Genomic DNA, 72,089 nt, shown 5'->3' with positions numbered 1-72,089 from the left:
GGTGAGAGATAAGGAACTAAATAGAATAGATGGGGATGGGGAAATAGCAAGGGGTAATGGAGATACTGTATAATGGGGGCAGGTGCGAGTTTGGCAAGCAGCGAGGCACCCATATTAAATACAGATAATACTAGACAACTTCTAAAGACTAAACACAATTGGAGTAGAAAGGCAGGAGCAGATAAAATAATAGTACTGACTGGAAAAAACCTTAAATGCATGCTTGCCAATGCAAGAAGCCTGACCGATTAAAATGGGGGAGTTTGAATGAATAGCTGCAAGGGAGCAGTATGATATCATAGGCATTACTGAAACATGGTGGGATGAAACTCATGACTGGGCAATTAACTTAGAGGTTTATTCCCTTTTTCGGTAGGATCGAGCAAATAGAAGGGGAGGTGCAGTATGTTTAAATGTTAAACCGGATCTAAAACCTATTATAAGTGTCACGGGCCTAGCCTAATTCTGACAATCTCTTATATAACCATATACATTCCTATGTTCACCTGCAAGAAACATTTTTCATTCTTTTTGTTACCTGTATGAAATATATTATTGATATAATATTACCTATAAGAAGAAAGATTTGTAATATCTAATAATAAGAGGACTTTGCTGTCAGATATAACCGCAAATGGTGCTTAGAAAGTGAGTGTTCCCAGATGTTGTCTAGTATGAGGCAGTATGAAAACCACAAGAGGGAACTTACTATAGAAATGAAAAATGAGAAAAGCAATGCAAAGTCCTATTTTACAGGGAAAATGAGAAAATCGCAGGAAAGGTTTTTTGGTTTTATTAATCCCTGGATCAACATCCTTCACACGTTTACTTACTTGGTATAGCATTGTACACCTTTCATTTTCTATAAAGATGTCCAACCTTTTTTTGAACATATCTATTGTATCTGCCATCACAGTCTCCATGGGTAATGCATTCCACACTGTAACTGCCCTTACTGTAAAGAACCCTTTCCTGTGTTCCGGGTGAAATCTCCTTTAGGCTTCGTCCCCAGTGGCCACGGTGTGCGTGCCCCCGTCGGCGTGTGTGCGTGGGTGCGATGCGCTTTGGCTAAAAGACAAGATTTTTGTCTTTTGGCGCAGCAGCCGAGCGTTGGCCACGTCACGGCGGCGGTTCAGCCAAAGAGGGCGAACCAGCCGCGTGACGTCACGGCCGTGCCCTCACCGCGTTTCCCCATCGCATGCTCCCAGGAATCCACCAGGTCGTGCTGCTGCCGGGAACGAGAACCGCCAGGCACTCCGTTGTGCGCACACAACCTTTAGGGATGACCCCGTGTCCTTTGTACTGTCCTTCGGATGAATAGTTCTTTTGAAAGCTCCTTGTAGTGACCCTGAATATATTTGTATATATTTATCATATCCTCTCTTAGACGCCTCTTTTCTAATGTAAACACATTTAGCTTGGTTATATTTGTTCAAGGAAGACCATTACATTGTTAAGTTATTTTTTTTTTTTTTTAAGTTTCTATTTGCAAACCAATAGGGATTACACTTTTAAAACAAACAGCACTAAATGTAACATTTTAAGAGAAACGTGGTTCAGTAATCCCCCAATTAGGCACAGAGGAAAAGAAAATGATTCTTGTTTCCAAAGAAACCAAACAGGCAAACCTTTGCTTTAATCCTAAATACATTTGTATAACACGGACAATGACATTGTTATTTGTTTGCACTCTATCAGGGATTGCACCTTTTCTTGTTGTTCTGAACTCTCCCCGTGACCTTGAACCTTGTAGGTTATCACGGGCTGTACTGTGAAGAGGAATACAACGAGTGCGCCTCTACCCCATGTCAGAACGCAGCGTCCTGTCGAGACCTGGTCAACGGGTACGAGTGTGTTTGTGAGGGGGAGTATGAAGGTAACGTGATCGTTCAGCCCACACATGTTATGTGTTTAAATCTCCAGTCCCACTTATACGGCTCCAAAAAAAAAAGAGGACTTTTGTTTTGCTAAGAAACGATCTTTGTTTTCACTTTCCCATCCTTGATCCCACTGGTTACTTCAAAACCCCTAGCAGCGTTTCATTGGGATGTGTAGGGATTTACAGGGGTGCTCTTTAAATATGGCCGCCAGGTGAATTTTCTAACACATGTCTCATAACGCATGCCGGATAACGGCAACTTTGGGATCACTCATCATTCGGACCGCTTGTGTAAGTGTAACTGTTAACCCGCTCTGGGCTCAGTATAATCTTAATCAGAATATCAAGACTAAAGGTCCAGATGAAGACACCTCTTTACATTATTAGAGGGCAGTCTCGCTCCATGGAGGGTAATCGCGCTCCCTCAAGGGCAGTTTTGCTCACTCTAGAGCAGTCTCAATCACTACTCTGCAGTCTCAATCACTGCAAGGCAGTCTCAATCACTGCAGGGCAGTCTCTGTCTCAATCACTACTGGGCAGTCTCAATCACTGCAGGGCAGTCTCAATCACTACAGTTCAGTCCAGTGAGCGACACTATCATCTTATTAGTGATGCTGCCTTCCAATGTGAGGCGTGACGAGCAGTGAGATGAAGAACGTGGCTTCCTTTGAAGTGTCTGTTTGATCTTTATTTGTTGCTGTTCAGTTTGAGGATTATGCAGATTAATGCAAAGAGATAAAGACAATGAAACGCACAGGGCGCCAAGAGACGCAGTATATGAGCTGCTAAAAAAAGACATTATCATAAACAGGATGGAGGAGAAATCTGTTTCATGTTTGTGCTTCAGCAAACTCAAATCAGTTTTACTATCTAAAGCTGTCTGTGCAAACTAATTCAATCTGGATCAAACTATGTTAATTTTGTGCATCTAGCACAGCTGTATATAACGAACTCCTCCTGTAATTCCATATAACCTCTCCATATAAACTACTTCTATTGCTCCATATAATCTCTTTAAATTACTTCTATTTCTCCATATAACCTCTCCTTATATCTCCTCCTATTCCTGCATATAACTGCTCCATATAACGCCTCCCATTGCTGCATATAACTGCCTTCTATAACTCCTCTTATTGGTCCATATAACCGCCCCCTATAACTACTCCTATTGCTCCATATAACCGCCCCTATAACTCCTCCTGTTGCTCCATATAACCTCCTCCTATTACTCCATATAACTGCCCCCTATAAATCTTCCTACTACTTCATATAATCCATCACTATAATCCCTCCTATTGCTTCATATAATCCCTCCCAATTCATGGTTTAGTTGCAATCCTCACAGAAAATATTATCACCTTAATATTTCTCCTCTTAGATCTCACATTAAAGGTAAAAATTAGTGTGAAAGGGGGAAGTCAACGCTATTTACACGAGTAATTCCAATAACTCGCTCACTTTTTTCACCTTTTTACTTTTAAGCTCCTTGAAAGAAGCTGCTATACTGTGAGTACAGATGTACAAACAAGTCCTGATTTGCTTTGCAAACATTCATGCAACTGTATTAATTGAAAATGATTAGAATTTCACACGGTGCATATCTTCTTTCGCTCTGAATTTTTATCTATTAGGTATTGGGGCAGGGACACAGAAAGCAAAAGAAATGGGGAGAGTACATAAAAAGGGCAATCATGCAGGTCACCCAAGAAGATGAACTAATATGCTTACATGTTGGTTTATGCACCAGTGTACAGTATATTATGACAAAGACAAAAAGCTTTAAAGTAGAAGTATATCCCTACTAAAATTAGAGCCCATCTCATTACATAGCCAAGTGTCTCCAGAAGGCAGGGGTGGCCCACTCCAGTCCTCGTGAGCAACCAACAGGTCAGGTTTTCAGGATATCCCTGCTTCAGCACAGGTCATTATGACTGAGCCACTGATTGAGCCACCTGTGCTGAAGCAGGGATATCCTGAAAACCTGACCTGTTGGTGGCCCTTGAGGACTGGAGCTGGCCACCCCTGCCTTCGGGCAAGCAATTTTTTTAATATTATAATTCGGGAAGGATAATATAGTACTGTATTTGCCATATCTTATTCTCAACAGTATTTAAAAAATAGGGACAGGTTGCCTCCATTTGTGCATATTTGTAAGGAGTAAGCAAAGTGGTGAGAGCTTCCTAACGTTCTCCGTAACATTGTGAAACCGTCAGGCTTTGCTAATCTCACTGCGGGGTCCTGGTTATAATTAGGATTCTTAATTAGAAAGGAGCGTAGTGGGGATTTGTTTTCTTCTTCATTGTCAGTTTTGACATTTCCGTGACAGTGAATGTTTTGGACACCTTGCCGGGGGCCTGAATTAAAATTCCTTCCGTTTCCCAGGACGTCACTGTGAGTTGTACAAAGACCCGTGCGTGAACATCAGCTGCCAGAACGGGGGCACGTGTGACAACGAGGGACTTAATGCCACGTGCGTCTGCGCTCCTGGGTTCATAGGTAAGTCAGAATGGAAACATATACGGGACTTAACCGCACAAAGGAAGACACGTCTACTGATGTTTCATTTGTTCATAATGTTTTACTTTTGATGTCATTTGAAAATGCTTTCTATTCAATATATTGACTGATTTGGCAGGAAAGGCACAATTATTATAGCAGTGTGTCAGAGGGCGGCAATTATTTGCACCATGACAATACTTATTTTGTTTCCCACAAACCGAAAAACCTATGGAGATACTCGGCATTATTATACATTTGCATATTCATTTTCAGGACGCAATTTATAAATTGCGAGGAGACAAGGGTGGATATGAAATGTTCTTTATTATTATTTTACAGCACAGTAAGTGACTACAGGCAGTACTCGGTTATCCGACACAATGCGTTACTCAAAATGGCGTTGGATAGCGAAATGTTGTAAAGCGAAACACGTTTTCCCATAGGAACACTGTTTAAATGAAAGGTTCCGTTCCTGAAGGCATTTTTAATGCTAAAATACACAAAATATTTTACGCAGACAATAAGATATGCAGCACACACATAAATTATATAGTGCATATACTGTATTATATATATAATATAACATAATATATAATATTTTATATAGTATAATATATATATATTATATACACATAAACAACTTTGCAAAGCGTTGTAAGAGCGTTGGATAAGCCATTTTGGCGTTGTAAAAATGAACATAGGTATACATTGCATAGCGTTGGATAAGCCATTCGTTGTAAAACGAGGACTGTCTGTACTGTGTACCAAGAAATAACAAAATGGTGTTTTGCAGTGTAAATTGAGTATTTTCAACGTGCCTTTATGTACAATACCAGTCTGGTATGTACTGTATGTATTTGTCTATCTTACTTGATATTCACTGTAGCAGCCAATCAATGAGCGGAAGGCAACGCGTCTTAGCGACACTCGTGTAAGACACAATCGTTTAGTTGCTAGCACAGAGCTAGTTTTCCAAAGGGTCCGTAAGAGAAAACAATGATAGGTGGAGTTTTGCCATGTAATTCTGTGTAGATGTGTGTGTGTGTGTGTGTGTGTGTGTATATATATATATATATATATATATATATATATATATATATATATATATAAACACTATACTTCAATTTTAAAATAACAGTGTAAATGTACTACAATACTTTATAACATTTGCATTACATAAATATATTTTTATTATTATCAGAGCTGAAAAGTAAGTTTGTGTGAAAAAAATTAACTTAGGTCCTTAAACAAGAGGGACCCCATGATCAATTAAATAAAAAATGATATATAGATAAATATATGTGTGTGTTCTAGCTGTGGTTTTGCCCAGCCTTTGTATGTTTTTAGTCTGGAGCTCGGCCTTCTGTGTCCATCACTGATCGGTATCCATTTTTACCCTGATACATCGTGATGTCTTCCCACAGTCGGAAATAACACTGCATCTTTTCGTAAATAACACAGTGCGTTTTATTGATACAAGAAAGGTTGGGACCGTGTGTGACTCAGGAGTTTCTCTCTCTGTGCAGGTGAGGAGTGTGACATTGATGTGAATGAATGTGACAGCAGCCCGTGTCACCATGCAGGGACCTGCGTAGATCAAGCCAACGGTTACACGTGTAACTGTCCTCACGGATGGGTGGGAGCAAACTGCGAGATCCGTAAGTGCCCAAAAAATCCTCCTTAGCATCTCCCCAGTGCTAAGGAGGGAACATTGTGACTTCAAATATAATGAATTAAGGTTCTGTGGATAGAACAGACACAAATACAGCTGAAGGGTTAATAAACTTGATTTAGGAACATTTAGGGCCAAATTCACTAACGCTAAAATCAACACCATATTCAATAAAGCGAGTAACTGGACTGTAATCCAATCTAACTCCTGTTCAAAATTGGATCTTTTTTTTACTGTGATTAATTATTAATGAGATGCAAATGAGCTCATTAGGGTTGAAATGAAACTTTTTTTTTAAATCTAAGCAGTGATTTGGCTAACGTTGGGATGTAAGTAATACTTAAGTTTGGCATTGATCATTTAGGCTGTAGCTGGCACTGTAGCTTAGGTACTTTCCCATGTAGGACACTGTGAGTAGTCATTTGTCTGCTTGTCAGCACAAATGTCACAATAAATGTGTTAAAAATCAGAGCGGAGTCTGGGAGACCATCTTTTGAAAGTTCGGGTAGCTCAAGCTCTTTGTCAATTTCTGAGCAGTGAAATTAGTGTGATTTTGGGGGCATATGAAAAAAAAATAGCATTTTTTTAAAATCCCTTGCCGAAATTAGAAAAGCGCTGGTAATTATGAGTGTGACGCCACTGAAGTTGACTGCACCCTCTCACCGTCTCTGCAGATCTGCAGTGGAAAGCCGGGCACACAGCGGAGAGTCTGACCAACATGCCCCGCCATTCGCTGTACATCATCATCGGAGCCCTGTGCGTGGCGTTCCTGCTCATGCTGATTATCCTTATTGTGGGGATCTGCAGGATAAGCCGCATCGAGTACCAGGGTTCATCCCGCCCGGCCTACGAGGAATTCTACAACTGCAGGAGCATCGACAGCGAATTCAGCAGCGCCATCGCATCAATTCGGCACGCGAGGTCAGTAGCAGAAACATGAGTCATAGAGAGCGGTTATATGGGGCAATAAGGGGAGTTATAGGGAGCGATAGGAGGATTTATAGGGAGAGGTTATATAGGGTAATATGATGAGTTATAGGGAGAAATAGGAGATGTTATAGAGAGCAGTTATATGGTACAATAGGAGTTATAGGATGTATCTATATGGAGCAATAGGAGGAGTTAAAGGGAGGGGTTATATGGTGCAATATGAGGTGTTATCTACTCTTCTCCCTTTGTCCCCTAGGTTTGGGAAGAAGTCCCGGCCTGCTATGTACGACGCAACTCCTGTATCCTTCGAAGATTACAGCCCTGATGACAAGCCTCTCGTTACGCTGATAAAGACGAAGGATTTGTAATCTGACCCCCTCACCCTTGTTTTTATTTTTTAAAGGGAGGGGGGGTCATTTTTCAAAAGGATGAGTTACTAAACTGACTAATTATTTTTAAGAAAAAGAAAAGTGTAACAAATCTGAAATGTGTTTCTCTGCTGTGGGATTTCTCCCCTCCCAACTACCTTTCAGACGCAGTTGAATGCAGCTGTTAAAAAAAACCCAACAGATTTCTCAGCAAAATCAACCTGTCTTAGCAACATCACAGTCTGAACTGCCGGCTTTATCCATAGACTTAGGAGACGTATCTAATGCATAACTTATCCGTTAATAAAATATAAAGAGCCTACAATGTTTGTGTCGTGAAGAAATAAAAATGCCGTGGTAAAAATATTTCTAATCGGAATTGAGTAGCTTTTTTTAGCCTTATTCTGTGCATGGTTTGCTAACGATAATCCTGCATCGTTTTACAGAAACCGCTCTCAAATTGATGTTTCCGTCCAATCTTCTGTTGTGTTAGTAAAACCAGGTTGCCGTGTACAAATGATAGAAGTAAACTGCCCACAGCGGCAGGTTAGAACTATGCTGAGCCTTATTTCCCCTTGAAAACATCAAGTTTGTTTATATCGTGAGTAAGCAAGGCTTCTTGCTTTAGATTCCACTGTTTGCTTTGCAGACGTATCGGCCTGTGCATTTCCTTGTAATGCATGCTATTTATATGCTGTAGTTTTGTTTTTCTCTGACAGCTTTCTTCTTCTTGGAATCTCCAAATATTCTGAATAAATGTTATCAAATCACCTTTGCAGTTGCCGTTGTTGAATCTTTTACGTGTTAACTCTGGCTGCATCAGTGCAAACGTTTACAGAGATGTAAAATAAAGTTGATTACCCGTCATATTTTTCCAAATAGGGCTAGTCATTTTTAAATGTGCCTGTCTCCGGACTTTGAGAGCTGGACAGCGAAGGTGAACAAGGTTAAATCTGCATTTCCACAAACATAAATTAACCATGACACTTATCCGGGAACGTATTAAAATGCACAACATATTAAGACAATCCTGTACTGTAAAATAGATCAAGGGTTGTAAATACAGCACAAGTGCATGTGTGCCCTGGTACAAATATATGAACTATTATTTATCGATTTATTTATAAAAGGTTTAACAGGAAATAATACATTGAGTTACCTTTCTTTTTCAAGTATGTCCTGGGCACAAACGTATGACAATACATTGTTACACATTATATTTATGGACAGTTAGGGACAATATATGTTATTGGTGTATTTAACAGTTAATGACAAGATTAAAATGTGAGACAGCTGAAGTCTTAAAAGAACTTAAACTGGAGGCGGCTTTGAGAGTCTCTGGTAGGTTGTTCCAGACATGAGCGCACGATAAGAGGAGGAGCAGCGTCCGGATTCTTTGTTGAGCCTTGGGACCATGAACAGTCTTTTGGAATCAGATCTCAGATAAGTGCAGCGTGTGGTAGGGGTGAGGAGCTTGTTCAGATACACGGGTAGCTTGCCCAGAAAGTATGTGAAGGCAAGACAGAAAAAATTAACTTTGCGTCTGGATTGAATTGATTGCCAATCTAATTCTTGGAGCATTTTGCAGTCATGTGTGTTGTAATTATATTATAGGACAAAGCAGCATATTGAGCTGTAGAGGGTGTCTAGTTTGCCAAGGTGAGTTTTGGGTGCTGTGCCATATACTATGTCCCTGTAAGAGATGTGTGCAGAGGTATTTAATAGAAACCGATTAGAGTGAAATGAAATCCTTGCTTTATTGCGCCTGTTCCTTTAACAAGGCAAAACATATAAAAATAAACAAAATAAAAGCCAACTCCACTTTGGAGAATAACTAAACCTTTACTCCAGCCCTTTCTAACTGGGTGGGTAGCTAAGCTGGTTACCACCCTAAACATATATATTATATAAACACACATATATATATGAGCATACAGTTGTATTTACATTTATATATATATTTTTTTATATATATATATATATACATATATATACATACATACATACATACATATATATATACATATAAACACACACACACAACAGTCCAACAAGAAAGTCTCTTATCTGTTGCTGTAGCTGTAGGGGAAGGCCTCTCTGTTCTCCTGGGTCAGCATCCTTGTGTGCTATGGCACTCTGTGTGTCCAGGTACAGAGGTCTTGTCCCCTTGTCTTGCTGTCAGCATACAGCCCTTTTGTGTGCATCAAGATATATTTTCCTCAGGTCAGCCCGGTTGTGGGCTAAATAAATCTTTGCAGTCCTCTTTCTCCTTATGTCAGCCCAAATGTGAGCTAAGGAATCTCTCTCCTGTTTCTCACATCAGGCTTTTTTTTTTTTTAAAGAATCCTAACCAACCAGATGGAGTCTGGTTGATTGCCTGTGTGCAATTAAACAGCACACTACTGGATTTAGAGGCAGTATCTCTCAAACAGTGGTAAGTCCCTGTTACATACCTCCCCTGTTTGTGGGAAGCTCAGGCTTACCACGGCCGAAGCCCATCCTTCCACTCTCACTAGATATATCCCTGCGGCTCGAATGGAGAACGGGAACCCTTAGTCCCGCTGGGATTAGAGTCCTTTCTTCAGGTCAGTAATGTCTCCTCAAGAAGGTGCTTGAGCTCAGCACTCTTAAGTCGCTCGAGGAGGAATTTTTCCAAGTACAGTCTTTCTACTGACAGCATGGTCATGAGATTTCTCATGCGTCGGCGATCCTCTCTTTGTAGTCAGACTGTATGGCGACTGTCTCAAAGCGTTTACGCAAATAGCTTTCTCTCGCCATCTTTTCCACGAACTCCAATTTAGCACTAAATGTCCATTTCTTGTAACCCTTGCTCAGGTCTTGCAAAGCCTCTGCCAGCTTACTTTTTAATTCTGTCTGATGTTCGGAATCTATTTCTACTATTCTAGACTCGTGCCATTTCATGGTATCATTTAAAGAGCATTCAAGAATAGTTATTTGCTTTCATCTCCTGAAGCTGTCCTTCTGCACTTCTTTTTCCACTCAATGCAGTTTCCAGTTCAGCTTCTTTGGAATTTAATTGCGATTCCACATCTCCCAGTTGACTCAGAGCAAGGCTTAAATCTGTTTCCTTTTCTCTATTTCTGATCTGTAGCTGCCGGTGCTCCTACCGGACGTTGTCCAGCTGCAGCTGCAGCCGGGTCCTCTCATTGTCCAGCAATTTGCGGTCATCGGCCATCTTGGCCTCATAGCGCAGTGTCAGGCTGGCCACTTGACGAACAGACACCTCTTTACTCTCTTCCTTTTTGGCGAGCTGTATCTTAAGCTCAGCAATCTGTGTCTGCAGAGCTGTAAGTTTCTGGGATGTGTGTTTAGCTGCTAGCTTTAGCTCTTACACTTCTAGGCTTTGCTGCAAGTTCAACTCATCAGTGAGAGATCCCTGTTTCTTGAGTGCATCCCGCAATCTTCATGTCTTCACTGTGCTTTCTCTGTGCTTGCTTCCACATATCCTTCATATTTTGGAGCTCTGCAGATATCACCAGGGTCGTTGTTTGCGATTTCCACGCCTCTTTCTCCTGGGCGTACTGACTTTTGGGGATGGAGCAGCCGCTCTGCTTCTCCATCTCTTGCTCTAGTTTCTGGACCTTCTCATGCTCCCTCTCATACAGAGTAACCTGGCTTCTAAGCTTGGCCTCCAGCGATGCTCTGGTGATGTTCAGGGTAGCCTTCAGTTCCTCATGCTGTTCTGCAAGCATATACTTGTTTCTTAGACGTTCCTGCAGCACTTGTAGAATTCGCTGCTTCTCGGCATTCTGGAGGTGCGTACACAGACCTTGCAGTTGGTCTGCAGTAGGTGCTCTGCTTGTGTGTGTTGCTCCAATGCTTCAAACTTTTCATCTTTCAATAGTTTCTTTATTTTTTGTAGCTTGTGCAGCTTTTCCTTCTTTTCATTGATGTGGTCAATCAAATCAGAATTTTCTTCTTTCAGCCTTGTATTTTCTCTTTTTACAGTTTCTATAAATTTGAGGGCCTCTTCCACTTACGCACTTCTGAGTTGAGACTCCCGGTCTCTTGGCGCGAAACTTCTATCTCTAGTTTGAGGGTATGAAGCTCCTCCTGAGAGACATTAAGATCCATACTAAGACTGTAGACAGCTTTTTGAGAGTTGTCCAGCTCCTCAGCAAGACTGTGAAGTTCCTTTTTAGAGACTTCCAGTTCTGTATGGTGATTGCTGATCTCTTGGTGGGAGGCATCCAGCTCTATGCAGAGAGTATGAACCTCGTTCTGCGATATGTCCACCTCTGTCCAGATACTGTTGACCTCCTGGTGTGAGGCATTCAGTTCTATGCGGATAGTATGAACCTCTACCTGAGAGACTTTCAACTCTCTATGGCAATTGCGAACCTCTTGCTGAGAGACTAATCTCTTTCAGTGCTTCCTTATATTTCTGTTTCAAATGATCAATTATTTTGTCAGACTTGCTCTGCTTTTCATCCATGGCGGTAATAGTTGAATTCGCAGTATCTAGATCCGTCCTTAGATCTTCCAATTCGGTCTTGGCCGTCGAGTAAATTGCGAGCACAGTCGTCTGTAGCTCAGCATTATTTTCTCTCTCCATTTTCAATTCTTCACGGAGCAGATTACAGTTATGCCTGGCAGCTTGCAGTGCATCTTCAGGGCTGGTCAAGGGATCATCACTCACTGATTCTGGCTCCGCTTCCCTGGTATGGTTGGTTGAGGGTTCCTCACTGATTGCACCAGACAGATACTTTGGGTTACACGACTTCTACCTTGGGCCCTCTGGATATTCTGTCATTCGCGTGATGAATACTCCAATTTCTCTAGGCTGCAGGGCATCTCGGACCCCCTTTTTCTCCGCAAGATCTGCGGACGTGTCTGTTCCTTCCACGATAAGTGAAGAACCACTTTTCTTTTTCCGCCTTTTTGTTTTGGTGACTCCGTCCCATCAGGGATACTGGGGTCTCTGTCTTTATTTGAAACTTCAGCAGCTTCACTGTATCCACCAGACTTTTCTTGCAGTTGCTTTAGCTGGCAAGAATATTCAAGGTCATAGAGATCTGTTTGTTCGATGCGTACTGAATTTAGGCACCTCCACCATTCTTGGGGTGTTGTGTGGGTGTGACTCGGTTTGGGTTCCCCATAAGAGATATCTTCATCCTTATCCGTTGTCACGGTAACTTATGACAAGATATAATAAACACCAAATATCTGGGTTGAACTGAACGAGTCTTAGATATAATAAAATATATTTATTCCTTAGAAAGGTGAACACAGCAATATAGTACAATTAACAGGCAAGAAGGTAACACTTACTTAGTGTTGGGGAATGGAGAAGTATCAGCTAGCAATTCTCCAGCAATCCGGTGACATTCAAGATGAAATCAGAAGAGCACCAAAAACTGTAGGGTTGACACAGTTTATATACCTTTGTAACCCTATTCTTAATATTGAATACAGACTATTGGTGAACAATTATCTGTATCCAATCCCTAACTTGGGAACATAGTTTAACCCATGCCCCCAGCTAGTTAGCCCATGCGTACTGGGACTCTGAGGGTCTTATTTCTGTAGCCCCATAATTAAATCAGGGGCGACGACCAGTCTACCAGATGAAGTATCTGGCAGGATCTTCATTGTTTGTAGGTGTAGATATAACACTTACAAACCACTCCAGTTTGATGCTTCTCCGCCCTCAGGTAAACAATTAGAGTGGCAGAGTCTTTTGATCAGTACTTGGTTCCTAGACTTTGGGTTGCCCCCCTGACCATTTGCATTCCTTTGTGTAAAGGAGACTGTGCGGGTTTTTATCCCCGCCTTGAAATACAATATTAAAGTTACAACACAGACATATTAAAATATCCGGTTCCGTTACGTCCAGCGGGTCCAAACTTTCCAGATCTTAATGCCGGAACTGGGACATCATATGATCCAAGTTTCAGCCTGCTGCGACCTTCAGAACCGGAGATACACAAATACCACTTAAACCGTTTCATACTTTAACACAAAATTCTCCGGTGTGTGTGTGTGGTGCAGACACTGACATTATAATGAAACATGGGAACAGGGGAACATACATTTTCCTGACATGACAAGGTGTAAACCACATTCCTGGACCGCAGTCCAGTTAACCCCTTGCCTCCCAGGTGAGGTCAGGGGGTGGCCATATGGGGTGCAACCCCTTTAATACCGGGCCAACCCCCCTCTCCCTCTACATCCGTATCCTCATAGGACCGAAAGGGCAACTCTTCCGTGGGGTAGGGTTCATTACCGGAACGCCACATCTTGTCCTACATTTTGGGGCTATGAGGTGTATTTTTCTTCCTGACCTCGGGAGGTGCTATTGCAGCTGTTTTCACTGTATTCGCTAGGACCTCAGCTGGTAGTCCTACAGGAGGACAGACTTTGCTTGCAGAGTTTGTAGCTCTCACAGGCGTTCTCTGTGGGCGTTTTCCTTTTTAGTTTGGTAGGTTCTGAAACATAGCAGTACTGTGCACACATTCTTTCTCATCAGTGATACTGGATGTGCCTTTGAAAAGTAAAACTTCTGTATCTTCCTTGTGACCACAGCGAATTCCTCTGGCTGCAGCTCTTTTTCTGGGGTAGCCACATAGGGATCATCCTCACCATCCGAATAAGGCCTAAAAGGGACACTGCTCCATGTGGCTGGGCTCTTTACACCAGGAATACATTTTCTTCCCCATTCTTGCAGTCTGTATTTGACTTCAGCTGGGCGGCCATTTTAAAATCCCATGTGTTTTTTTTCTTTTCTTTCACAAGTGGTGGGGTAGACTCTGGTCACAGCATCAGTCCCTTGTGTGGGTCACCGTCTGTCGCAGTCCTCCCAGTCAAACTGTGGCATTCTCCAGTGCAGTGTAGTCTTCCTGCCTGGATGTGTAGCCCTTTAATGCTGGTCACTTCTGCACATGTTTTACTGCTCAGGCTGTTGCAGGACCATAATTATGCAGGCAAAAGCACAGTGCCCATGTGGCCTCCAATATGTGGGTAAGACCATCCAACCTTTAAAAACCTACATTTTTTAACACAAAGGGCCAAGTTTTCAATCATAATGTGTCCAAATATTTCTCCCTACACTATCAGGTGGACCCAAGAGGTTTGTTGTTTACTGGTATTGAATACATCTTTCCACATTGCGAGGGGAAGACAGGGATGCAGATCTAACAAAAAGAGAAACTTTCTGGTACCTAATGGTCTCAATGTAGACATCGAGTTGGGAGTATTTTTGCCTTAGACCTGCGCCCTTCTCAATCTGTGTATACACACTATATCTCTCTTTGTAAGCACTTTCTCCACCACTTTTGTTTTTAATCTCATTTTCCATAGATGTTTTTCCACCATATCACCAGATGATATCTCCTTGTGGTGATTTAAGAGATATACATATACTAGTATTTTTCAATCATTGTTGGGATACCATGGATATGTTTTGATATCTATTAAATTCCCATTTCCACTCTTTAACGAAAATTTGAACAACCAATGATTAACAATAGCAAATTATGGTCTAGATTTGAAGAGCTATCAGGCGAATGGATTGTTATTTCGTATTTACATAATCTCTATATATATATTGTGACATAGTCCAAAGATGTTAGGCAGCTTTCTGCCCCGTTTTAGGTCAGAAAGTGCAGCAATGGTGCAAAATGATCCATTCCACAGCTTCACATTTAGTCAGGCTGGTGGATGGAAAGTCCAGACCACAGATTACAATGTGTCTAGTTCTCCCTCGCCTGCTTTCCTAATCACCAGCACAGGTATTTAGAGCAGAGAGGGTTGCATTTCAGTCTCTCTTCTTAGAGCCTGGAGTCTGGGGGTATTGCTGCTCCCCTGCATCCAGTTTGGGGAGGATGCCCCCTTCAAGTATCGCAGTACCCGAATATTTGCATGGACACTTGGGACCGAGTTCCCACCACGAACAGATAAGACAAACAAATGTTTATTACTGTGTCTAAAGACTGAATGCTGTATCTAGTGACCCTAAATGAGAGGGCATTGTTTTAAGCTGGGGAACCAGGTTAGTTGGCCCAGCAGAAGTTAGAGAGGCTGATTCTGCTGTGTAGTTAGATCCCTGAATGGGATAGGATTTTGTTTATATGATTTATTTCTGTTTCTTAAAGTAACAGTGTGTGAAATATTATAACACTGATATGAGTAAACCGCTGAAGGTTAATAGCTGAGTGCCTCCTGCCTACACATGTTAAAGCTGCAGTCCCTTACTGGGATGAAAATAAAGCAGGCAGAAGCCTGAGTTAAGCAACGTTAAACTTTGTATATCCTGTTATTTGTATAATTAACCCTAGAAGACTGTGTCGGGAAGATCCCAGACAGACGTCAGCGCTACAAAAGAGGGGCGTTTGTCACAATATATATAGATATCTAATAAATATCTTTGTATTTTCCTTCCCCAATTTTTTTAACCTTTCTGATTTTGAACATTCCATCAATACCTGATTACCTCCACTGTAAGAATAGATTGTTTAGTTTAACTACTAATATGTACTGTCCCTTATATAGTTACATAGTTACATAGTAGATGAGGTTGAAAAAAGACATAGGTCCATCAACTTATATAGTTTGTAATTGTATTGCATATGTTTAATGACTGTGAAAATTAGTTCATATTGGATATTCATATAGGTCAGACAATTATGTTATTGTAACGATGTGCTCACCACAAACAAGGCGTGACCGCGAGGGCGAGGTGGGGATTTGATAAACACCAACCCACAGCCGCGTGGGCGCGTCTGGAGTGTAGATTGGTCGAGGTAGCCGGGTCGGGGTTGGAGAAGTCAGGATGGTCATTGATACTTGCCGAGGTCTGGATTGTAGAGATCAGGATCATCGTGGGTAAGCCGTGGTCAGCGGCAGGGAGGAACGAATCGTCGTTGGTAAGCCGGTCAGGAGTGGAGAAGTGTGGAATCCAAAAACAAGCAAGGTCTGGAACTCTGGACAAAACAGGCAAGACAGAGACAGCAGGCAGGACTGTAGTGAACACTGTAGAGGGAGAGGGGGGTTGGCCCGGTTGCACCCCATATGGGGTTGCACCCCATATGGCCACCCCCTGACCTCACCAGGGAGGCAAGGGGTTAACTGGACTGTGGTCCAGGAATGTGGTTTACACCTTGTCATGTCATGAAAAATGTATGTTCCCCTGTTCCCATGTTTCATTATAATCCTGTATTTTAATGTTTTAAAGTGCATTTCTGTATCTCCAGTTCTGGAGGTCGCAGAGAGTTGATATTTGGCCAATGTGTGGAGTCACTGTAGGCATTAAGAACTGGCAAATTTGACCCACTGAGCCCACCAGAATGGAACTTATTAATATGTGTAGATATTAAAGTATATATGTATGGTATTTTGGATCTGCTCTGAAAATGCAGACCATCTGCTATGCTAATAGGTCATGAAGGGCAACCGGCTGATTGAGCCTAAGCACTGTGATCAAAAGTTAACTGCCCGGATTGTTTACACTAAGTACTAATCAACAGACCAGTACTAATCAACAGACTCTGCCACTCTAATTGTTACCTGAGGGTGGAGAATCATCAAACTGGAGTGGTTTGTAAGTGTTATGTCTACACCTACAAACAATGCAGATACTTCATTTGGTAAACTGGTCGTCGCCCCTGATTTCATTATGGGGCTACCCATAGAGTCCCAGTACACATGGGCTAATTAGCTGGGGGGCATGGGTTAATCTGTGTCTCCTTGTTAGGGATTGGATACAGATAATTGTTCACCAATAGTCTGCATTCAATGTTAAGAATAGGGTTACACAGGTATATAAACTGTGTCCACCCTACAGTTTTTAGTTCTTCTTCTGATACCATCTTGAATGTCACCGGATTGCTGGAGAATTGCTAGCTGATACTTCTCCATCCCCCAACCCTAAGTAAGTGTTACCTTCTTGTCTGTTAATTGTACTATATTGCTGTGTTGACCTTTTTAAGGAATAAATTATATTTTATTATATCTAAGCCTCTTTCAGTTCAACCCAGATATTTGGTGTTCATTATATGTCATAAGCTACCGTGACACTCCTCTCACTCACACCACCACTATTAGTCTACTACTGCTCCCCATCCTCCTTCCTCACACGCCCCCTCCTCCTTCCTCGCCCCCCATCCCCTCCTTCACCCCCTCACCCCCCCTCCTTCCTCACCACCCCCACCTCCTGTCAAAATGTCATACCTGTGGAGGTCCTCCTGGCAGACAGTGGAACCGGAAGCTGTTACTGCAGTCACAGTTCACCCGTCACTGGTGCTGCCGGGGTGTGGGCTCTGACGTAGATGCCACCCTCCTCTGCTCTAACCTGCACTGCGACTGGCTGCGTCTCACTCTGCTGCTGGCCGCACGCCTCAGTCCGTTCCCGGACGCTCTCCACACTTGAATCTCACTTTGCTTCCGGACGCACAGCGCACTCGTGCTGCCGCCGCACGTTCAGAGGTAATTACCTCTCATTTTTTACCAGACGCAGTGGCAAAATACAGGTCAATACAGTTGAAACCCGGACACCTGGCAAACCTAATGGGCCATATGCCCACCTTAACCTACAATAATAATAATACCACCTTACCTTAATGTCCCCACATTATCCCCATTCCCTCAAGAATGTACGCTCTCACGAGCAGGGCCCTAATGACCTCTTTGTGCATGTTTGACCTCACCTTTATGTAACTGTTCATGTTTGTGTAATATACATAACTCTGTACCCCATGGTACCGCGCTGCAGAATATGTTGGCGCTACACAAATAATAAATGATAATAATAATAATTCACCAATTGTTTTACTAATTTTCACTCACACATTTCCACATGTAAGAGATACTTAACGTACGTGTGTGTGTGTGTGTAATGTCACCAGGCCCCGCAGGCAGCGAGGGATTTACAGCGTCTCCCTGGTAACGGGGGCTGGAATTTAGTGCGGAGGTGACAGAGCGCGGAGCACAGACAGCGCATGCGCCAACCGCAGACCGTTAAAGCTCTGCGCCCGAGCGCGCGCAGGAGGGGGCGTATCTAGCGCGCGTAGACCCCGCCCACCGTGTGTGGGGGACAGCAAGAGAGGAGGTGAGAAGCCGAGGGGGGGGGCAAAAAAAATAGCGTATTGGGGAACAAAGCGGGACTGAGGGAGGGAGACACGGGGCGGGACTGATAGAAATAGGCGGGGCGGTTGTGAGAGGGGCGGGGCTGATAGAAATAGGCGGGGCGGTTGTGAGAGGGGCGGGGCTGTGTGAGTGGCGTGGGTGTCAAAGAGGGGAGATGGGCAGTGGGATAGGTTAGGTGGGCGGGGCTGTGTGAGAGGGGCAGGGCTGTGTGAGTGGCGTGGAGGAGATGGGCAGAGGGGTAGGTTAGGTGGGCGGGGTTCTGTGAGAGGGGCGGGGCTCTGTGAGAGGGGAGATGGGCAGGTTAGGTGGGCGGGGCTGTGAGAGGGGCGGGGTTGTGGGAGGGGACATGGGGAGACGGGCAGGTTAGGTGGGCGGGGCTTGCAGAGAGGGACACTGTGGGTCTGGCCGCGGCTCTACACGGAGACCCCGCGGGGAGCAGAGCGGACATGTGGCAGCCGGCGACCGAGAGGCTGCAGGTAAGGAAACCCTCGGAGAGAGAGGACCTGGAGGGGTGTGACAGTGATGAGACAGAGTGTCACTAAATGATATACCCGGGGTGACACTCTGATGTGTGACACGGTGTCACTGAATGATATACCCGGGGTGACACTCTGATGTGTGACACTGTGTCACTGAATGACATACCCGGGGTGACACTGATGTGTGACACGGTGTCACTGAATGATATACCCGGGGTGACACTCTGATGTGTGACACGTTGTCACTGAATGATATACCCGGGGTGACACTGATATGTGACACGTTGTCACTGAATGATATACCCGGGGTGACACTGATGTGTGACAGGGGTGTCACTCGGTCGTATGACAGCGTCACTCGTTAGCAGGGGGGGTCTCACGCCTTGATATGACGGTGTCACTTCCTTGGGCAAATCCGTTTACATGCATCAGATCAGCCCTATGAAACCTAATTCCTCCACTACCTCTGAGGTTGGGTTACCTATGAGGTTGGGTTACCTATGAATTAGCGAGGGGTTCTCAGCCCCATGGGGTGTCTCTCCGCCCCCCTGTGACGAGCGGACACCAAACTTCTCAAACGAGCCAGTTATGGGGAATAAAAACAGAAAAATAACAAAAGATGCTAATTTGGGATCTTCCACTGTGACAAGATCAGGTAATTTTCACATACCCATAAAACAAATTGTGTGTGTGTGTGTGTGTGTGTGTGTGTGTGTGTGTAGCCGTGTATGCCAAGAGGTTTGTGGACTTGTCTGAGATGTGAATGTGCTCAAAACTGGTATTTTTTATTTGAAATAGCAAATAAAAATACCACAAACCTGCCTTTCACCATTATCTCTTGGCATACACTGCTTCCACTGCAGCCTAGGGATTCGTGGTAACGATTAATGATGATGATGGTGTGTGTGTATGTACCGTATGTAATATATATGTGTGTATGTATGTGTGTGTGTGTGTGTGTGTGTGTGTGTGTGTGTGTATATATATATATATATATATATATATATATATATATATATAGCTGTGTGGATGAATGTGCGCCTGTTCATATTAAAACGAGCAGTCTTTAACTGGTCAGTGCAGTACAGCCATCAACTTTGTACTTTTGACAAGGAGCACTCGTCTTCAATAACAAGCTGGCATGATATGACCTTCATAAGGCCAGATTTGCTAAACGTTGCTAAGCTTTAGTACGTCTTAACTTCCATTTAAATGAATAAGGTGTGATAAAGCTTAGCACTTTAGTTGATCTGGGTTGTAATGTTTGATTTCATGTCTCCAGCACTTCCACCTGGATAATTGTAGTCATCTTTACGAGCGTTATTGTTATGTATATTGTGGCTCAGTGTATACGTCTATAACCAATGCACACCTAGGGAATTTTATTATAACAAATTAAGTTAAAATGTGCATTTTATATCATGGGTTGTTATTGTGGCAGATGCCAAAGAGTCTGCAAGATGGATCAGGGGTACTTAGTTTAGGGTATTTGTATGAGCCTGTTACTTTTTATTTCAAACAATTAAATACGAAGTTTCTGGTCTACATTAGAAACCCTTGAAAGGTTGGATTTTCATGTATGGATTCACTGTTTGGACGTGAGGGGGAATGGGCGTTCTGCATGCTAAAATAACAAAAAGGAGGTTATTTGTAAGACTGCGACTGTTCAACTATCCCATCGAATCTCCCATTGAGTTCATTAAGCGTTTCTACCGCGGTTTAATAAATAACCGTAAATAATAGCAGAGAGCCTCCTGAGGATCATTATATAAATGTTTTTTTGGGCTGTGTGGGGCTGTACAGGTTACATTTAGGGAGTAATACTTCCTGACGAAGCGTGAAAAAACGCGAAACGCGTTTAAGGCTGTAATAAGGCGAAATAAGGCTGTGTCAGTGTCCAAGTGCAGGACGTGGTCGGGACACTGCGATTCTTCCCCTGTTCACAGTGAATCTGTGGAAGCGCTGCTCTGGCTAGGCAGCAGCTCTCGCAAGATTCACACAACCTGCGGTGCACACTGGGACTTGTAGTTCGGCTGCCTTTGGCAAGTTGACCGTTTGGTGCTCTAGTGAGAGCAGAGCACGGAGAACAGACCCAGGAAGGGACCCGGGGGTCCCGCATTTCCAACAAACTTGTGATTCGGGGGAGGGATGTCAGCGATGCCAGCAATATCATTTAATTATATGTAAGTTATTGATGTACTACATTGAATGTTATAAAGGAATTTTAATCCAACAGATTTTCTTCTCTGCGCTCCTCTTTGTATGTTTACATTTAGGGAGGGACACACTGCACCTGGTTGCATATTTGTCCTGGGAGAAGGAATGTCAAGGAGACGTACCAGCAACATTCCCATTATTACTGCGTCACAATTCTTGTACCAAGACCAAGCAAAAACAATCTGGCGAGAGATGTTTTGGCTTCAGTGGTTGCTCGGTCTTTTGGAGAGACCGATCAGATGTTGGCCAAATTGTCCTGTCATTTTGATCAATGTGTGCTGGATGAGGAGGAGAAAGTCTGGCCAGTATTTATATAAGGGGACCGCCAGTGCCAGCTTCTTGGTCAAGTTACTTAAACTGGTAGCGGACACTTGGTTTAAACTAATTCACTGGCACGACGAGGGTTAACTTTGTTATGAATGAACCCTCTGGGGTACTGTTATTTATCAATTTATTTGTAGAGGAGAATTTACTACAGGCTTGACTCTTCTGTCCTTCATCAGCTTTAGTAGTAATACTGTTTCTCTTGAGCATAGTACCCAACAACGTGTGTGCGCATACAGGAGCTTAACATGTGAATTCTTAAATGTTTCAACCAGGACTACTGAAATGGCCAACGATAGTCCAGATACACGTCCTATGTCCACCTCCTGAAACCAAAAAAGACTTTGAAATGTAGATTCCCCCTTTTCCCCCTTGCTGTATAAGGCAGAGATTATAGTGCTCGCGACGGCGAGAACAGGGCTCTACCTTATGAGGCTGCCCATAGTGCAAATTTTGTCTTTTTGCACGGTGGCCGCGTCACGTGAGCAGTTCAGCCAATGAGGGCGAACCAACCTAGTGAATCCTCCGCCACACCTCCCCAATCGCTGGATGCTCAGTTCACCCATCGCTTGGGCGAGAGGCGCGCGCGACGCCATGTGCTCTGTCGAGTGCGCAACTCCATCGCACGCCCACTATAATCTCAGCCTAATGCAGAGCTGGAAAGAGGAGGTCCAGGCGATGTGTGGCAGCCTACCCCCACCCCTTAGTACCAAAGGGGTTAATTAGCTTTCCCTCTCTCCCCACCCCCCTCTTTGATGTTCTCCTTCAGGCTCCACATCCATAAGGAATACATTAGTGCATTAGACTCGGGTGGCATGTTGTGCAATCTGGAAAGTTGGACAGAGTTTTCATTCTGCAGAAGTCTCCTGAGTGACACGTATTAAGGAGGTCTCAGGGGGACCCGGGGCTGCTTGTCCTGTTTATCTGGAGCCTCTGCCTCCTTCTTGCTTGCTCGAAAATGTTCTCCAGATGGCGAGCCGGACACGCTGCCAGATGAATTTACACAATCCCACAGACCCAAGTTTCTTGGCAAGTCCAGCGCAAGCTTTAAATCTCCCAGAAAACTGCGGAGAACTTGCTCGAGAGCTGAAATAAAACATCTTACATGGCAAAACAGAGCTAATGGAATGAGAGCTTTTTACAGCAACGCAGAGGCTTGCATTCTGCACAGTACGTGCTACTGTGCTGTTAAACATTCCATCTTTTTTTATTGCTCCAAAAAGTAATTTTGATTTACCTGGAAATCCATAAAAAAAAAAAAAAGAAATTCTTCTGTTTTTGATTTTTTTTTTTTTTGTTCTTTTAGAAATTGCCCTGTGGGTGGGTGTGCACTTGTAGAAAAAAGTAAATACGAATAACTTCTAAAAAAAGAAAAGGAGCCGTTCAGTCGCTGCCCGACATGTAATTCACTTGTAAGGAGAAAAGGCATTTATCCTGAATTATTGGGTTTTTAAAGGGTCCCGGTCACTTTATATCTTTCTCTGCTGAAATGGAATGCTGCTTAACATATATCTTGGTGTTCTGAAAGTTAGACGGAATGCTAGCACTGTAATGGAATGCCATGGTAACTTGCTAAGTGGCACTGGCAAATAATTAGTTGGGAGGGACTCCTTCAGCAGATGTGGCCAGCATGGGACCGGAACCATTGACACCTAACCCCTAGTTTTCCAGAGGGTGACGCATTGTGTTAAAAACATCCAAAATGTCAGCAGCTGTCTGAAGAATTAATCTGCAATGGAGGGGTTTTAAGTTGATTCCCATTCAGGGACCTGAAAATATCAAAGGTGTGTGTGTGTGTGTGTGTGGGTGTCCAAAGTAAATGATGGTTGAGGGTGGATGACCTCTGTTGCAAGCGCTGAAGCAACTAGTTTGCTTTGAGTTGTGCACTTTTCTTTTGAAGGGCAAAGTTCTCAAAATGCTGACCAGAGAATATCTGGCACATAAATGGGAAGTGAGAGATCTGCTGACGGGTGTAGGGGGACATGAATCATTCTGATGTCAGGGTTTATCTTATTACTCAATCTGGCAGAGCAGAACACCACACTCTATATGTCAAGGTCAGGCCCATATTGGATGAAATGGAATTAAGTATAGTGCCATGTTTAATAGGTTAAATGAAGCTGATTAAACATAAACAAAAAAGTTTCAACTTCACATTTCTGAAATAAAATCTAGTCTATGTACAGTTCAGCCAGCTATTCTACAGTACTGTTTATTTCAAGAGACCATATCTCCGGCATGAAGCCGTGATTATACCAGAAATCGCACGTGACTTTGCGCAGCTTCAAAACAATAAAATGCAATGAAGGCGCACATACCAATCGCGACGGTAGCGCTGTGACGTGCTGCAAAGCTTCTGTCTCATGAAGAGATTTGAGACTTTGTTTTTCAGAGGCGACGGCCGCATCACGTGATTTGCACGGCCAATCACAGTGCACCACATATATACACACACACGATCTGAAGTTTTACAGCACATAGGAAAATGGGCAGACACGGTATCTGGTGGTTCGTATCTGTTGTCAAAATTCTATGTGTTGATTCTCTCCCAGCATATTCGGAAATACATTACATGATCTTCAGAGCACATGATACCTGGCAGCTGGACAGCTGTGTTCTTTCTGCTCTGCCATACTGTATGAACCCCAGCGTCAAGAGCACAGACCATCCAACATCGGATAACCCCTGCACTATCCCACATCGCAGCATGTCCACCCTTAACCCAATATAAAAGAGAGAACTTCTCCATGCAGATGCCTCTGTAAGAAGTGAATTAATTGAATAACTCGGGGCTCATGAAATTCTGCCATTTCTATTTTTCTTCCTGTATAGCATTTTATTCTGACTTAAGTTGTATCTGAATGGTCAGCTCTCGCACCAAATAACTGCTTGGCATGTCAAGGGGTCCTGCAGTGACATGTCCATAGCTAGGCCCTTGGCTTAGAAGCAGTGGCCAAAGGAGGGGTCACCTCTGTTTACTCCATCCTGCTCCTAACGCGACCCCTTTAACAATGAAATACAGTGTTAAAGTAAAAAATCCTAATACATCTCATACGTAAAGATTCATGAAAACATTTTGTTTTATAATGTCAGACCAGCAACTCTGCATTTTCATACTTTTACTATGTTATTTGGGCCAAGTGAAAATGGTTCCTCTTTAGTCATTTTACGATAATGGACATTTTGCCGGATAACCAAGAAGTGCTGTCAGAAAATAATTTGAGTGGGTCTTGGTCTTCAAACAGATTAGGGTAAAAAAAACTTATTGAACCTTCTTCTTTTTTTTTTTTTTTTTTTTAATTTACATTTTTTGGGAGGTTTTTAAATGCTAGCAGACTTTACATTTCTATCTTCCAAGAGGGGTGTCTCTAACCTGCTTCTCTCTTACCCATGTGTTAACCACTTAATAAATACTTTTTAATTCAATTTTTGGTCGTGGCTCCCACTGCAATTTTTCACCAGGACCTGGCTGTGCACCGTGACTTCCAATTTGGATCCTTCTCTTTCTATCTTCCAATCCTCCCATTTACTGGCCAGTGCCTAACGATGGAAGAATGCACCGCGAGTTTGGTACTCGAGAAAGCCATGAACTATCCAGCACAAGTTGAGGTTAAAGACCAAATGAACAAACTATGAAATAAACACAAAGTGAAGAACTCATTTCTAGCACCTTACTTGTGTTTATTGAATGTTATAATTGCGTTACTCTACATACACAGCACAGTGTACTCTGGCTGCGAAGCTCAAAAATATATCCCACACCATCTATTACCTCAAATTACCAGCTTCATACGCATGTACTCTTGTATTTATTTAATATATATCTATCCCTCTCTATATCTTTAATGTATGTGAACCATTTCTGCACCAGAATGACCTGCAATGCACTGCAACATAAATGTTGGGTGTGATGTATCATGCTCTGATTCGACTCTGATACTCTTAAGTCATGGGTGCGCAATTTGTCCCTGCTGCGCCCCCCCCCCCCCTGCCTGCTTTCCTCCCTGCTCATGCCCCCCCCCCCCCCCTTACCTTCTCTTCGGCATCAAAAGACGCCGCAGGGTCACGAGACCCCGGGGCATCATTTGACACCACGTTGTCATGGCGACGTGTCGCCGAAGAGAAGGCAAGTGAAGTTGCAGAGTCCTCCTGCGATCCCCCAGCATTAATTTAAATGCCGTGGAGGAAGAGCACAGGGCCTCTGCAACCGCCGCGCCCCCCCTGAACAATTTTGCGTGCCCCCCCCCCGTTTGCGCACCGCTGCTCTAAGGTATTTTTGACTGGAAACGGCATTAAACAATCATTGTCATGTATAGAATAAGGCCTGAAGTCCATAACTTTTTTTATATTTTCTTCCATTCAAAATGGTGGAGTCTAATGTGAAAAATAATCAGAGTGTAATGTGTTATTTAAACATGTTACTTAAAGCAGCAGGACACCTTGCACCACATCATATTTTTTTCCCTAAGATTGAAACAGAGGGTCTCCGAAGATGTACCCCATTAATTTCAGCTCTGGGGACCCCCTGTTTCCAGAGATATTTGCCTTTGTTGGGGTGCTGGTATCTCAGCAGCCAGAGAACTTGTGTTCCTAACATAATGTGGCACAGGTCAATAGGAAGCTGTCGTCATCATCCCTTGTGGGTGCCTATTGGCTGCGTGACCTGGACATTTAAACCCCAGAGCTATTGGCCCCACTACGGAGGTAAGTATCTCGGGAAGCAGGAGGTCCCTCGCAGCTGAAATGAATAGGGTACATCTCCGGACACCATCTGCTTCAATCCTAGAACAAAACCAACAAGAAGGAGATGTGGCACCAGGTGTTTTGCTGCTTTTAGTAACTTGTTAGTTACATTAGATTCTGATTATTTTTCACAGGAGATTCCGCCATTTTGGATTGAAGAAAATATAAAAAGGATGGTGTATATGAGAGCCTTTTAAAAGAAAAGGGCAGACAGTGTGAAACCGCAAATGTATTTTGACATGTAGACGAATGCAATTGCACTTGCAAGATATCCAAGATAAACGAGCCTTGGGTGTTAACGGGACACTCGTGCCCTTCCGACAAGATTTTGGAAGCACCGCTCCACAGCGTTCATCTATCCCAGGCCTGCACGACTTATAAAGCGAGACGGGACAAACTGTGTGCACATGTGAAGAGTTTTTGGGAGGGTTTTTTTTCCAGCATATTAGGGGTGAGATAGGTGCTCCTGCACACTTTTTTACCCAGGAGTTGGCTACATGTTTTTGACAGTAGCATCGTGACACACTCGCGATCTGTATTTGGACTTCGTCCGTCCGTATTGACCCTTTCCCTTCCCATCCTTCTCACCCTTTCTCCCCCCCCCTCCCCTGACCCTTAACGACCATAAAGCTTTCTCTTGTGATACATTGGTGCTGATACTGGGCACTTTATCTTCAGATTTGTCCTGGCAGCACATGCATAGACACTCGGCTGCAAACATCCAGGACTAGAATATACTGTAGCATTTTCAATCATACTTCCTAATAGCTCACATGGACACGGTAACCATTCATCACTGCATATCATGTGTCCAAGAATTTTTTTTTTGTAAATATTTTTCCTTTATTGGTGTCATACATCGCAGGGGTACATAATACCGACACTGGCTCACAGGCCAACTTGTAAATACGGCGCAGTGCATGTACATGGCATAGAAGAGGTAAATGACACACAATAAACCCTTTTTCCTTCTTTCAATAGTGAAAAAGAGAGGGGGAGACGAAGGAAAGGTGGATAGTTGGGAACGACTTCGGGAAGAGAGGGGGGAGGGGGTTAGGGTTCGTCGGCCGTAGGGGGGGGGGGGGGAGGAGTAGCTGAGGGGTTTATGTGGGGGTTGATAGTCCTATCCAGGGTTCCCAGGTAGAGTAAAATTGTGGGGTTTTTTGCTTTAACATTGCCGTCAGTTTTTCCATGCTCATAATTCCGTCTATTCTTGTAATCACAGTTCTTCTGGAGGGGGCTTTAATTTTCTTCCATGCCGCCGCGACACAGCATCTCGCAGCTGTCAGTATTGCCGCCGCGAGTCTGGCCGCTGGGGCAGGGAGGTCGTCAATTGGTTTTCCCAGCACGTAGGTCAGCGGGTCATGGGGTATTTCTATATCCAGGGTCTCGTCAGGAGGCCCTGGATCCGGGACCAGAATCTTTGGATCTCCGGACATGTCCACCAGATATGGGGCATGTCCCCCCTTTGACCACAACCTCTCCAGCATTCGTCTGAAGTGCCTGGGTAGATTTGGCTCAGTCTACTCGGGGTCAGGTACCAGTGGAATAATATTTTATAGATGTTTTCTTTTGTGACGGAACAAATTGAGGTTTTGGTGGCTGCTTCCCAAATATCCTCCCAATCCTCAAGGTCCAAGTTGGTGTTTAGGTCTTCATTCCATTTCTGCATATATAGGTGGTTAGGGGGGGGCTGAGATGCTTCGAGCGTTTTATAAATCTCTGATATGAGGCCCTTTTGGTATTCGCCTTTGAGGCAGAGGGTCTCGAATCTAGAACGCGGCGGGAACTTGAGAGTAGGGGACTGGGTTCTTAGGAAATGTCGGATCTGGAGGTATTGGAAAATGGGCAAGTTGGGGGACGTGAATGTGGTTCTTAATTCCGGGAGGGACATGGCCTCGTCTTTTTCCAGCAAATCCGCAACCACTCTGATGTTTAAGCCTTGAAATTGGCTGAATTGGGATCGGGCGCATCCGGGTGGGAAGTCCGGGTTCCCGAATAAGGGGGTCAGTTGAGAGGGGGTTGAAGCTAGGCCATATTTCCCTTTGGTTTTTAACCATGTCGACCTCGTGCATCTCATTGCCCCGAGACCAAGTCTCAGCGATTTCCTGTTTTTGAGAGCTGGGGACCACAGTAGGGTCGGGAGGGGGTTCGGGAAAGCGTGGTGTGTCTCGATCTCCAGCCAGCAATTGGTGGCGGGGGAACTGTTCCATACTACTGCCTGCCTCAGTTGGGCCGAAAGGTAGTATCGGAGTATGTCCGGGGCCCCCAGGCCCCCTCTCGACCTCGAGGCTAATAGGACCGATCGTGGGACCCTGGCTCTACGTTGTTGCCATATAAATCTTAATATAAGGGCCTGAATATTCCTCAGTTCTGCTAGTGGGACAGGGACGGGGAGGGTCTGAAAGAAGTAGAGCAAGCGGGGTAGGATGTTCATTTTGGTGGATACTATCCTTCCGAACCAGGAGATCTGGTGGGATAGCCAGGTCTCAAGATCTTTTAAGATCTGGCGGAAGAGGGGGGGGGTAGTTAATTTGATACAGCGAGTTATATGAACTTGCTATTTTGATTCCGAGGTATTTGATGTGGGAGGTGTTCCATTTATATTTAAATTTCTGTTGTAGGGCTGACCATACGGGGTTCGGGAGGGAGATGCTAAGCGCCTCTGACTTGTCAGTATTGACTTTATAGTCTGATAGTTGGCCAAATTCGTCAAGGAGTTTTTCTAAGTTAGGGAGGGAGGTGAGGGGGTCTGACAGAGTGAGAATTATGTCATCGGCGAACAGGGATATTTTGTATTCCCTGTCTCCGATTGGGATACCTTTAATAGTGGGTTCAGTTTGAATTCGGGCGGCCAGGGGCTCTATGGATAGGGCGAAGAGTAAAGGGGAGAGGGGGCAGCCTTGTCTGGTGCCGTTTTGTATTTTTATTGGGTTGGAGCGGCCTCCTGGGAGTTTTAGTAGGGCTGTTGGATTAGTATAGAGGGCCCGGACGCCGGCAAGAAATGGTCCGGAGAAGCCGAATTGGCGCATCGTTTGGTCTAGATAGGACCATCTGATGCGGTCAAAGGCCTTCTCTGCGTCGAGACTTAGTATCAGGGCCTGGGATTGTTTGAGGTGCACGTGGTCTATAATATCAATAATTTTGCCGGTGTTGTCAGAGGCCTGTCTTCCGTCCAAGAATTTTTTAACCCCTTTCTCACTTGTTTTTATTATATGTGTTCCGAAATACATTTTCCGTGATATCTTGGTAAACCCGTGTGCTCCTCAGGGATTCTCTCTCTTTTTTTGTTTTTGTTTTACACATATAAAAAAAAAAACCCAATACATATTTTAAAAAATCCTGCCAAATGCATATAAAATCTGCTCTCATCCTCGCCTCCTTGCCACCTCTTCCCCTGCTAATGGTGTTAACCTACAGTATCTAATTTAATACTGACTAACGTTGAAACTCGCCTCACAAATCAGACATCCCAATAGCCTGCACTCATGGCTACTGTCCCACAGTCACTCCTACCAACCATTGTGGCCAAGCACTGCTATCTACTGCACTTATTCCTCACCTGCGGTCTCTGTAAATTTCCCATCTAACCACTTAGATTGTAAGCTCTTTGGGACAGGGATTTTCTTTCCTAATGTCTGATTTTGCTGAGTACACATTTGGCATAATATAAATAAAGACCTACATGCATGCATATAAAACCCACTCAAATACATATAGAAAACCCCAAATACATATCAAAAGCCCCCAAAACTTATATAAATAAACTAAATACCCATAAAAAACAAATAGCCTAAAATACATATAAAAAGCCCCAAATACATATAGAAAACTCCCAAATTCATAGTATAAAAATAAATACCTGTACCTACACTGAGCTTCCGCCACTCACCAGCATGGAGGCCCGGTGACGTGCTGACGTCAGAAGCATGGGTCAATCGGTGTGGAGGGAGGCCTGAATATTACTCCCCAAAGTAATGGGGGAGCGGGGCGCACAGTGAGTCCGGGCGGATTGTATGTTGTGCAGGCCAGATCTATCCCTACTTCTTTACGTTGTCTGAAGCTTCTGAATTATCTTCATATTTAGGGTCCAAGATTCAAATCCATACGTGCGAACAGGCCGAATACACTGATCGAAAACTTTCTTCTTGAAGCACAGTGGAAGGCCCCCTTGAAATATTATCTACCAAATGCGCTTTATCCCATCTTCATTCTCCTATTGACTTCATTCAAAAGGTTCCCATCCAGTGTTGTTTGCCGGCCAATGTGGACATCGTCTTCGACTTGTAGTTCTATTCCATTTATTTAAATCTTGGCAGACTTGACACATTTGTTGCACATCCCTTTGGTCTCATTGAGATTCATACGGAGTCCCACATTCTTCCTTGCCTTGGCGAGTTCTGCAATTCGTTGCTGGATGTCTTCTGGACTTGAGGCAAAAATGTAATTTGCAAATCGTAGGTGACTCAAACATTCACCGTGGCTTTTGATTCCTTTTTCTTCCCACTCTAAAGTCTTGAACAATTCAAGTGTTACAGTGAAAAGCTTTGGTTACATGGTGTCTCCCTGTCGCACTCCCTTGCTGATCCTTATCTTGCTCGTATCTTCATGTAATCTAATGGTTGATATGGCATTCTCGGAAATGTTCTTTATAATATGAATGTACGCGTCTTCAACATTTTGTCTACTTAGTGCATTTGGGACCGCTGTGGCGTAGACAGAATCAAATGCTTTTTTGTAATCTACAAATCCTAATCTGAGTGTCAGATCATAGTTGCATAGTAAATGAGGTTGAAAAAAGACATGCGTCCATCAAGTTCAACCTATGCTAAATTTAGACAACTGATACGTATCCTGTATTTGTATTTGCAGTATTTTGATACAAAGGAAGGCAGACAAAATCCCCAGTGAAACATTATCCAATGATGTCTCATAAGTGAAAATTCAATTCCTTCCTGACTCCAAATAATGATAGATTACTCCCTGGATCAACATCCTTCCCATGTTTACTTATTTGGTATATCCCTGTATACCTTTCCTTTCTAAAAAGATGTCCAATCGTTTTTTGAACAAATCTATTGTATCTGCCAACACGGTCTCAATGGTTAATGAATTCCACATTTTAACTGCCCTTTCCTTTTGTTGCGGTGTCGTTTTGTACTGTCCGTGGGATAATTGGTTCTTTTGAAAGCTCATTGTGTTGCCTACGAATATATTCGTATATACAATAGTTATCATATCCCCTCTTAGAAGCATCTTTTCTAATGTGAACACATAAATTAGGTAGCCTCTCCACAAAGTCAGATTTTCCATTTCTTTTATTTATTTTCTTCTTCTGCACTTTTTGGTTCCATAATGTCGTGTTTTTTTTGTTTTTGTTTTGTTTGTTTTTAAATATGGAGTGGCGCCCAAAACTGTACTCCATATCCAAGGTGTGGTCTTACTAATCCTTTTATAGAGGGGCATAATTATGCTTACTCCCCCACTTAAGGCTAAGGCCCCGCTCCCAGTGTCAGCGCACCCGCACTGCAGACAGGCGGTGCGCTGAGATACACAGACCGCGATATGCGGTCTGTAGGGAGCGGGAGCTGGAGCGGGAGGTGGGCGGGAGTGGGAGGTTTGACAGGGAGGGGGGGCGTGGCTTGAGCGGAGGGACCCGCTACTCTTTCCCCCCTCCCCTCCACGGGCTGCAGGAGGGACCCGCTACTCTCCCCCCCCCCCCCTCCCTCCACGGGCTGCAGGAGGGACCCGCTACTCTCCCCCCCCCTCCCTCCCTCCACGGACTCGGGCTGGAGCTGCTGAAGGTAAAGTTTAAACACACACACACGCAGGCACTCATACATACACACATACACACACACACGCAGGCAGGCACTCATACATACACACATACACACACACAGGCAGGCAGGCTCTCACGCACTCATGCACTCATACACACACACACAGACAGAGGCAGGCACTCGCACTCATACACACACACATACACACGCACTCAGACACACACACAGACAGGCACGCACCTGCTTTCACTCCACACTCCTCCCCGCTCCCCGAAGCCTCTCCTCCTCCCGAAGCCTCCCCTCCCCATTGGCTCACAGCCACACCACGTGACGCGTCAACGCTAGGAAACACCATTCTCTTGTGTCTCCTAGCGGCTGACGCGCCACAGCGTGTAGTCAGCTGTGCCGCCAGGGGGGACCGGGACCGGCTCGCGAGGATTCCCCTGCTGGTGGGGAACTCGCGACATAGCCGCCCGCGCCAACGAGCGCAGCGGGACCGAGGCCTAATGCAAGATAAGATCTTGTTTGCTTTTGCAGCTACTGCATGACATTGGGCACTTTTGCGAAGCCTGCTGTCTAAAAGCACTCCTAAATCCTTCTCTTCAAGGACTCTCCTAATTTATCCCCGTTTAATTTGTAAATTGACTGTTTTATTCCTGTTTCTCAAATGCATAACTTTACATGTATCTGTATTAAACCTTATCTGCCATTTACCTGCCCAAGTTTCCAAACTATCCAAGTCCTTCTAGAGAGAAATTACACCCTGCTCTGATTCTACTCTTACACAATTTAGTGTCAACAGCAAAGATGGAGACTTTGCTCTCTATGCCAACCTCAAGGCCATTAATAAACAAGTTTAAAAAGCAGGGGTCCCAGTACTCCACTCAACTTTAATCCAACCTTTAAATGTTCAATTTTCGACAACTCTCTGTTGTCTATCCTTCAAGCAGTTTTCAATCCAGGTGCAATTTCCACCTGGAAGTTCCACCACAGAGTTCAATTTCCTTTATTTTGTACACTAAACTCTTGTATGGCACCGTATCAAAAGCCTTTTCAAAATCTAAGTAAATCTCATCAATTTAATTACCCTGGTCTAAATTCCTACTTACCTCCTCAAACAAACTAAGGTTAGTTTGGCATGACCTATCCTTCATAAATCTATGCTGACTATTACTAATTTTGTTATCCATTATGTATTCCTGAATATTATCCTGTACTAAACCTTCAAGTCTCTTCCCCACTATTGATGTCAGGTTTACAAGTCTGTAATTCCCTGGTTGTGATCTAGCTCCCTTTTTTAAATATAGGCAAATTTTCTGCTTTACGCCAAACTTGTTGTACTGAGCCTGTGCAAATTGAATCCTTGAATATTAAATATAATGGTTTGGCCATTACTGAAGTTGGCTCCTTAAGAAAAATGTGGGTGCATGTCAACGGGGCCAGGTGCCTTATTTACTTTATTTTGATCAAGCCGCCTATGCACTTCAGTTAACCCATTGTTTGTTAATATAGAGGTTGTCACTTCCTCCTGCGGCACTATTTTTGCAATTGATTCTTCCCTGGTAAATACAGAGGCAAAGAATATTTTTTAAAACCTCCTGCTTTTTTCTGATCTACAATAATTTACCTGCCCATCTCTCACTGAAAGGGTTTCCTGCATTTGATTTTTTTAAATATTTTGTTATTACGGTACTTAATTGAACTTTTTAGGGTTGATCTTTCTGTTACAATTTTTTTTCCTTTAATTTTACATTTTTGCAACTTTTGTTGCATTCCTTATAATTCTGATACGATGCCTGCATCCCTTCTGACTTTCAGAATTGAAATGCCTGCCTCTTCTTTTCCATTTCCTCCCCTACCTGTTTATTTAGCCACATTGGTTTAGACTTGTTTCTTTTATATTTATTACCCAAGGGTATGTGTGCTTTTCTAACACTGTTTTAAAAACTGGCCATTTATCTTCAAAAAATTTCCCTGCAGAAACATAATCCCAATCCTTCTAGATTATTCATCAATTTATTAAAACCTGCCTTTCTAAAATGCAAAATCTTTGTTGAACCCATATATTATGTTGTTTTGATTTTATTTATTTAAAATGAGACAATGTTATCACTGTTTCCCAAATGTTTGCGACTTGATTATTTTATGTTAGTTCTACATTGTTTGTTTTGATTTTACCAAATCCAGTACTGCCCCTCTCCTGGTTGGTTCCTCAATAATTTGAGTCATGGAATTGTCTTTTAGCACCCCCAAAAACCTGTTTCCTTTTGCTGTAATGCTAATCTCATTGCCCCAGTCTGTCTGGATAATTAAAATCCCCCATTATGCAAACATGACCTAGTTTTGATGCCTTCTCCATTTGCAAAAGTATTTTGGCTTCCTCAATCTCACAGATATGTGGTGGTTTATAGCATATGCCTAGCATAGGTTTTAGAACCAATTAAACATATAAACTATAAGCATACTCCACCTCCTTCTATTTGCTCGACCCCTCTGAAAAAAGGAATATGCCTCTAAATTAATTGCCCAGTCATGAGTTTCATCCCACCATGTTTAAGTAATACCTATGATATCATACTGCTCCCTTGTGGCTATTAATTAAATCTCCCCCATTTTATCTGTCAGGCTCCTTGCATAAGCAAGCATGCATTTATGTTTTTTTCAGTCTGTGCTATTGTTATCTTACCTGCTCCTGCCTTTCTACTCCAGTTGGATTTAGTCTTTAGAAGTTTTCTAGTATCTGTATTTAATATGGGTGTCTCCCTGTTTGTCAAACTCCCTCTACCTCCATGACCCCTAGTTATTTCCCAATTCCTATCTATTCTATTTAGTTGGGATGTGCATTGATTCTTTATTTAGTTGAGCATAGCAACAGAGTCTCTGGCGGATCCTCTAACGCGTTTGTCTTTAACAAAGCCCTGCGGGGTGAAACGCGTTGGAGGATCTGCCAGAGACTCTGCTGCTATGCTCCACTAAATAAAGAATAAACGCACATCCCAGCTTCTGTACATTTTGTTCGGCGGTGCACCGTTTTTCCCTGTATGCGGATACAAGCTGTTCGTGACGTCATCGGGAGCACGCCGGGATGCTGAATTGGATAAAGCTACACCTCCATCGGCTACAGACCACCCATCGGGACCGGAGAGTCTTCCGTAGTGAGTGGAGGGTCGGCATGGACGGATGATTTTGTTTCAACAGGACGGCCACATTGACATCTAGAACTGTGAGTTTATTACAACAATATTAGAGCCCACCAGCGGGCCAGTTGTTTAGAGAGATCGGTTGCATACATCCACTCACATAGATGATCTGACTGCCTGTCCCTTTTCTTGCCCCTATATATGAGATATGGGTGGCACACAATAATATATAGCCTTTAATTCAGCAGTTTATATTCTTCTGAGCGCTGAAGCAGTAAACATACCATGTTTACTACACCACAATATTCTATTTAGTTCATTATCTGTTTCTTGTCTGTCTCCCTCCCCACCCCCCCTCCTTCCTCGTTTAAAATCTCCAACCTTTCTGACATCCTTCCCCTAGCATAGAAGATCCCTCTTCATTGATCGTTTTCATCACTTGTATGACTTTGATGTGGTCCATTGTGTTGTATCCACTGCAAAATCCTGTTCTCTAGGCTGGACAAGAGCCAACTATTGCATCCGATTTAGTGAGTATCTTCATAAAAATCTTGAAAGTGATATGAAGTAGACTAATTGGTCTACAGTTCTAAAGGTCTCATTTCTTGTCGATGAAGATAACTGGCATTACCCCATTGCTCTGCAAATTAAAATATCACTTGTGAGCACATTCACATGTCTCAGGCAGGTGATTTTCACCATTCTCTTAGCATACAGTGATCTGGAATTGACTTGTTCTTCAATCCGTATGTAAAGCGTTTTGCAAGAAATTTTTTTCTGCTACCCCAGTTTCTTTCAAGATTTCAGTTGTAATTCCATTTTCCCCGGGAGCCTGCCCATTCTTTATGGATCTTATTGCTTTTGCCATATCTGGAAGGACGCATGGTACATCATTGATGGTTTCTTCTCGCTTGTCCTATTTGGTTGTGCCCTGTATTACCTGTGTTCCCATATCATTTCATGTTGAAGTGTTCACTCTTTAAGTGCTCCGTCTTTTATTGTTGATCCATTGTCTTGTTTGAGTGGAATGATTTGTCTTTGTTTTTCCATACAGAAGTAATTGTTTTGTCTTTAAGCCTTTGTTATCTTCAATAGTCTTCCTCATCATATCCCGGTTCAATCTACTTACATTTTCAGTTACACGTTTGGGGATTGTCTTGCACAGCTCTACATTTTAAATTCTTATTTTTACTTCTTGGGATTGCTTGATTCCTTGTCGTTTCCTCATTAACTGTTTGGTCTCATCAGATATTTTCTCATCCTGTTTTTTGTTAGAGATTTCCTCTAGTTTTTTTTTCTGGGCTTTCAACTACAATCTTCAAAAGTTCTTCATAATCATTTGTTAAAGTGTCCCTACATATTTTGAGCAAGATGAAGGGATTTTTCTGTTCTAGTTGAAAGTCTCTGCTGTGCTTCGTGGGATTGATGCTGCTGGGTTAAAAAAAAAATGTATTTATTTATTATTATTTTTTTTTTTAAACGGTTCCTTTTGAACATTTTCATAAATTATAAAGATGAATGGCGAAACAAACAAACAGGGATGAGGGATTTTGTCTTCCTTTTTTTTAATCAGTTTTCTTCTTTCCAACTTCGCATTCAGATGTAATCTGCAGTGACCCAAATTGGCGATCACTCTTGTCAGAACGGTTAAGGACTATGCAGTCTTCGGTTACGTGTTTCTTGTTAGTTAGGATATCGCACCCTGATAAAGAGCCATGGCTCAAAACGCGTAGGTGCGTTTTTTTTGTTAATCCTTTGTACAAACTACTTAGGATATAGCCAATTTCATTCCTGACTCCATTGGGTCCCTTCCATATCCATTTGGTTTCTTCCTGAAGAATGAATTCATGTTTTCACACGCTGCAAATTCTACTAATCTGCCCCCACGTTCATTCCCGTTACTGTATCTATACTTACCAACTGATGGGCACCAATTTTTGCATTGAAATCACCCATAACGATCTTGAGGTGAAAATTTCCATTGTTAAGTTGGTTGACTTCGTGGTAGAAGTCTTCCACTTCATTTATTGTCTGCCTTCCCTTGGGGAAGTCGTTATCTCCCTGTGTCTCAGGCAATGACGTTTAGATGGTAATCTCTATTGGCAGATGTACAGTGCTGCGTTCATTTCCAGTGCTAAATTGTTTGTGTGTGTGTGTGTGTTTGCCTGCTCTATAATGTCTGTATTGGTTCTGGAGAGAATTAGATTTGTTGCAGTGTGTGCTACTTGAAAGGATAAAGTATTGCATTTGTGTGGGGAAATAGCTCCCATTCCTGGACCATGAGCCTCTTTTCTGATTCACTTGCTAACAGGACACAGCTGTCTGGCAATCCCTCCCATAGCATCTGTAACAGTCTGTCTTTCCTTGCTTGCGACCTTCCTGAAAACCGCACCATCCCCTCATACTCTCCTGCCAGTCTGTTCACCTAGGACGAGCCCATCCTTTATTCCGGCCAGTCCTCATCACTGTGGGAATGAATAAGGGCAAATCATTAACTTTTTTTGTCAGTCATTACCACTTCATTATGTTTGAATGTTAGACACACCAAGCTCATTAACTCCATAACAGCCAGCACCATATAGTCTGGGAGTGCACCGCTGGATTAAAAGTAGTTTTTCAACACACGTCATCTTCCCTCATCTGCTCATTTTATGTTGACCCATCCCAGTCTGTTAGTTATGTCACTAAGCCATGTAGGGACTACAGAGACGGTAGGGAGATTTGATGGTGACCCCTTCCACTGGTCACTACGTCTAAGCCAAGAGCATAGCCATAATTATGTAACCGCAGGGCCCCCTGTACCTGCCACTGTTAACTTCTGCAAATTCTCAATTGTTTTCAAATTCCTTGCACAGCTTGCTGACCAAGTCATCCCCACTTTCTCCAGATGTGACCCCCCCCCCCCCTCTGCTTCCCGTCTGCTCTTTTCTCTCGTGCTTTGCTAGCCAGTCTGTTATTGTATTGCATTATTTTTTTTTTTATTCTAAGTTTGGCAGATGTTTTAGTTTACTTAACTTGGACATTTTGAAAAGCTGAATGGAAAACAATCTTCCTTTTTTTAAAGATTGCGCAAAAGGGCGGGAGTCAGTTCTTGTTCTTGCTAAATCCCTGAAGCTGCAGTAGGATTTACCTTAGTCAGTGGATAAATACAAGTGTCGCTGCCTGGTTAAGGGTTAAAATGTTTGGGGTTTCCCTTGTGTTCTGGTTCTAAACATTTTTCTGGTGTTTTGAACATTTGGTTTTAGTTCTAAATACTTTTTTCTCTTTTTGATTCTGAACACTTTTCTGTTTTTCATTCCCGGTTTGTCAAAACTTGATATGTTTGCTTTTAAAAAAAACCTCAAAATAAGCGGCATAATGCTAAAATAGCATAAGAATGCATGAAAAGTGCTTAAAAGAAGTAGAAATAATATGCCTCAGATTAACCTGAAGAATCCTAGTGATGTTATCCTAGGCCTAGGGTGTTACGTTTTGGTAAAATATTTTGAATTGCATGAACCATAACAGAAAAATAGGAATTGCATTACAAACACTAACTGTACAATGTGCAGTGCAAAATCATCATGTGCTCTGCAGATTTTCCTGATTCTGACCCTCTTCGCTTTGAAACCCCTTTTCTTTTAAAAAATATTTCAAAATAGCGCGTGTAGAGCAAGGAATTCTGCAAGGGGGGGTTTGTCACGAAGCTTTGATGTGCTCACTTTGTAGATGCGATAACTTCAGGTCTGATGAGATGTCCGTGCCATTGCTACACTCACCTGCTGAAAAGTATTACCTCTATAATATACTCTCTCTGTATATCTTTTATATAGCACCCACAGTGCTTTGCGTTTTTACAAGAGAGACGACGCAATACTGGGAATTATAATACAATAAGTGCAACGAACACAATCGGACAATAGGAAAGGAAATCCCTGGCCCAATGAGCTTACACTTTAAGTTGCAGTGAACGTAAAAACTTTATTTTAGTTTTACTTATTGCTTTGGTGCCTCTGCGTGGGGGTGTTGAGTACTTCCTCCGCAATCTTCTCCCCACCCCCTCCCCACTGCCATTACTTGGTGCAGGCGCATGAAATCTGAGTATATTTGAAGGCATGCATCATTCTCTTACCCATCTATTTACAGCGGGATATAATTGTTATGTATTGTTATGTAACGAACGCACGCTATCCTCTGTTAATCCCACGAAGTCAATAAGTGGTGGAAATTCTTAAGAGATAAACCGGCACGTAGTCAGTGGTTCAAAGCCGCACGTTTCAGCATTCTTCCACCACCACCCCTTCCCCCCTCTAAATAAATACGCTGTATAGAGCAGGATATGATCCTGCATCCACTGTGTACAAATGTCTCACTTTAAGCTCTTGGCTGCCAGATTCATTTTTATGATGTCCATTGGCAGATGAGTTTGCATACAGGGTCTCAACTGACTACATTGGATTGCAGGACCATGTAGATATGTTTTTATAGCGCCAACCTGGTGTCAGCTCCTTGTTACCTTGGGCAATTCACTTTATCTCCCTGTGCCTCAGGCACCAAAAAAAATAGATTGTAAGCTCCACGGGGCAGGGACTGTGCCTGCAAAATGTCTCTGAAAAGCGCAATGTAAAACTAGCAGCGCTATACAGGAACATGCTAAAAAAAAAGGGGGCGGGGGGTGAATGTCGTGTTCAGGATTAATAGGTTGAGGGTGAGTGTGTTGTGTAAAAAGGGAGATAAATGTGGTGTGTTGAGTAAATGGGTGAATGTGGAGTGTGGTAATGAGGGGTGGTGAAAAGGATTGAGTGTAAGCAAGGGGGTGGGGGTGAGGGAGATCTGAAGAGCAGGGGAGAGCCCCGAGATTTAAAAAAAAAATCTTTTAGGGGTGCCTTTCTCTAAGGTTGAACGGCTGGCTTAGAATCTGTAGGAAAAGCATATTGTAGAGTATAGGGAGTACTGGTCATCCAGGGCTATTTAACCCACTTGTTCAACAAAGCGTTTAGAGAGGGAAGGTGTTTGGCGGAAATTGAGATTGACTTCTGGAGGTAGGGTGTAGAACCTCTTTCCATCTGAAAGTGGTGCTGACCCGCAGTTGTGTGGAACTCTTTCCCTGTGAGGTCTGTCTGGTTCCAGAAAGAGGTTATTATTTAAAAGGCTCATGGAGATCTCAAAGATCATTAGTATCTAATAGCGTTTTACAAGCAGCTTCCTCTTGGTACACATTTTACGTTTTCTAATGTGCCAGCACATCAGAGGTAGACATCTCTTGAACCAGTGACCACCTAGTAAAAAGTAATTGTAATGGGGGGGCTTGTTCTACTTTGAGGAATCCTTTCACTGTTCACAGAAAGACCTAAAGCCAACATTGTTCCTAGAGGCTAAAAGCACAAGCTGTAAATGAAGAAAGTGAAGCGTGTGCTGCCATAGTGCGATCATATATATATTTTTTTTTTAATCTCTCCGATTATAGTGCATCAAGAGCACTTGGAATAATAAAAAAATATATCAAAAAGTTAAAATAAATTACAAATCCAAATGTAATTTATATAGAGCTTCCCAAATCAAATGAAGAAGCCGCTCCACTTAATATAAGATTCCTCCGAGAGGTAATCCAGGTTTTCAACGAAATGTATTGGGACGGACTTTATGCAGTTGACTCTGACACCCCTGTGACATGAGAGGGGAAAGCGCCACTCCAGGATTACACCTGAGAAACAGCGGAGACACCGCTGGGGACCAGCATCAAGACACTGCTATTCTATGCTGTTGATCTAGCATCGTATAGTAAGGGCAAAACCTATTTACTTAAATCGTTGGATTTGTAACTTGATAGAATAAAAAAATATGCGTGCTGTTGATACGCTAGAAATCAATTCCAATAACATTTGATCGCACTTTGGGAGCATGTGCTTCTTTTCTTAGTTTCCAGATTTCTACCATGGATGGGGTACCATCCAACGGAGCAGCAGCTTACCCAGCGAACAAGTTTGGCGGTCCAGTTTCTCTATGGACATCTGATCCATCAGTACTCGTGTCACAAATCCATTACGTAGCTATGTTGCGTTTTTGATATTTTTTATTGAGAGAGACTTTATTTGGTGCAACTATACACTTATATACTTTTTTTTTTTTGTGTATGTTGAACCCGTGGAGTAATATTTTTGCAACATTAGGTCACTTATCATTGTCGCATTATGCTATTAATCTTTTATCTCTTGATTTTTGCTTTTCACTTACAAAATGTCATACAATAGGCTATATCGTCTAGTTACATAGGGAGCACGGATATTTCTTTCTTCTGCTGCTTGAAAGCACAAGTTCACTTGTTCACTTCTTATCTAAACAGATACCTGGCTACTGTCCCGGCATGAATAAGGTGTTTTTTTGTTGTCTTTCATATGTTTTTAAGCACAATTGGCTCTTCACGCCTCTCCCTCTTGTGTAATTGTTGACCGCCAGCGGGTGGGCTTGACAATAACTCTGATACATAATCTGTAGAAACAAACAGAAAAAACTGCTGTGAGAAGAGAAACTAATATACACCATTAAAGCCGCAATCCCTCCCACATTCTTTAGCGTGATGGGAACCGAAGGGCCCCTGGAGCTGAGCAGCACTATTATCAGATCAGGCGCCCATTTAAAATCCCTTTGATAACCAGGAAGTAATACTGGTAACTTCACCCCAGAGCTGAAAATAGTGTGTGTGTGTGTGTGTGTGTGTGTGTGTGTGTGTGTGTGTGTGCGTGTCCGGTCTCTTTTTCCTTCTGTCGCTCTCATTTGGGATTTCCGGCCGCTTTGGACAATGTAGAATAAGGCCCCAAGGGTGTATGCCGGCACTGAGCAAACCGCAAAATGATTGAATTTGGCCTGCCACAGCTAGGGCCCCCATCTCTCCCGCATTCAGTTCCTGGGGCATGTGGTAGAAAAGGGAGCCCACACAGGTGGTCGTAACACGAATGTTGGGTCCCATCCAAAGTCGGACCCAACTTCTGCCATCGCAGCCTTGATGGGGTGGGAGAGATGAGGGTAGTAAGAGTGAAAAGGGGAGGTGTGGGGACAAGCTGGTGAGGCCTTGGAAGTGTCCCGCCAGCCAAAATAATTGCCCACCCCTGATGCATGTTGTCTGCCTTTAAAGGTGAACGTGTATAAATTAAGACCAGCTCGCTTGCCACCCAATAATTAGGGTCTTGATAGTTACGAGTGTAAATATGTTTTTACTTGTGTACGTTCTGTAATTTCTTCCATTATGGGCTGCTTGTTTGGCATTAATCATTGAGGATCTCAGGCGTGTGGAATGCGAACAGATTCCTTGGAACACAAGTTATTTAGCTTCTCTTTTTTTTTTCAGTGTGCCTTTTATTCATTTATTGGGCTGACCTAAAAACTGTACATGATGAGTTTTCCATGCCTTAGAAAACATGTCAAATTGGAATCTTGTTTAATTAAAATGTACATAGGGTTATAATGTGAAAATTGCAATGGAAAGTCAGAGATATTGTTAAATTATACTCACCTATCATCTCCCTTCCCCCTCCCCCCATTTAAGTGTTGGGCAACGTGTTCCACCTCAAAGTGGGGTCTTTCGTCAGGACTAGGAGGGTTTGCAATTTAACTGTGTCATAGTGATAAATTACAGAATATTGTTAAATTACAGTATTTGTTTTTTTATAGCAGTCTCGCCAAGAAGCAAAATCAATCAGTACCAGTTACATGTTATAGGGTTAAAATTCCAGGGAATATTTTCACTCTTCAAATACTAAGACCACAAAAAAAAAGGAATGTCAAAGTTGTACTGTGCCCTCACTAGCACTTTGGATAAACTGCCCTGTAGATCCTGTCTAAAGCACTGCTTTGCAGCCAGTGTCAATAATTACTACAGTATTACTTTAATTATTATTCTCATTTATAAAGTGTCAGCCTATTCCGCAGCGCAGTGCAATAGGGTTGGATCACTAGAGCAACATTTCAAACCTTAACATACATTGGTACAGTAGGTAAGGAGGGCCCTGCCGCAAGGAACTTACACTCTACAATGAACTAGAATAACAAAGTCTAGAATGTTAGCATCGGCTTTGCTGGCTGGTACTGTAGTTTTCTCTTGCAACATGATTTCTCTTGACGTTTTGAGGCTTTTTTTTTTGGAGAACTGAGCGTCATAGTAAAGGATGTTCATAGTTTGGATAGCCTTATGGTGTGGATTTGTGTCAAGAATGTTAATGATTTGTTTAAGAATACTGTAGTATGTGCTTTAGTTATTTGCTGAATGGGCTTAGAAAGCAGGGAAACGTGTGGTTTTTATCTTTCTAGTCAAAAAATGTTTTAAATCAATAACATTTCACACATTCTCAAGACTGATGAATTTGTGCAGAGAACCCCACATAAACACAGATATTCGGGATTACACTTGGATATGAAAGTGTTTGCACTCTGCTCTTTATTGCTAGCAGCTGAATGAGTGCATTTTACAGACTCCCTGTATACATGCAATGAGTTAGAAAGTTTGTTTTGCTACAGGCCTCCTGTATTAATACACACGTCCCACTAAAGTTTCAGGAACTCGGGCTAAAAGGATCATCCCCCACTTTGTGAAACTTTGATGGGAAAAACATGTGCTTTAAGAAGTGGAAATGCACACACGTGTGGGGTCATTGAGAGATTGAACTCCCAAAGGCTGGGCAACTGAGCCCAACATGTGGCTGGCTTTATGTAGCTGCCATGTTCTTTTAAAGAGGCAATCCCTGTTGATTTGCAAAATAACATTTGTGAAACCAACTACAGGCATACCCCGCATTAATGTACGCAATGGGACCGGAGCATGTATGTAAAGCGAAAAATGTACTTAAAGTGAAGCACGACCTTTTTTGCACTTATTGATGCTTGTACTGTACTGCAATCGTCATATACGTGCATAACTGATGTAAATAACGCATGTGTAACAGGCTCTATAGTCTCCCTGCTTGCGCACAGCTTCGGTACAGGTAGGGAGCCGGTATTGCTGTTCAGGACGTGTTGACAGGCGTATGCGCGAGCTGCCGTTTGCCTATTGGACGATATGTCCTTAGTCGCGAGTGTACTTAAAGTGAGTGCCCTTAAACCGGGGTGTGCCTGTACATGTTATAACCCTCAAACAAATGTGGTCAGGCTTGTACAAAGTCTTCGCTGTTTTGGTTTCTTGCGGAATGAAGAATTTTCTTTTCATCAGGGTCTCCAAATTTGGGGTGCACTTCTCAATCAAGTGTTTCCTCAACCTCTAGCTCACCATGTTCCTCTTAAAGCCAATAAAGATTAGGAGGGAGGAGAGCGGGGGCTTTGCCTGCGCAAAACCAGAGTAAATGAAACCCGTCTCGTTTCCAAAGTAAAAATTATTCAAAAATACTTGTAGGTGTCTGAATTTTTGCAATCCCTTAGATTTCACTTCAGAGACCTTTCCCCCCAAAAAATTAGCCTACTTTTAACCCCTTTGCTGCCAGAGAGACCTGCAACACATTGTTCACAAAGCAGCGATTTGCAGGCCCTTCTGGCAGTGATGGGGTTTAAATAATCCCTGTTAAAAACTGAGTTCTTTTCAGCAAAGCACGGAGAAGAAAATAAATCTGTGCTTTTGGGAAGGCGTTCCAGGAAATAAAGCTTGCATTACCGGACATGTCATGTGTAATGTGGTCTCGCAGCCACCATCCCAAAGCAGAGCTTCGGGGCTAGCCCATGAACAAATGGTCAGAATATTATCTTGTGTTTTTGTTTTTTCTTTGTATTTTGTTGGCTTTTTGCATTTGATTTAGTTTGTGAATAATAAAAAGACCATAGAATGGGAGATGCATTATATACTTTTGTTGGGAGGATCAGGAGACTGACTTTCTGTCCTTGATCAGTTCTGTGTAATCGGTTAACTTTAATATCCTTTCTCTCACCGGTTTCTCAGCACTTCCAGACCATGCTAAAATCCAAGCTGAACGTCCTAACCCTCCGGAAAGAGCCTCTCCCAGCTGTGATCTACCACCAGCCAGACGACATCGAACTTTGCACCACGACTCCGCTCATGAAATCCCGGCCACACGCAGGATGCAAGGTACTAAACCTGTACATGCAGGGGGACCCCCTTTTATACAGCATCACCTAATCTGTAGAGAAGTCTGTTTAAGTTCATGGGATACTGCTTAGAAACGGCAGTAAAATGCTTAATAACTACAATACTTTTCCTAAATTGTACATTACACTGCATGTCTGTCGTTATTTATATCGTTTATGAACAAAATAGAGGATCCAGGGCACTACGGGTTTGTAGAAAATAAATTTATTCTAGGCACACACCACGTTTCGAGCTGTATAAAGCTCTTTCTCAAGTGACTGGAGATATTGAAAGAGGTTACACAAGGAGATCCACAGAAGTGCATGAAAAATAAAAGTAAATATTATGACCGATGGCCCGCTAGGATTCGAGGAGATTCACAGAGACCGTAGGAAGTACATGAGTGCTACTAGAATTATAGGGTACAGTTGAAAGATCATGTGCAGTATGTTGGTGCCATGTTCAACTGAAAAACTGTCTGTTTATGCAATGTATTTGGTTAGGGGTTCAAGGTAAAATACATTCCGGTGCAGATCTAGCAAATAAGGAAGGGAAAAAATATATATATATATAAAAAATTTTTTTTTTTTTTCACATAGACTTCAAAAATAGAAACATTCACTTTTACAGCGGAAGCAAATTAATAATGGTTGTACTTGTAAGTGATTAAATCTAAGTGGCAATTATATTAATAATGCTAAAAATCCTATATTTACAAATAATTTGCAGAAAATACAGTTCCAGTGGCAGGTATAATAACTATGTGGAATCTGTACTAGTTCTTGGGTAATGTGGAAAAAGTGCACAGAGTGCGTCAGAAATAAAAACCCTGCAGTGGTTAATAGGAACAGATCTGTTGATCACGTACGTAAATTCCCAGCGGATTCCGGCTGTGATTGATTCCATTTGGATATTTGAACAATAACATCCTGAAAAGACTGCTTTTGTTAAACATATTTAAGCCACCACAAACCACGTGATTACAAGTATTTTCTTGCATCACCCCTCGGCCCCTCTCGTGCCGTTTGGGTTCAGAAGGGATGTCGTGATAATTTCTTTAGAAATTCACAATGTTAATCACCTTGAAAAATACGTTTTATACATTTAATGGTGACTTCCATCGTGTAATCCTTTATTGGAGCAGTGTGGCCATAACTGTGCTCTTGGGAGATTTGTTCTCTGTCTGGCTTCACATTATCTGATGGATTAGATTTGGTATTGGTGTTACATGTTAATTTTCATAGCTAGTCCATTTCCCCCTCCACCCCCATCCACCTGAAAACTATTGTTATTAACACTATTGGCAGTAAGGGTTAAATAATGCAGTAAAAATCCTTCTGCTCCCCCTTCAGCAGCCCGGTCGGTGAACCTGGATACTTGGTTGGAGCCGCAGGGAAGCGGATATGAAGATGTGTGAGGATAGATGAGACCGTCCATAGAGACAGCTCCCATTTGTTATCCGAGCAGTGTGCCAGATTTTTACCGAAATTTGAGTGTGGGCCAAACTCTGTTCCAGCTTGGTGTATGTTTGTATGTAGCGCACAGCCCAGTGTTAATCTAAACAAGCAGTGCTGATGTATAGTCACCAACCAACTTTTGTAGAGGAAAAGCTGGGCTCCGTCGTAGTTTCCACAAGTCCTGTGTAACCAATCACCAGGGATCTGGATAGCCCACAGCAAATGGAACAAGCAGTCGTTGAACAGGTTAACCCAGCACACGGGGTGCTTTATATTGAGCTCCCACCAAACAGCTGTGAATAAGGAATCCTCTTTGCTTCACCAACTGGGCCGAGTTTCCCGCGCAACATAATGGTGTCAGTGACGCAACCCAATGTGTTTCATCACCGACACGTGACTTCAGCAGGGTTTAGCCTTCAGTGCTCTCCAGGCACCTTAAATAGTCTCTGGGTGCTTGGCATTCGCTGTGGGAGCTACCAAAATCACCCATAATTCCTTGTTAAGATGCTGTTTGGGGCCTTACTAAGTGCGCAGTCCCGACACCTGTTTGGTCTGAGGAAGGGACTTCTGTCCTGAAACGTTACTACATAACGCTCTGATGCATTAATACATTTGGTAATCTTTTGATACCACCATATTTTGTGTGCTCCTTCTTTTTTCTCCTACCTTGCCATTGATACGTCTAGGGCAGTGTTTCTCAACCTTGTTTTCTGCAGGGCACTCTATTGGGATCATTCCATCATTTTATCAATTGTCACATTTAAGTTCAAATAAAGCTGGGTAGAAACGGAAAATAAGTAGTTCATGGCAATTTTACGTTTACAGCTAAACTTGGTGTTCTCATAATCGCTGTAAATGTAATTATACATTTATAAATATCCTTGTCAAATTCAGGTTTTCTACTAGTTTAAGTGAAATTCATTGTTTTCGGCAATAAATTCCCTCGCCAGCGTGGCAACCTTGGCGAGAAACACTGGTTTAGGGGATACTATGGATGGCTGATAGGGGACAAAAATGTAGTGTGTGTGTGTGTGTGTGTGTGTGTGTGTGTGTGTGTGTGTGTGTGTGTGTGTGTGTGTGTGTGTGTGTGTGTGTGTGTGTGTGTGTGTGTGTGTGTGTGTGTACACCCAGTTTAGAGATGTACCGGCAGAACTTTTAAATGTATGGTCCGTTTTAGCACCAGTGTTAACTTTGCATGCTTCAAGCCTCCTCAGTTCTCTAAAATATCCCTGTTTACATTTCAGAGTGTCAGTCATTTATAGAGTGGAACAGACCTGGGGGACCTTAGTGAGACCCATTTATCCGCTCTTGAGCGGGTTTGATTATGTATATCTTTCTTTGTATAGCACCATCCACGTACATAGCGCTTCACAGCAGTAATACACGTGACATAGGAATAGGAGACATCATTGGAATAAGCACTTCAGGCATATAAGTAACATTAGGAAAGCCTTCCCTGCCCTGGAGAGCATACAGTCTAAGTGGTAAGTAGGGTGAGCTTAGAGACCGCACCAGTTTATGAAACTGCAGGGTAATTGTAAAATAGGACTTTCCTGGTCAGATTGAGGTGTGATGTGCTGAGAACAAGGCATTTATTCAACCTGCTCTGAAGCAGCATCCCCTGTACTAGAGTAGAGTTTAGCCCCCTTTATGTGAATAAAGTGGAGTATGTAGGTATTTTATTTATATAGCGCCAACCTTGTATGCAGCGCTTTACAACATTATAATGCAAGCAAAGTAAATTGCAGACAATGGGGAGAAGTGCAACAGGTAAATGACAACATAAGGAAAGGGAGACCCTGCCCCGAAGAGCTTATAGTCAAATTGTACAGGGTTTACAGAAATCCAAATAATTCTGTATTGCTTTTCATGGCAGACATACAGAATACATGTGCTCGTTCTGTCCTCTCCCCTACAGGGAGCACTAGTGACAATATGGAATCTATCAGTTACTCGTTGGATCCCTCTCCTCGCCTGTGGTTCTGTAAGGAATTTTGTCCTCAAGGAACCTCTTGGGTGTGTGAGAATTTACAGGAATTGTGTACCATAGAGCGAGTATTTAAACATCTGGGCCAGAACGTACTTTCTGGAGCTTTATTTAAAGCAGCCGTTTTCCCCCCTACCTTCCTCCCACATTGAGTAATAACATAACCCAATAGACATGGCTGAGTTGCTCTATTTCTAATTGAAAGATGTTGAAAAAAAAATATTTTTGCTGCGATTTTACCAGTTTGTTACCCTGTCAGCTGCTACAATGGCAACCTACGTCTTAATGAGTGTGTACGGCAGTGGCCATTGTAACCACCCAGGGAGGTTACATTATTACCAACTGATAACATTTAAATAGGTAGGGGTGGCTAAATACAACTGCAGAAGGACTTTGCAATGGTAAAAAGAAAGGAGACCTTTATTTTTCATGGTAAGTAGAACAAATTCTTACTGTAAAGCGGCAATCCCCCAACCGTAACCACCCAGAAGCTTGTATGAGTTTATGTATGAGTTATGATGCGCTGGCCTTTCTGTTTTTGCTTGTATTAGTTTAGCTCTATAACGTTGGTATCTTTCCCCTGACCATGCTAAATATCATGGTTGTCTTCATCTCTAGTGTCTGAGGGTTACCATGCTGACATTTAGACTGCGCTGAGCTCCATTTTACCCTCCCGGACAAGTAATATTTCAATTGCTTATTGACTGCTGCTTTCTGTATCAGGACTTGGTCAATATGCTGGGTTCCTCGTCTCCTTATCAGCCCTGTTCAGATGAACAGAACTAAAAGCTTCTCTGACTAAGAGCAGGTAACTTCACAGCATATGAAACCAGGGCACTAAGATTGACATCATTAGAAAAACCTTGGCTGACGCCGTTCCAGCTTGGTCGGATTCTTGCCCAGCACCGCCATTTTCATTGCCCATCTTTTTGCATATTCATCAACGCAGTCTTCTGTTAATGAATTTGTCTGTATGTATTTCAGGTAACTATCACCCTGACTCCTCTGGTCACCTGAGCTCTTTAAATATATACACAGTGACGGAGCGATTAACACTGATTCCTTTTTAAGAGGCACTTGCGTTGCAGACCCCTCTTGCAGGAAAAGGATTAGTTGCGACAGGTTCAATGCCAGGACCATCCTTCCTCTAATTATAGAGGTAAATAAGGATTTTAATCAGGTAGTGTTAGGACCTGCGATATTATGGTCATGCCTTGAAAGTGGCTCGCAGGCTTATACGCTTTGGCCAAAAGGTTAACTAAATGACCCTTTTCGAAGCGATATATAGGTATTTCACTGTGTATTATTGTCACATTGGATGTTGCTCTGGACTTCTTTGTTTCTTGTTTTATACAATTAGCCACACCCAGTAGCACTCCTTTTGACACACACATATATATATATATATATATATATATATATATATATATTAGTGGTAATTTTGGGGGGGTTCTGAGAGCTTGTTGGGTATCTGTGTGTAGGAAAAATATTAGTCTCTGCCTTGTTATTGCAAGCTGGGCGTTTTAAATACCAGGTCGCATCGCTAAGGCAGTAAAACAGATGATTTTGATTTCACAATAGGCTGTGAAATGTGTTCACCTTGTAAGGATCAGATGTTACTTTCCAGGAGAGACCATCATTTCCCATATTCCTTATTCAGAGGGAGCCGCTTCTACCAGATGGCAGTAAAAAATGAAATGATATAGATATCTATATCTCTCTCAAATGGAAATATTACTATGTGCTCATTTGCATGTCTTACACAGGTTTGCAACCCCGCCTTTCACCATTATCACCCAGCAATACAGTGCTTCCACAGCAGCAAGGGATTTTGGGAAATGACATGGATCCCTATAAGTTTATGCTTGCTGCATTGCTTTTCAGCACAGCCTGGGTTAAGATACATAGGCAGTAAACCTACACACAGACAGCCGTTTCGACCTTTTGGGTCTCATCAGTGTGAGGCTGGTTATACAGGCTTTGCAATTTGAAGCTTTGGACAGGTATCCGCCACACATTATTTAAGTTATGGTGGGTAAAAAAAAGTGACAAACCCTCCACCGTAAAGCATATAGCAAATGGAAATATAACTGTATGCTCATTTGCATGTCTTAGACAGGTCTGCAACCCTACTTTTCACCATTATCGCCCAGCACACAGTGCTTCCACTATATATATATATATATATATATATATATATTGCCTTGAGCTCTGATACAGTCCATATTGATAACGTTTATAAGATTAAATCTTTTCCTTGAAGACCAGATGTGCAGGATGACGCTGAAAAGTGCGTGACAGCCAGGCTTGTGATATCCAGGCAATGAATCCTGGATTATATATACATTTATCGTGGCAGTTTTTCATTGTGTGTTTCGTGCTCCATTTGCATTCTGGACCTGAAAGGAAAGCCAATTTTCCAGGGGTGGAGGGATTGCGGTGTAATGTATTTGGGGGGGGGGGAGGTGTAATCGGGGCTGGCGCTGCCAAGTATGGCGGTGCCAACTGCTGGTGTGATGGTGCTCCTCGGTTGGGGATGCCTTTTTAAACACTTTCGCTGCCAGTGTGTTGAACTGTTTATTGGATAGCTAAAAGTCGCATAAGTACCCTTGTGCTTATTTTATAGGGATGTTTTTTTCAGCCCCAGGAATTCCCACGTGCCCCTCTGGCAGTGAAAGAGTTACGAAGCAGATTCCATCATTCCTTCCTCGTCTGCAAACAGATACAGATTTAAAGGGTTGCAGCTAATTTGATCTGTGGCTGGGAGGAGATTAATTCCCCTTTGAGCACAGGCTATACGGAATGCTTGATAAATGGCTCCGACAGTAAATTCTGTGACTCAACCGCCAGGGTAATTACCCTTCAGTCTGACTGTCCGGAAACGTCTCCCACCAGTTGTAAGAGGAGGGATTGTATTACTATGTCGAAGTCCATAAGTGAAACCGCTGTCAGAATAAACTAGCCCCTTTTTATAGAGCGGATGCCAGGGCAACTAGCAATACATTACAAACTGCCATGACATGAACGGGGTTAGAGATTGTGGGCCATTTTTACTAAGCAGTGCTATATTATACGACGCCCCATATTTATTAAGCTGTGCTGGAAGGTGTCTTATGAAGATCTTATGTAGCAGCACCGCATGGTAAATATGGCCTAATATGTATTGCAGTCTAGTTACCCTAACTTGCTTTATTTTCTTTATTACACCTAGCTCGTTTCGAATGAGCCTTTCTGTAGCATAATAAAGTGCTACATGGCATGCTCCACTCTTTAGCGTCTGGTCACAAACTAACATTCTTTTTACCACCAGTCAGATAATTTGTTGATCTGGCATTATGAATTGTTCCAGACAGTGTGCCAAGTCCACAGCAAAGTGCAGAAGAGCCAGAGGTTACAAACCTATTCAGGTCTGAGTATAGATGCTGAAAAAACCTGATCAGATGGGTCATGTTCATGTACTAACCCCTGAACCACAGCTGATCTCGCTGGCAACGTTCTTTTGAAAGGAAAGTAGTATATTGTGTGCAGACATAGTGACTGGAGGCTGTTCTAACATTGGCACAATGTCACACCTGTCTTTATAACACCCGAGCAACATAATTTTACCGCTGCAAAGTAACATGTCAAACCTATAACCAGGCTCTTCCCACTAGTTCTCCAAAGGGGCCAAATCAGAAAATTTGGGGAAGTAGGCCACAAGCTTTTTGTAATACATTTAAGATGCTTTTAAAGACATTACAAATATTATATATTAAAAATGTATTTTGTGAGTATTTATAACATCTGCAGCAAATATATTTATATTACCCCAACTCGGGGTACGCGAACTCTTCCGTCTGCTCTCATCCCCTGCTCGTGCGCGCCACACCCCGCTCGGCTCCGGCGGTCATGTGCCATCACATTGCCATGACAACGCGTCGCTGGAAGCCAAGGTAAGCGAGTTACAGAGGCCTGGCGCGGTCCCCCGGCATTTAATTTAAACGCCTTGGTGTAGAGCGCGGGACCTCTGTAACTGCCGCACGCCTCCCAGTTTGCGTACCCCTGCCCTAAATTACAAGTGAGTTTCGGTGTGAAAAACTGCACTTGGGTGCTTAAGCAACTAATATGAAATTAGCAGCAAGGACCACATCAAGGCCCCTCGCAGTCACCAGTTGAAGATCCCTGAGCTACGATGTATATTTCTGAGCAAGCTGTCTTGTGATTGACTAACCTGTCTCTTAATAACCCTGTAATAGTCCACATTAAGTTGTTTGAGAATGCCACGCAGAGGATCTGCTAAACTCTCTATATTCATAACCGTTAAACGGGGTTGCGACAAAGGACATTTTTCTTTTCTTCTAGTAGCAACCATGGTTTCATCAAGTTTCTCATTTTAAAATATCCTACTTCTGTATACACATAATGTGTATTTCGGTTATCTCCAAGCTTGGTAATTGATAATAATGAACTATCTGGCACTGGCTGCATTCAGCAGTGCTCGAATGACGGATTAACTCAATTTTCTCCTCCAACTGTGTGAAACGTGCAGCGATATTCACATTTCAACATACACAATATTTGTCAAGAATCCCTAGCAAAGATGATTTGCACCTAATGTTCTTGGTTCCATTGCCGATGGAGGCACTTTTCATTTTGATGATTGGCCTTATTCCCCCTCCTCTTGTATCACCAAGACGAGGAGGAAAGTGAGGCTTTTACAATGGGAAATGAATTGCTTCCTCAGCAGATATGTAAGCCTGATAATTTGCTGTACTTGGGGAAAGTAACGGGTGCCAATCCTAGGCAGAAAATTACTCATTCTACGGGGGAACACTGTAAACTGCTGTGAGCAACATAAAGGGAATTCACAAGCAATATTTAATGTATGGCTTCCGGCTTCCGACTTCCTGCAGGGTATTGGAAGCCTTTTTATATATATATATATAATGCCAATTATAAGGCATTTCTACATTCAAAGCCGCTTCTTATGCCATAGTGTATAATATAGCTGCGCCTCAACTATGTTAACGATGAGTGTTTATCTTGGCTCAATGAGGGCAAAGTACCATATGGTCTCACAGGCCCACTCTCCTGCAGATTGTCCAAGTAATGTAGAAAATCTCATTGTTTTCCTTTGCGCATATTGTCGTTTTGTAAGTCAAGGACACAATGTGGATTTGTACGTAGTACTCATTAAGAATCTTCCGATTTAGCGTCTAACAAATGTGTTTGTTATGACTTTGACAATTGCTGGTTGTTTCGTTCTCTCTCCCCCTTCATGTAACCGCTACACTGCTAAGAGAAACTGCAGCACATTGCTTTACAATGCATTGGAGGCGACACAGATGGGTTGGAGATCTGCACAAGACTGTTCAGAATTGGGTCCTTGAAAATGCTGTTTCCCCTCTAAATAGGAGACCCATATATGGGTTGGAATATTAAGAATTGAACAATGTGTGGTATAGGATTTAGAAGAAAGTGTGTGTGTGTGTGTGTGCGTGCGTGCCTTATAATTAATTTTTTTGGGGGGTGTCTGAGGCACAAGGAGATAAAATGACTTGCCCAAGTTCACAAAGGAGCCGACGCTGAGATTTGAACCAGCCTCCTGCTTCACTTTGTCATTTTTTTCAGAGTCTATGCCTTTACTCACTGTGTGTGTGTGTGTGTGTGTGTTTGCCAGCATGCTGAGCCCGACATGCATAGTAAGGCCTCACACCCCCCCGCCCCCCTACATGCACCAAAAAGCAATGGCCCTCATACTTTGGGAAGTCCCTGGACTTGACTGTATTCAGGATGCAGGCAGAAGGTGTTATATCTCTGGAGGTTAAACTAAAGCTGTCATTTAAACCTAAACCTGGCTACCTACATCCGCCAGATTCTCTCTAGTGAAGCAGCACTGGAAGACTAACTTGAAAAGATCAAATGGGGTATTGTTGGCCTTAGTGAAGTTAGAAGAAAAGATGAAGGCCTCATTGAGCTCAAAAGCAGACACCTATTCTATTACAGAGGTGCAGATAATGGAAGAATCAGTGAAGTAGGCTTCATCATTAACAAGAGATGGAGAAACAACCTGATGAAGTATGAAAGCTAATGGGAAAGAGCCGCCAGAATCATCATTCAGTTGACAAAAAAGATTCAGGTGTCATAATCCAAATGTATGCCCCAATATCAACTCACAGACATGAAGTGGAAGCCTTCCACCATGAAATCAAGATTAAGCATAAGTTGGTAAGTATTGATACAGTAACAGTAATGAATATGAGGACTGACCGGGAGAATTTGTAGACTGTGAAATCTTCTGCATCATAAATTCATTCTGCAAGAAGAATCCAAATAGAAAATGAATATGGAATGGACCGAATGGAATCAAGAATGAAATTGACTAGATCCCAAATAACAAACACGTGATTTGAAGACGGCAAAGTCATAAACCGTTTTGACATACAGTAAAGCTGCGGCCACGCTGCCGCTGAGCTCGCTCATGCGTGAGAGCGGTGACGTCACCAGCTCTCCAAGCATGAGCGATCGGCTGTCCTGCAATAATTTTAGAGCGGGGGTGTGGCTATTAAGGGAGGGGGCGTGTCATTGGCTGGATCGGGGCTGTGTGTGTGTCCCTCCATTTTCTCTCTCCTCTCTCTCCTTCCACCTCTCTCCGCTGAGCCCACACTGCCTCTCTTCCCATTGGTCAGAGCGGACCCTGCTCTGCGCTCGAAAGACTCTTTCCCTTGTCGCACCAAGCTTGGGAGAGCGTACATGGGCGCACCGCTTGGACGGAAGGATGAAGATTCAAAGAGGTAACCGCGCCAAATGCGGTCAGCGCCAGCGGGGACTCCGCCTAAGGCGTGACAACTGATACTTTAGTAACCTTATAACATATTTTCACTTCTTGTAGGAATGTTGTATTGTCACATTGTCTACTTCTCATCTTGTATACATTCAACAACCATTCTAGAGTCTGCCTGTTTATCTTTCCCTGTGGCACACTGTAACACCCAAACACTTTGCTAAATGTAGAAGTACAAGCTTCGTGTGTGTGTGTGTGGTGTGTGTGTGTGTGTGTGTGTGTATATATAACAAAAAACAGAAGCGCACGCACTCCATAGATTAAGAAGTTTACAAAATGTAATCTGGTAGAAGGACAAGAAATAATCTCGCAATTGGAGATTATAAAATAGCATGTAGAGATGCCGGCCACCTTCCCGCACGTCTCAGCCATCGGCAGTCCTTTCTGCACAGTCCAAATAATTCCAGACTGGAACGGTGTCTCGGCAGCAAAGGTCTTTTAGGCGTCCATACGCAGATTTGTCCAAACTACAGTATACAAGTCTGACCCTGGAGGGCCGGCTAAGGAAAGTTCTGTGTAATATAATGTTCAGAGTGTACAAAGCAGGAGCTCAATTGTATAAATATTCCACACTGAAGGTTGGTTATTATCCATGCAGTTGTGCTCCGCTCAAACTAGTCCCCCCAAATTTCGTCACCTAAATGAAGTCACCAAGGTCGACTTTTTCAAGGGATGTTGAGGATATGGCTAACGACGGCTCCCCCTGCCCGCCCCTAACAACACGGGCACCTAAAAATTCTGTCGGGTTCCTAAGTATTTTATGGTGTGTGTGTGTCTCTATTTATATGGTGTGTGTGTGTCTATATAATCACACCCATACAATGTCAAATCCTTACCAATCTTAATGCTTTCACTGCCAGGGGCCGGTGTGACGGACTGACTGCTGCAGAGGTCCCTGCCCTTACTCGCTCACATGTTAAGCAAGTGAGCAACGTTCCTTATAGTGTACACGTTTGACCAAACCATTCAAGCAGCTTGGGGATGTTCCCCAGATTAATGAGAAACACATGAACTGTTGTGCAAACTGATCCTGCAGTTTCACAATCGCGCAGGCCATTTACTATATCCTTGTTTGACACGTCCAATTACAGAACCATTGCTGGCAGTTATAGTGCAACAGTGGAATGATACATGACTTGTCAGTCTGGACTCCTAGCTGTGCCGGAACGGTGAGGAGCACACTACAGGGGAAATCGGGCACAATTAAAGAACGATCTACCCTAACCTCCATTTTTTTTTTTTTACAGTCTTGGGGGATCCTCCAGAGATTGAACCGTGCTATTTTCAGCTCTGGGACGCCCTGGTTCCCGAGATACTTACTAGTCAAGTTACCGTTATTACTAATAGGTTTTTAAAGGGGCTTTAAATGGCTGTCCAATAGGAAGACACAACTGATGGTGTTGCAGCTTCCTATTGGCTTGAGATTTGGCAGCTATTTTGATCCCCTGACAGTGATTGAATCCCAGTAATTTCACGACTAAGTATCTCGCAAACCAAGTGGTCCACTGGACTGAAAATAGTGGCATTTGGCTTAAGGGGGCCCCACTGTTTCAATCCAGTGAAATAAAACAAGGAGTTAAAAAAAAAAAAAAGTAGGAAGAACGCCTTTAAATCAAACACATCTAATGCATCTGTTCACCTAATGATTACTTCCTATAATTACAATACAAACAAAAGACCGGGCCCATTTTTGGCACCTCCTCTGTTGAAGTTGAGCAATCTTGTCGGGGTGTTGCTGCGATTTTAGGTGAGGATTATGAAGCCCGGCAGAGTTATTAGCAGCTGTTTGTGCCAAATACTGTGCGTAGTTATTTATTGGAGAAGCAGAAGAGTCGGGGAACTGACCTAATGTCTGACTTTTGGATCTTGTGCTTCGTGAGCAGCTATGTTGCTGGGTTTTATTTCTCCTTACAGGTCAGCCGAGGACTGCTCGGTATAGAACGGATTTCGTAATAAATGGAGCTGAACGCTACTGCTTCAGTTGGAAATATTTGTTTAGTTGCCTTCGTTTAGGAAACAGATACCTTAATTTAACTTTTTGTTGCTCTGGGTGTTGGGTTAGGAGGGGCGGAGGGGGGAGGGTGTGAATAGTTTTATACAATGGAGTTGTAGTGTGACATTTCTCACACTTAACTGTCTTTTTTTGTGTTTTTTCTTCGGATAACTATGTGATACATACTGCATTCATTGACTATCATGGCAGAAAAAGGTTTAGCCGGCTCAAAGAAAATAAAATTAAATAAGTGGGGTTTTTTTTAGCCAAAGTAAATAGTGGTTGAATGAGATCCCTTGTATTCAGTCTGTCAATGGAATGTTTGGGACATTCTTGATTTTGCGCTAAAGCCAACATTTCAGACACAGCATATATCTGCCACCAGCAAGCTGACGTGAACCTGGTACAGAGCCGTGGCTGCCACTCTGACTTTCCTGCACATTCTGCTCCTGCCAGCAAGCGTGTTTGTATACCAAAGACCTTTTTTTAAATTGTCTGCATCTTCCCTGCCAAATCTGACCGCAATGCAGTGGAGGGGTTAGTTTAGAACACATATGGAACTTTTTGCCACCCCTCAAACATATCTTCTCAGTCTTCCTGACCTGACTCCTCCCCCAGATCCCCTCCCCATTTTGCCATAAACCGGGACTTGGTAGGAGAGTCTGTAGCAGTTAGTAATTTGTATAATAAGATATCAAACTCTTGTGTTCTCCTTTTACTTAAGCATAGGTCCTCCAAAGTAGCAAACGTTGAACAGGGATCTCTTATTTAACAAATCCCCTTAATTGGAGGAATCTGATGAATTTAGTATGTGATGGCCCAACTATTTGATTTAAATTATTTTACGTCTTTATCTGACCATAAATGAAATATTCGAATTGCACCTCCTGAACTTCAGGCCCGGAAATTCATGGGAGACAAGCCTGGGACAAAGTCTGGGTTAGAGGTGCATTTAGGGAGTTTATGCTGGGCAGATTTTTATTTATTTTTTGTATTTTTTTTTTAATATTTATTATTTGGTTGAATCCCACATATTTTTAGAGGGGAATTTTCAGGTCTGATCTATGTATGCTAGTTGGCCATAATAGCATATCTAGATTAGGTGTTGTCCGTGCCAAGGATTCCATCTCCACCCATTTAAAAAAATATATTTTTTTTTTACATTATCCTTTAAGTACCAGTTAATTAATTGACTTAAGGTGGGCTGCTTTATATTAATAAGTAACTACGTGTGTGATGATGCCAAACCTGCACTCTGTGTGGGCTGGTGCAGTAAGGCAGCGGTGCACAAACTGGGGGGCGCGTGGTTTAGAGGCCCAGCGCGCTTCCCGAAGGCACTTAAATTAAGTGCCGGGGGAGCTGCAGGGCCTCTGTAAAACTTTACTTACCATGGTTCCACACGCATCACTATGGCAACGAGGCGAGGACGTGTGCCGTCTCGTTGCTATGGCAACGTGACGGAGCCAAGGTGAGGGAGGGCCGCGGGGGTGAGGTGACCGCCGGCAGGGGGGTGCAGGGAAAAAAGTTTGCGCCCCCCTGCAGTAAGGTACTTGTAACAGGGGACTTATCCCTGTTCAGAAATGTGCCTCTAATCCAGCAGTGTGGTGGTTAACGGCTGGTAGACAATTAACCAACACCACCTGGCTGATGACAGGTCTCAGAAAAGCCTGCCTCTGAGACAGGAAGAGAGACTCCTGAGCTCACACATGGGCTGAAACAGGAAGGGACAGAGAGATCTTGAGCAGCTGTATACTGACAGCCAGACAACAAGACAACAAGGGGGAGAAAACTTCTAAAACCTGAAAGCTGAATGTGCCTTAGGACAAAAAGGCTACACTAGGAGAGCAGAGAAGGATTCCCCCCTACAGCTATCAGATAAGACTTTACATTCTAAGGGCTGGGTCCCGCTGAGCCCGGCGGCGCGCCCGACCGCGTGAGCGCTACTCACCATTTCCTTGTAGCCTCACGATCCGGTCCCAGTCCCTCCTCGCTGCCCAACTGACTACGTGCTGTGACGCGTCAGCCAGCAGGGGATACACGAGGATTGTGTTCCCGTGCGGTGACGCGTAACATGGTGCGCGAGGGAGCCAATCACAGACTGGCTCCCATCAACCAATGGCAAGCCAGCTAGTGATAGCCAATGGGAGGACATCATTATAAAACCAGGAAGAGGGAAAATGTCAAACTTGCAAACAGCAGTTACACACACACACACACCACCCCCTACCCCCTTGGGCTGCTGCAGTGCTGTGAGCTCTATTGTTCTGCCCCCTTTCATGGCTGCGCCCCCCTCGCTCTCGCAAAAATGCTCCCTACGGACCGCAAATAACTTCAAGTGCCTCTCCACGCGCCGCCTGTCTGCAGTGTGGGCGCGTGATCTGAGACAGCGAGGCCTTGGCCTTAGACTGTTGTATATCAAAATATATGTTTGGGGCTGGGAAACATGCCCATAATCTAAAGGGAGTTGTGGACTGCATATGTTTAACTAGAAATACTCCCAAGTGGAACTGAAGCTATGTTTGACCCCTTATTTGCATACGTTGATGATATTCTTGTGTTAAAGAAGCAGGTGCAATAAAAGCCTTATTTAATTTCACCTTAAAGCCAGTCTCTATTGCGTACCTCTACGCACGTCTCTTACAGTACTACTAACTCTTGTTGTTTTTAGTTTTTATTTTATTCTAAATGAACCTTGAGATGTTTTGTTTACAAGTGATATTTTTAATGACAAAGCATGGTCATTTGAAATTAATTGGCACATGATTTGATGAGCAAATAGAACCATGTTATGCGTCTCCACTTTGAGTCATGGGAGCAGTTATGATTTAATGACTACAGGTGTCTCCTTCCAAGTGCCAGTATAAACCTTGACACAGAGTAAACTCCTTGATAGAGACCTTGCATATTGTATCATCCTCAATAGGGCTTAAATATTTGTATATGTTATATTTGTATACTTCACCTTCAGTGTTCTGCAGGAAATATTAAGCCTTTTAAATCCATGATAATATAATTACTTTCTAACTGGGATCATAAGCTTTGTTTTTACTTGGCATTCAATAAAGAAGGTTGGCTTCTAGTAATATGATTTCAGCTTTTGATGGAGTGATACAGGAGTTACTTCGGCTGTTGAAAGCGTTAAACTGATTTTAATTTTTTTGTTTTTCAGGTTACATATCTGGGCAACCTGTCCACCACAGGGGTGCAGTTTTTGTCCGGATGCACGGAGAGACCAGTGATTGAGTTGTGGAAGAAGCACACATTAGCCCGCGAGGACGTATTCCCCTCTAACGCCCTCCTTGAAATCCGCCCCTTCCAGGTCCGGCTTCACCATCAGGACCTCAAGGGCGAAGCAACCGTTCACATGGATACATTCCAAGTGGCGCGAATCGCCTACTGCACGGCCGATCACAACGTGAGCCCCAACATCTTCGCCTGGGTGTATAGGGAAATTAACGACGACTTGAGCTTCCAGATGGATTGTCACGCAGTCGAATGCGAGAGCAAAATAGAAGCCAAGAAGCTGGCACATGCCATGATGGAGGCCTTCAAGAAAACCTTCCACAGCATGAAGAGCGATGGCCGAATCCACAAGGACAGCTCCTCTGAAGAGGTGTCCCAGGGGTTCGAGTCCGATGAAGGTTGAGCGCACTCAGTCCATATTCCCGGGGAAGGCATCAACAACTTGGAGCAGCAGCAGGGGAATAACGGTCCATATTGGGAATGAGACCAGAAAATGTTTGCTGGCCAGCTTTCTAAATCCGAAGAGCAATGTAGTATCTAAGATGCATCCTTGAAGTGCCTGTTACAATGCTGCTTTCCCAAAAAATGTGACAACGCTTTCTCCCATTCCTTTTCTCCCCCGATCGGAGCCTAACGGTTTTAAAGATTCATTTAGTGTTGAGAACTTCAGTTGCCATGGAAATCAATTGATCCGTTGCTTTACTGCAATCTCTGGAGTGATCTTAGCAGAACCGAATCTGACCAACCTGTTTTTTTTGAGTGAAAAAAGGAAATAGTTCTTTAAACGTTTCAGAACCATATTTTTATTTACACAGTATATAAAGCCTATATTTTTTATTTTATCCATGTTACCAGTTTTTTATTTTTTTTATGTACATGCAACCACTTATCTACCTTTATTTAATCATGTTATCCTTGCTCGTGTTTTTTTTTTTTTAAATAAATAAATTCTGCAGGTAAGAGGGAAGTTAAATAGTTCTAGTTTTTATATGAAAACTCTGTATTTGAGAGACCCGGACTTTTCAAAGCACCGCCTTGCTTGCCTCTCCAGATCTGAAGGGGTTAGGAGGGAAAAAAAATCTTAATTCTGATACAACAGGGCCCCGCTTTTCGGCGATCCGCTGATACGGCGGCACCGAGAAGGGGGCCGCCATGTTGAATTTGAATTCGCGCATGCGCAGAATGGGCGGGTGCGCCCGGTGTGCATGCGCAGGTTGCACATGCACAGAACGGGCGGGTGCACCCGGCGTGCATGCGCAGGCCGCAGGTTGCACATGCGCAGAACGGCGAAAATGCAGGTTTGCACATGCGCAGCACTGAAAATCGCCGGATCCGCTTTCCGGCGATTTTCACTATACGGCGGGCCTCTGGAACGGAACCCGCCGTATACCCGGGGCCCAACTGTACTTGCATCCGATGCCAGCGAGAACTATCCCCGTAAATCACTAATCACACTTCTTCCATTTGACGCCAATCTCCTAAATTCAGACGTTGGTCACCTCCACCCTGGTGAATTTCTGCCTCGCAAAATTAAAGGCAAACTGTGGAAGTTGGAACACGTCCCATTAATTTATGGTCACTTCTAACTGCTCCTGTAGCAACTTTTCCAAATTTCTCAATTAAAACCGCAGCTCCTTCCACCGGGCCCCCCATTTTTACTTGGAAAGGAAGCAGATGACCCACATTAATTTCAGCTCTGTGGACCCCCTGGGTACATTCTGGGAATGCTACTGCCAGTACTTATTGGTTGTTTAACACCCCACTCCCCTCTCACGAGTCATGAGCCAAGAAGGAAGCTGCAACAAATGACAGTGTGGCTTCCTTTTGGACTGCATAATGCAGGAGATTTAAACCATCAATTTATCTACCCTGGAGGGGACATTCCGTTCCCAGGTACGTGTCCCGGGAAGTATGGGGTGCCTAGAGCTGAAATGTACCGCTGTTAAGCTCCAGAGACCCTCTGTTCCCACTGTAGCTTTTAATTGAGCTAACAAAGCACCATCGGATCTCACGCAGCCTTAAACTGAAATCAAAACAGCCACTTGCTCCTTATACATAGAAATTGAAGCAAAAGCGGTATATAGAATCTAGCATTTGATGGCAGATAAGGACCACTTGGCCCACCTAGTCTGCCCATTTTCATATATCCCCTGTAAAACCACTGACCCGATGTCTGTCCCAAGTATTTTTTAATTACATTACTGTATTAGCCCCTGCACCACCCTTTGTGTGAAGAAGCACTTCCTCACATTTCCCCTTATCCTGCCACCCTCCAGGGTCAGAGTATGTTCATCTCTCTCACCTCCCTGTCTCACCTCTCTCTCTCTTCATCCCTCTCTCTCTCTTTATCCCTCTCTCTCTTCATCCCTCTCTCTCTCTTCATCCCTCACTCTCTCTCTCTCTTCATTCCTCTCTCTCTCTTCATCCCTCTCTCTCTCTTCATCCCTCTCTCTCTCTCTTTATCCCTCTCTCTCTCTTCATCCCTCTCTCTCTCTCTTCATCCCTCTCTCTCTCTTCATCCCTCTCTCTCTTCATCCCTCTCTCTCTCTCTCTTCATCCCTCTCTCTCTCTCTCTCTCTCTCTTCATCCCTCTCTCTCTCTTCATCCCTCTCTCTCTCTCTCCATCCCTCTCTCTCACTCTCTTCATCCCCCTCTCTCTCTCTCTTCATCCCTCTCTCTCTCTCTTCATCCCTCTCTCTCTCCATCCCTCTCTCTCTCTCTTCATCCCCCTCTCTCTCTCTCTCTCTCTCTCTCTCTCTCTCTCCATCCCTCTCTCTCTCTCTCTTCATCCCTCTCTCTCTCTCTTCATCCCTCTCTCTCTCTTCATCCCTCTCTCTTCATCCCTCTCTCTCTCTCTTCATCCCTCTCTCTCTCTCTCTTCATCCCTCTCTCTCTCTCTCTTCATCCCTCTCTCTCTCTTCATCCCTCTCTCTTCATCCCCCTCTCTCTCTCTCTTCATCCCCCTCTCTCTCTCTCTTCATCCCTCTATCTCTCTCTCTTCATCCCTCTCTCTCTCTCTTCATCTCTCTCTCTCTCTCTCTCTCTCTCTCTCTCTCTCTCTCTCTCTTCATCCCTCTCTCTCTCTCTCTCTCTCTCTTCATCTCTCTCTCTCTCTTCATCCCTCTCTCTCTCTCTCTCTCTTCATCCCTCTCTCTCTCTTCATCCCTCTCTCTCTCTCTCTTCATCCCTCTCTCTCTCTTCATCCCTCTCTCTCTCTCTCTCTCTCTCCATCCCTCTCTCTCTCTCTTCATCCCTCTTCATCCCTCTCTCTCTCTCTCTTCATCCCTCTCTCTCTCTCTTCATCTCTCTCTCTCTCTTCATCCCTCTCTCTCTCTCTCCATCCCTCTCTCTCTCTCTCTTCATCCATCCATCTCTCTCTTCATCCATCCATCTCTCTCTCTCCATCCCTCTCTCTCTTCATCCCTCTCTCTTCATCCCTCTCTCTCTCTCTTCATCCCTCTCTCTTCATCCCTCTCTCTCTCTCTTCATCCCTCTCTCTTCATCCCTCTCTCTTTCTCTCTCTCCATCCCTCTCTCTCATCCCCCCTCTCTCTCTCATCCCCCTCTCTCTCTCTCTCTCATCCCCCTCTCTCTCATCCCACTCTCTCTCTCATCCCCCTCTCTCTCACTCTCTCATCCCCGTCTCTCTCTCTCTCTCTCATCCCCCTCTCTCTGCCCCCCCCCCTCTCTCTCTCATCCCTCTTGTATCTTGCTGAAACCCTTTATGTATTTGTTTCAATAAATAAAAACACCACTTGTGAGCACATTCACATGTCTCAGCACCCTGCTTTCACCATTATCTCTTTGCATACAGTGCTTTCACTGCAGCCATGGATTCTGGGAAATGACATGCAAATGAGCATGCAGTGACACCTTTTAGTTCATAAGCATATGCCTACAGTATCACACAGCTTCAAAGTTTTTTTTAAATAAAAAGGCATGCAAATAGTTTTTGTCCCAGAATTACACCACTTTTGCCTGGATACGAAGACCCAAATATCTAGTTGACCAGCTGATCTGTTGTGTTCTCCCCTTTGTAATGATTTGCAGTACAACAGTGCTCCGTGTGTAGGGAGATGTACATTTTTTTTTTTACCTTTTTATTTTCATCAAAATTCACCAGGTCCGAGGTGACTCTTCTGGCTCACCATTTGTTTCCAAGTAGGAAACGTGGTTTTTCTTGCAAACGCAAGACGGAGAAGAAGTAATATGTCCAAACAAACTTCTTTACGTTGCTGCATCACCCCTGTTATACAGTATGCCAGCTACATTAATAGGCCGATTCTATATCAATCGAAGTGCCAATCAGGTGGTTTTTGCCCCAAATGCCCCATTAAGTCAACTTCAACATGTTGGATTTAATAAGAAGTTTCAACAGTATTTTGTTTTTGTTTTCAAGACTCATACAAGAGTCTAATTAAATGTCTGAATCCACATCAGAATATGTAAGCTTATGTACATAGACATTTTATTAAAAAATTATAATACTTTAATATGGTGTATGTTAATGATATTAAGAAAGTTTTATGGGTCACTGTGAATATATGTCAAATCCTATTTGCTGGAACTTCCGATAAATTGTGTATGTGTTAACATAAAAAAAAAACATGTTTGGGTTAAAAAAAAAAAAAAAAAAGAACAAAAAAAACCCAGGCGTTTTTGTTTGTCAAGTGTCGCTTTTTCATATATGATATGCATTATTTACACAGATCAAATACAGCCATATTTACCAGTACTGTGTTGAGATGTCCTTTCTTTGGAGTAATCCATTTTGCCTTAATCTGGGAACTAAACAATTAACCCCTTCACTGCCAGGAACTTATTGCAAATGTAGGGTCTAAAGAAGGCCACTTCAACTATTGTAGTGTTCTAATAGGTCCAGATCAGAAAATATTTAGGAGTAGAAGGGGCACAAGCTTAATGTAATGTAATTTTAGATGCATTTAAAAACTTTTCAAACATGTTATATTCGTTTAAACGTTTAGGAAGCATTTATAACACGAGAGATACTGTAACTTACAAGAGCTTCAGTGCGAAAAGCTCTACTTGGGCTGCGTCACCGCGCGCGCTGACCGCGCACATGCTTGAGAGCGGCGACGTCACCAACTCTGTAACAATGAGCACAGGGTGCCCTGTGTATTTTGCGTGAGCGGGGACGTCTACATAACAAGTACAAGAAGTAAAAGCGCAGAGCGCTCAGCACCAGTGGGGACGCAGCTTTAGGTGGCAGCTAATAGCTCCATATATAACTAATATTACATTTAGCAGGAGCAGTCCTTTTAAGAGTCACAAAGTCCCTACTTGGTCTCCAGTTGAGGGGCCCTGGTCTAAAAGCAATGCAATGTTGGGGAGGGGAATTCTGATGACAATTCTGTATGCTATACATGCTATTTATTTCCTTTTGAACTTCTGGAGGACTGTGTAATGAAGTATAAGATTTCCAGAGTCAGACTGCTGATCGTGCTGAATGTTTTCCAAGTGGTCCTTATCTGCGCTCTGTTGCTGCTTCTAAATGACTTGGGCAAACAAACGGGCCAGCTCGCGAGGCTCGCTACACTGCCGCTCTTTGTGTCTGGGCAACAGCAGGGAGCCTGAATCCACTGAAGCGGGATGTTTATTTTTTCTGAAATCCCACAGCATGCCTACTTTTATACACTTGGACAGGAGTCCTTGGTCGGCTTGATTTGAACTTTTTTCCTGCCCGAGGTGTCTGCATCACATTGCAGACTCAATGACCGCGGCCTTCCTTTACCATAATTTTAAAGCGGCAATCCCCCCCCCCCCCCCCCCTGGAAGCTATGAGTCTAAGGCCCGGGCCATAGAGGGGTGAGGAGTTCCGAGCTGCGCTGACGCTGAGGCTCGCCTGCTGAAATCTGCGTGATTTCATGCCCATGCAGGCGAGCCAGCGGGCGCGATCGGAGGCGGGGGGAGACTGAGGGAGGCGGGGCAGTGACGTCGCTGGGCCAATCGCCCGCGACGCACTGACGTCACGGCGCCGTGACGTTGACGCAGCTCCGCGCTGATTGGATGTTTTCAGCCGACAGCGCGCTGAAAAACAGCTTGGCGCTCGGCTGAAAACTCCAGCGCCTCAGCACGCCTGCGGACGCTCGCGTGAGCCCCCTCTCAAGGCATCCTCATTGAGGATGCAGGGGCTCAGCGCGGAGCGTCCGCAAAGCCTGTCCTTCTACGGACTCGGCCTAAGGCTGCGTTCAGACAGGAAACTGCGCGTTCGCGCGTCCCCGCCTCTGTCTGCTGGGCGATGTGTGCTGATGTCCAGCAGACAGAATGAACTGATTTTGGAGGCGGGACTACTCAGGCATTTAATAAAAATTAAAAAAAAAAACAAAAGAAACTGTGTGTGTTTCTGATTGGCTGGCAAAGTGAACGTGACGCGGCTGCTGTTTGAAAAGACCACTTCAGCTGTCTTCAAGTGCAGCGGCGACAACACTGCACTTTGCCACCGGGGGTCGTTTTCAGTTCGAAAACTCACATAGAAAATAGCGAAAGTGACGAACGTGCGCGCTCCCGTCTCATCGCAGCCTTTCAGAGCGCAGCCTAATGTATATAATGTTAGTATCTTGTCCTGTTTCCCCCCGCCCCCCCCCCATATTGTGCTAGTGTTGCAAATAATGATTTTCTTCAGCACTGGTATGCTGGGGTTACCATGGTAATCTTCACACTGCACTGGGCTCTGAGGGAGAACGCCATTTTAACCTCCTGGACACTTAATATTCCAACCGCTTATCTCCTACACGGAGCATCAGATCTTATTAATAAAAACGTTTTGGAAAGGGCAAGAGATCTGTTAAAGTAACTATTTGTTTTTTTTATCTGCTTTGGCCCCTTCTGGCATCCAACTTCGTTGTTTGAAGGAAATATATGTATTTTTCTCGGTTTCCTTTGTCACCTTGGTCAAATGCAACGGTGAAATTGTACATTTTTCCATCTTTACTATATATTTCTGAAAGCGTCATATGTGTCCGTGTCTGTATGTGTCTCCCTGTGTCCCTCCCTGTGTCCCTAGCGGCAAGCCCATTGGACCTTGGGCCAGGCCAATGAGATTGCTCCCTTGGCCCGCCCACCCGCCCCCGCACACCTCTCATTGGCCTGAGGCGGAGTGACGGGCCAAAGGAGAGACGGAGAGACACACACACACACCCTCTGTCCCCCCCCCCCCCCGCCACCCCCCCCCCCCCCCATCACGTGCGCGCCCTGCACCGGCTCCCGGACAGAGGGGAAGCACGGCCCTCCTGCCCCTGCCGCCAACTTCAGGCTCCTCCCCCCTCGCTCTCAACCGGCTCCCGGAAAGACACCGCCGCTACCTCACCGCCGCACCCTTACCTCTCCGCAACATCCCCACCATGTGCGCCGCCACCCTGCACCGGCTCCCGGACGGAGGGTAAGTGCGGCCCTCCTACCCCAGTCCCACTCTCCACCACCTCTCACTCCCGGTGTGTGTGTGTGTGTGTGTGTATAGAGAGGGACATTTTACTCCTGCCAACAATTTGTGCCTCACTTTCACCCCTATCCCTGCCCTTCACCCCCCCTCTGCCCTTCACCCCCCCCCTACCCCTGCCCTTTACCCCTCCTACCCCTGCTCTTCACACCCCCCCAACCTTCACCCCCCCTACCCCTGCCCTTCACCCCCCCTACCCCTGCCCTTCACCCCCCAGTACCCCTGCCCTTCCCCCCCTACCCCTGCCCTTCACTACCCCTGCCCTTCACCCCCCCTACCCCTGCCCTTCACCCCCCCTACCCCTGCCCTTCACCCCCCTACCCCTGCCCTTCACCCCCCCCACGCCTGCCCTTTGACTGACGCACGCACACAAACCCTGACTGACGCACGCACACAAACCCTGACTGACGCACGCACACAAACCCTGACTGACGCACGCACACACCCTGACTGACGCACGCACACACCCTGACTGACGCACGCACGCACACACACACTGACACACAGACTGACACACACACTGACTGGCGTGCGCGCGCGCACACACCCCCACACCCACGCAGGCACACACACACAGTGACTGACGCACACACACACACTGACTGACTGCCGCACGCACACACTAACTGACGCACACGCACACACTGACTGACTGAGGCACACACTGACTGTGTGTGTGTGCGTCAGTCTGTGTGTGTGTTTGTGTTTCTGCGTCAGACTCACTGACGCGCGTGCACACACACAGAGACTGACTGACGCACACACAATGACTGACGCACACACACTGCATGAAGCTATAAAGGAGGACAAACAGAGCTGTAAAGGAGGGAGGGGGGGGGACTGTATTTATGTGAATGGGGGACAAACAGAGAGAGGGGGAAGAGGAGAGAGAGAGAGGAGCGGGAACATTACATCCCGGGCAACGCCGGGTCTCTCAGCTAGTTTTACATATTTGGGGGAATAAATTTAATTGTGTACTTCTGTACTTGTGTAACGGTGTTTCCCCCACCCAATCGCAGATAGGGGCCATTACAGGGTGTTTGGTGTATATACCTTCTGGCAACAGGAGGGCTGAGTCATCTGCCGAGGGTAGTGGTGACACGGGAACAGGCTTCTAGGGTTCATACCCCACATCTATCCTTAGCAGTGCAGCGCCTCCATCTGCTGTGGACTCCAGGAACTGAAGGTGATCTCCCACGGTAGAACTATTACCTCCCCACAGCAAGGTCACGCACCAGGCAGGAGGTATATTGCAAAACAGGAACAGGTTTATTACTACACTATGCAGTAACGGTTACACAGCACTCTTCTGCCTGATGCAGTCTCTCAGATTCACAGGATGATGGTCCCTGGAACGCCACTGCGGGCCAAGGGCACCTGTAGCCATCCTAGCTCTTCCCCACTTCCCTAGCAGAGGTATGGTCCACACTCACTCTGACCGGAGGGAAGAACACATGGGTAGGCCTCAAGCTCCCAAATGTGTGACCTGCCTTCCTCAGAGGGAAGAAACAACCAAACTTTAGGGAGGTCCTGCCCTTAAGTACAGCCAGAAGGCGGGCACCCTGTTGTCTCAGCTACAACAGGGTGTACCACCCCCTTCTGTCACTCAAGTGCAGTACCAAAGGTGAGGGGGAAAACCCCATACCAACTACTGACAACCTGATAGTACCAGGGTTTACTGCTAGCCCATTGGGTAGAATAGTAGCCAGGGGGTACCCCGCTACACTTACTATGAACAAAAGGAGAGGGGGGAGAAAGAATTCCCTTATAGCTCCACTCTACCTCAAGCAAGGTAAAAATGTACTTTTATTCCATAAACACTAAATACAAAGGTTCTAAATGAGGAGAAACTTTTAAAACCAAAAATGATTAAAGGTAGGTGGAGATAGGTGTGTGCCTTAAGGTTATGCTGTGGGCAAAGAAAACAGCCGAAAATGACATAATAGTATCCCAAACTTTAAGTTGGCTGTATACCCAATTACCAACTGGGGGTCCGACAAGGAATAGCAAGACATACGTGGATGCCACTAGAGCATGGGTAATCTAGTCAGATAACCACCTAACCAATTTTATAGGGTACCCTTTCCTGGTTAGCTCTACCATTGCTGGTGCTCTAGTAGCATCAATGCATGTCCTGCTATTCCTTGTCTTACCTGTCGGGCTGACCCCCAGCTGGTAATTGCGTATACAGCCAATTTATTACAGTTTGAAAAACTCTTATGCCATTCTCAGCTGCTGGTTTTTTTTTCCCACTGCACATGCCTAGCTCTGCATATATATTTGTTATTGTTTTTATATTTGTTTCTTTGTCTTTAGAACCTTTGCATTTAATGTGTATATACAGTACAGTATAATACAAGTTTATTTATTTATTTATTTATAAAATATTTTACCAGGAAGTAATACATTGAGAGTTACCTCTCGTTTTCAAGTATGTCCTGGGCACAGAGTAAAACAAATAATACATGGTTACAAATACAGTTACATAAATGAACAAGGTATACATTTTTATACAAGACATTGCATGCACAGTTAAAGAAAATATATATTATGAGCGTATGAAACAGTTACAGACCAGATTAAAGTGTGAGACAGCCTTAGATTTGAAAGAACTTAAGCTGGTGGTGGATATGAGAGTCTCTGGTAGGTTGTTCCAGTTTTGGGGTGCACGGAAGGAGAAGGAGGAACGTCCGGATACTTTGTTGAGTCTTGGGACCATGAATAGTCTTTTGGAGTCTGATCTCAGGTGATAGGTACTGCATGTGGTAGGGGTGAGGAGCTTGTTCAGGTAGCTGGGTAGCTTGCCCAGAAAGTATTTGAGGGTGAGACAGGAAAGGTGAACTTTGCGCCTAGACTCTAGTGATGACCAATCTAGTTCTTTGAGCATTTCGCAGTGATGTGTGTTGTAGTTGCATTGGAGAACAAAACGACAAATTGAATTGTAGAGGGTGTCAAGTTTGCTAAGGTGAGTTTGAGGAGCCGAGCCATATACTATGTCTCCATAGTCAATAATTGGCATTAGCATCTGCTGTGCAATACGCTTTCTGACCAGGAGACTTAGGGAGGATTTGTTCCTGTAAAGTACCCCTAGTTTGGCATAGGTCTTGGTTGTCAGGGTATCAATGTGCATCCCGAATGTTAAGTGGGAGTCAAACCATAAGCCCAGGTATTTAAAACTAGTGACAGGTGTTAGGGTGGTTTTAGCGTTGGTTCTAATCAGGAGCTCAGTCACTGGAAGCTTTACAAATTTAGTCTTGGTCCCAAATACCATTGTTACAGTCTTGTCAGTGTTTAAAAACAGTTTGTTTTGGGAAATCCAGTTTTCGAGTCTCAAAAAGTCAGACTGAAGTATGTGTTGAAGGTCAGAGAGGCTATGGCTGTGTGCATACAGGATTGTGGCATCTGCATACATGTGTATTGAGGCTTCCTTACAAGCTGTGGGAAGATCATTAATGAACACTGAGAAGAGTAGGGGCCCCAGAACAGAGCCTTGCGGGACACCACAAGTGATATCCAGGGGGTTGGAGTTAGAGCCTGAGATGGACACATGTTGGGATCTTCCTGATAGGTAGGACTGAAACCAGTTTAAAGCATGTTTCCCTATTCCAGAGCTCTGGAGTTTGTTAAGCAGGATAGCATGATCAACTGTGTCAAAAGCCTTTGCAAAATCTAGGAATACTGCACCAGTGAGTTGTCCCCGTTCCATTCCACACTGGATTTCATTGCAAACTTTTAGCAGGGTAGTTACGGTGGAGTGTTTGGGACGAAACCCAGACTGGAATTGGCTAGGGAAATTTGTCTTGGTGTAGAAATCGCTTAATTGGGAGTGGACACATTTTTCCATAACTTTGGATAGAATTGGGAGAAGTGAGATTGGCCTGTAGTTTGAGACAGTGTTTTTGTCCCCACTTTTGAAGATTGGGACAACTCTGGCAGTTTTCCAGGTCTTAGG

The 72,089-nt window shown here is 43.8% G+C and overlaps 2 protein-coding genes across 4 annotated transcripts in view; both read left to right on the top strand.

Moving 5' to 3' along the window:
• The window catches only part of DNER (delta/notch like EGF repeat containing), a 92,690-nt gene extending 84,571 nt beyond the window's left edge, over positions 1 to 8,119 (top strand). Inside the window, exons 13-17 of the mRNA XM_075569411.1 lie at positions 1,754 to 1,876; positions 4,262 to 4,375; positions 5,905 to 6,036; positions 6,725 to 6,971; positions 7,237 to 8,119. Of these exons, the coding sequence (XP_075425526.1) occupies positions 1,754 to 1,876; positions 4,262 to 4,375; positions 5,905 to 6,036; positions 6,725 to 6,971; positions 7,237 to 7,348 (728 nt within the window). The 3' untranslated portion in view covers positions 7,349 to 8,119. The remainder of the gene's footprint in view (positions 1 to 1,753; positions 1,877 to 4,261; positions 4,376 to 5,904; positions 6,037 to 6,724; positions 6,972 to 7,236) is intronic.
• Positions 8,120 to 18,310: 10,191 nt separating this feature from the next.
• Positions 18,311 to 64,762, top strand: PID1 (phosphotyrosine interaction domain containing 1). 3 transcript variants are annotated; one of them, XM_075570192.1, is made up of 3 exons: positions 18,311 to 18,413; positions 45,033 to 45,179; positions 60,609 to 64,762. In XM_075570192.1, exons 2-3 carry the CDS (start codon positions 45,045 to 45,047, stop codon positions 61,083 to 61,085), a joined length of 612 nt encoding a protein of 203 aa, XP_075426307.1. In that variant the 5' UTR covers positions 18,311 to 18,413; positions 45,033 to 45,044; the 3' UTR covers positions 61,086 to 64,762. The 3 variants fall into 3 exon arrangements, with proteins under 3 accessions (XP_075426307.1, XP_075426305.1, XP_075426306.1); XM_075570190.1 differs by lacking the exon at positions 18,311 to 18,413 and adding an exon at positions 18,818 to 18,927; XM_075570191.1 differs by lacking the exon at positions 18,311 to 18,413 and adding an exon at positions 19,434 to 19,585.
• Positions 64,763 to 72,089: the final 7,327 nt, after the last annotated feature.

Source organism: Ascaphus truei, chromosome 14, assembly GCF_040206685.1.
Source record: "Ascaphus truei isolate aAscTru1 chromosome 14, aAscTru1.hap1, whole genome shotgun sequence".
In the NCBI taxonomy this organism is placed as follows: domain Eukaryota; kingdom Metazoa; phylum Chordata; class Amphibia; order Anura; family Ascaphidae; genus Ascaphus; species Ascaphus truei.
This window is presented reverse-complemented; position numbering and strand designations above follow the sequence as displayed.

Excerpts from the sequence above, each read along its gene's own strand:
- PID1 (XM_075570190.1), top strand. The coding sequence starts at position 18,898 with ATGTGGCAGCCGGCGACCGAGAGGCTGCAG. Across the intron at positions 18,928-45,032 it reads CGGCGACCGAGAGGCTGCAG|CACTTCCAGACCATGCTAAA; the intron begins GTAAGGAAACCC and ends CCGGTTTCTCAG. Across the intron at positions 45,180-60,608 it reads GGCCACACGCAGGATGCAAG|GTTACATATCTGGGCAACCT; the intron begins GTACTAAACCTG and ends TTTGTTTTTCAG.